General features: G+C 43.9%; 1 protein-coding gene across 2 annotated transcripts; it reads right to left on the minus strand.

The window, feature by feature from the left end:
• Window positions 1-5,802: 5,802 nt before the first annotated feature.
• On the minus strand, window positions 5,803-56,068 carry LOC147461149 (microbial collagenase). Of its 2 annotated transcripts, none has more exons than XM_086508774.1 (4): window positions 55,757-56,068; window positions 8,013-8,257; window positions 7,046-7,114; window positions 5,803-6,512 (listed from the first exon to the last, which is right to left on the minus strand). In XM_086508774.1, the coding sequence occupies exons 1-4, from the start codon at window positions 55,929-55,931 to the stop codon at window positions 6,216-6,218; spliced, it is 786 nt and encodes a 261-aa protein (XP_086364900.1). In that variant the 5' UTR covers window positions 55,932-56,068; the 3' UTR covers window positions 5,803-6,215. The 2 variants fall into 2 exon arrangements, with proteins under 2 accessions (XP_086364900.1, XP_086364899.1); XM_086508773.1 differs by having other exon boundaries at window positions 8,013-8,269; window positions 55,757-56,067.
• Between the last annotated feature and the right edge of the window lie 16,021 nt (window positions 56,069-72,089).

Genomic DNA, 72,089 nt, shown 5'->3' on the forward strand with positions numbered 1-72,089 from the left:
AAGCCTACTTAACAACATAGCTCATGCTTTACATGAGATCAGTAATAAGGTTCTCTTGCTGACGTGTCACTTACAACTCAGATTGTACATGAGAGAGCTACCGGGCATGAGATCAATACTAAGCTTCTTTTGCTGGCATGTCTCACTTATAGATCAGATTGTACATGAAAGGTACCAAGCAGGTGTGATGGAGTTGAAGTAGCCCATCAACAGGTTAAGTCTTTTGTTACCCTCAAGGACGACACTAAGGTGTGGGTACCAGATGTGTCTACAATTTCCTCTGATAGCTATCCTTGCTTGATAGTCTTAAGAGAATGAAGCCCCTAACTCCATGGTTTTGTTGTTTCTATGTTGCTACCAAACTAAAAACATGGACAGGGCTGAAGCGGTTGTGTGCTACTATGTGAGTTTCTAAATGGAGATATGTGCCTTTCTGAATGGAGATATCTACTTGACAAAGATGGCTTCCTCTAAAGTTCAATTGGCGATCATTGAGAACAGCTTGGGGCTCTGGTTGATGTAGATGCACCATATTGCCTCTGTCTAAGAGTTGTTGTTTAACAAGATTGTAAGGGGTGAAAGGTGGAGACGCGTAAAGGTAGAGACGCGTGTTCACTCTCCTCCACCACAAGATCTGCACGCGGGCCTACCATTGCCACCCTCCGCCAGTACACTCATTGACATACACTCAACTTTAATTATTATCTCAACCTTTAAGAGGTTCCACACTAGTAGTGTGGTATTGTTGTGTTTATCAAAGAAGCGTCAACATTTCAAAGGTTCGATTGAGCAAGGAAAACGCTAAAGAGAACTAAGAAAAAAACGCTATTTTAAAAAAAAAAAAGGAGCAGAGACACACCTATTTATATGGACACAAAATCTCTTTTGACTTTCCATTTTCATTTGTCTTTTGACTTACCACCTTCATTCCTCTTTTAATTTTCCACCTTCATCTATCTTTTCAGTTCCTAAACTCACCCTTCACTTATGCACTTAATATGTTTTGAAAGATTATTTTTTTCTGAGATTGGGGAGACCTAATTGGCTCTGGTCAAGTTTTATTTCGTGGAAATCTCCACTCGTTCCCTTGCTCTAAAGTTTCTCCAAAATGCATATTGAGTGTTCGAACACAGGTACGCAAATGATTGGCTCAATTGCACCTCACAAAACCACTCAAGCTGGCATCGTACGTTGCTAGAAGCTCCCTGCAAAAAAAAAACAAGTGAAAGTAATGTAAGGATAGTTTCTTAGCATGCCGATAACTTAGAAAACCCTTAAGCACGACAAGAAGTGGTACATTGTAACCGAGATCAAGTGGTGAGGTTCTTCAACCTTTTCCATTTCCCAAAAGCTTGTTGATGTAAACAGTGTTGATAGAGAATATAAGAAAGCACATCAGAAAAAGGTAGTGTACCGTTTTGCTTTTGAATAGCTGAATATCAATGGGCATAATTGCTTTTGTCTCTCTTGCTTCTTTGATCTCTTCCCTTCCCATGTTCTCTATCTTCAACCTTTGATTGAGCTCCTCCTTTACTAGAATACAATAAAGATGTGCTGTGCCAACTACTAGTAATGGATGTGGTAGAATATAAAATTAGGAGCACAAGATACTCAATAAATTTTATCGGTTTAATAATTTTTTCGCTTGCAATGCTCTAAAAAAGGCATTTCACCTAGTGTGAGAAAATAAAAGGGCTAGAACCCAACCCTTACTTCTTCTTTTTTTTCCGACACACCAGAGGGCCCACAGGGGGAGGTGCTTATCCCTTCCAAATATTAGCCATGTTACATGGTCGGGCAAGGGCCGCGTACCATCGGGCAAGAGCCACGCGTAGGCATCACCATGGCCACCTAATTGATGCACCACATGCTGGGAACGACGGAGAGAACTCGTAGCAACCAGCTAGGAACCTCCTCCTCGGGTGACCCACCCCAAGAGGAGGATGCACTCGAGTGTCCCAAGGGCTAGAACCCAACCCTTAGTTTTTACGCATCAAATGAAGGTTTCTCTTGGAAAGCTTTTGCATGCTTCCTTTCCCACCACCTTCACGGTGAAAGTCTAACTTTTCACAACAAGCCTTAGAAAACGAGGACCATGAGACGTGAGCATTGAATATTCATTATGGAATATTAGGCATGAGTCTTTAGCCTTGGGGTCCAAGACTTGAAGCCAAGCTTATAATGTCTTTGTAGGACTGATCGTGGCTTTAGGCCTTATGTTTCAAAGGTATTGAGCATACATTGGTGGAGGGAAAGGTCTTTTAGTGACCTTTCCTAGTAACAACTACAAGCGCCAGGTGATCAGCGGGGAGCTTGGAGGGAGCAATTTTTAATGGAGAAAAGTGTCAAAGTTGACGACGCGGAAGCGTAGAGACCAAGGAGAGAGAGAGAGAGAGAGAGAGAGAGAGAGAGAGAGACTCCTGAACCAATCAATCTTGGCAATGAATAATTGATGTGTAATACAATGGGGACTGAGGGTTGCTTATATAGCAATCTCAGTAAATTGCCCTACCCAAACTTAGACAAATAAGTAAAATAAATACCTAAAAGCAAAACTAAATAATGGGTAACTGATGTGTAATACAATGGGGACTGGGGGTTGCTTATACAGCAACCTCGGTAAATTACGCTACCCAGACTTAAGACAAATAAGTAAAATAAATACCTAAAAGCCAAACTAAATAATGGGTAACTGATGTGTAATACAATGGGGACTGAGGGTTGCTTATACAGCAACCTCAGTAAATTGCCATACCCAAACTTAGACAAATAAGTAAAATAAATACCTAAAAGCCAAACTAAATAATGGGATCACATTGAGCAGTTCACTTGAGACGCTAGAACTCTAACACCCTCTCTGCACCTCATAATGGACATAAATATTGAGACAAAGTCGATGAAGAGGCTACCATGGACACTCCAGCAACAGTGCACTCCACTGGATACACCTCGAATTTGCTTCCGTCATTTTATCCTTAGAAGAATGCCATCTTGAGATCGGTTGCCTTTTAGAAAATTGAATTGTAGACCAAACTACATCCAAGAATCCCCATTCGTGAACTATGACCACATCACGTTCGAAAATACTTTCCAGATAATGAACTTTGAAACACATCATGCCTATAATCCGACCAACAACAATGGATTGGTACACTCATCCATAGTGTTTTAGATACGTTGATTGATTCCCTGCCAGATGCATGTGCCTTGAACTCCAACACACGGGTTCAAACACCGATAACTTGAACTCCAACACAAGGGTCCAAATTAATTATATTATATAGAGCATTGTTTACCCCTCTCTCCCACTCACAAGTCTCTCTCTGGCTAATGCTAGTGGCAACAACTTCCATTTGACTACAAATCTAACGTCGAGGCCAAGGTGGCCACCACCACGTGTGCCATGCCGATCTCCTATGTAAAATCTTTATTACAGTAATCTCTGTCCAACTAGCCTTTGTCTTTGTCTATGTGTGAGTTCCTGCTTTTGCCTTTGGCTTCAAACTCCCGAGCCAAACAAAGCATTGTGTCACATTTATAATAGTGGTCGTCGGACCTCGTGGACATCGAGGTAGCTAGTTGAGTACTGGTACTGTCATCCTTGTTAAGCTTGCCTTTGCCATTGTTCTCTAGCGAACTTGTCCATTTGCTTTTGGCTTCACAATCTCGAGCCAAACAATTTGCCGGTTTCCTTGAGAACTGTTGTCGAGCATAATCCGCTAACTGGATGGTGGACGATCTGTTGTCCATAGCCAATAGTTGGGATTGTTCTTGGTTTGTACTCGAGGCCACTCGTTGCATTAAACAATCTTCTTGCCAAGCCAAAGACTTGCTTAGAGTCCGGCGTGACCGTCTCAAGTCACTCAGCATAAAACTGCCCAGAGCCATCTCCTAGGCGTTTCAAGATGCACACAAAAGCTGGCAATCAATTCCATATAGCGTTTCAAAACGCTGTGAAAAACTGTAGCTTAGAAGTTGGATTTTTCTAGCATATCAAAACGCTATCAGAAAAGTGTCATCAGAGCCTTCAATTGATCGGCATCTCAAAATGTTGTTTCGCAAGGCCGTTGGGGAAGCACTGGCCTAGGAGCCTCTACGATGGCGTTTCAAAATGATGCCTTGTGAGGTGCCACTGTGACAAGGGAGCCGATAACACTACGAGTCAAAACGCCACAAAAAAACGTTGCCTTTTGAGATGCACCCAAAAACACTTGCATTTTTAACTCAATTCCACGCCGACTAGGTTCTCCTCGGCGACTGCTCCTTCTCAACAAAACACCTTGCTCCACCAAGACTCTAATACCATGTTAAAGTCAACGATGCGGAAGCGTAGAGACCAAGGGGAGAAAGAACGAGAGAGAGAGAGAGAGTCTCCTAAACCAACCAACCTTGGCAATGAATAGCTGATGTGTAATACAATGGGAGCTGAGGGTTGCTAATAGCAACCTCAGTAAATTGCCCTATCCAAACTTTGACAAATAAGTAAAATAAACACTTTAAAGACAAACTAAATAAGGGGATCACATTGGGCAGTGCACTTGAGATGCCAAAACTCAAAAGGTCATTTAGGGAAAAATCACTAAATGACCTTTCTCGGCTGACAAGGTCCAAGGGAAGGGGCCAAAGATTGGTCTCTGAGTCTTCAACAGGGCACACCTCTTGTGCAACACAAGTACATTGCTTTTTAGCAATGGGTGCTGACTAGCAACTTAAGCAAGATATTATGAGATTTAATGGCAAGTAAATGGAAGGCTCAGATTCTCTACCCCCTGACCCTGGACTTAGCGGGTTGACCATAGATGATTGCAGGATTTGCAATTTAGTATTACAATCTATTTGCAACAAGTACTGTAGGGCTTGAGAGTTAACCATTGTTGCCTTCTAGCATAGTCTCTCATGTATGAATCAAGATAAAACAAGTCGAACCTAAAGAAATTCACCTGATGTGCCAAAACAGAGCGGTTGGATCCTCCTTCAACTTTTCTATTTTTACACACTGTGGCTGAAACTCTTGGGTTTTGCCTTGGATTTCCCATTTACAAAGCACTAAGCATCCTTCATGCTACAAGGTTACAATGTTACTTGTCGAGGGTATCAAGGCATATGTTTATCATCAAGCCCAAAGGCTAGAATGATACTTATAAGTATGAAGGCAAGAAAACATGGCTTTGTGGTTAAAGCTTCATGGCTTGCTTCTGAACATTATGACCCCAACTTGTACAAGAAGCTTTATATTGCAAGCAGCAAATTAGTTCTCTACAGTTTTATACCATGGAGAGGACCAAACAAATTAAAAGCAAAGAAAATACGGAAAGAAGTGTAGAAATAAGGATCCTTCAAAACAAAGGGCACTCCCAAGAGAACTACAATTAGGTTGACCACCAAGGAGAGTAGAGAGAAGCAAGATAAGGTCACAAAGATAGAAAGCATAAAAAAGGATGGCAAAGAAGACAAAAGACTCCAAGATCTTAAAACTCAACATGCCAGCTTTGAAGAAGAGGTAATTCTTTTTTGTCTTTTTTCTTTTTTGCAATCTGATGCTTCACACCAGCTAGTTTTAGGAGATCTCACCCACACCCACGTCGCAAGGTTGAACCGTAGCGAATGCGCACAAAACCCCTCACTTTTACAGCTAGGTTAACTCCCCTTTACAAGAAGAGGTGACTCTTATATAGAATCCAATGCTTGAGCAAGGCTAGAAGGGGAATACACATAACCATATTGATAAAGAAAGACACATAACCATGTTGATAATGATTCTTTCATTGGCATGCATAAGCACATGCACTCAAACAAGTCCGGTAGGATGCGACTATTTCATATTTCATATGCTTGCCTGTCACAAAGAACAAGGAGATAGCCATGTTTCTAGCAAAGTGATCTTAACATCCAGTGGTGTTAATTAAGATCGGATGTAATGCCAGATATAGTGGTACATTTCAAGCACCTTTCTATTGCTTGGGAAGTGGTAGACCCTTTAAAGATAACTTAACGAAGCTGGGCAACACAATAAAGGAAGCTGCAGGGCCATGATCTCACTATCAAGCTCCATGACTAGGCATCCCCTTGATAAGCTTCGACCCATCAACCATTACAACATCATTCAATCTCCCCATCAGGAAGAGAATTTTCACTTGTTTGGGTTTTAATCATAATTACATATGATACAACAGATGTGAACAGATAAAAACTGCACCATTTTGGAGCACGACGGCTTATGAGACGACTCGTTTACACCTGCACCAGAATGCCAATCCCCCACCACGCCCCCTTGCAACAATAATCTCTTCATCTGCATAATGCCACACGAAGAAAGGGTCCTCCTTGTTAGTGGGTGAGCGTCCCTTATCCTCCTTTTTCTCAATGTTGAACTTGAATGGACCAAGAGCGCCAAGCTTTATGCTAATTGTATCAAACAAGAATGCTAAGATCCTATTGTTCCAGCTCAATCTCCCACTGAATGTGAGGAACCCAAGAGGTCCGAGATACACTCCATTCTGAATTGTCATGTTCTGCCAGGTAAAATCGGGTGTGATTAGTAAATGGTGATGCATGTGTGTGTGTGTGTGTGTGTGTGTGTGTGTGAGAGAGAGAGAGAGAGAGAGAGAGATTTTTTGTAGTTGTAGGACAATCCCAAGAGACCTCAAAGATCTATCCAACGAGTTTTGAACTCAAGACCTGCTACTCCAACGGGAACTTGGATAACCAATCTACTACACTTGGTGATAAGAAGGTTATTCCAGTCTCCTCTTCTTATTCACTCACACACACACACACACACACACACACACACACACACACACATGAGAAGAGAGATTTTACCATTGTCGGACAATCCCAAGAGACCTTAAAGATCTATCCGACAAGTTTTGACCTCAAGACCTGATACTCCAAAGGAGACCAATCTACCAACTCTTGGGAGTGAGTGAGAGAGAGTGTGTATGGGTATGTGTTTTTTTTCTTTTTGATATGTGTGAGAGGGGGAAAGAAGAAGGGGGGGGGGGGGGGGGGGGGGGGGGGGGGGGTGTTTAAGTTTGCAGCTTACCGTTGCATCAAATGTTTGAACTGCAGTAATAGGAAAATAAGAACCCTTTCCTGATCCTCCTCCGAGAGACTGGGCAAGGCAAACACACACAAGCGTTTCACATATCAGAGATATATCTTTTACAGACACTTGAGCTGTTAACACTGAACAGATTAAAACACACCACACAAGGCACGCGCACAACACCAAACACGGAACACATGAAATTCTACACGGCAAGTATCTACATCAAGTCACGCGATATGCAAACACTCAATGCACGGTATGGCATTATAATTCTACAAAGCATTTCACCTTCAATGGAAATGTCTTCTATTAGTATATGTAGACATCAGATATGGGTGCCCCTGCCATTGACCACTAGGTGTAGAGTTCAGAGATGCTAATTCCTGAGGAAAGATACTGACCCTGCCGTGCTTTAAGCACGGGAGAGCTGTTAAACAAGCTTGTTTGTTTCCTATGCTCTTCATTGCTAATATCGCTTTTGTGGAATTCCTTTTAAGCTTCTATATTAGAGACAAGTGCAGCTTGCAACATGTCATAGCACATAAGCGCTCTTGTACTCTGAACTCTGGTTCTCCCACTCCCTCTCCATCTCATTAAAAAGCATGACGACGATAAATCGAGCAGCAGCCCAATTTCACCTAGAAGTTGCATGCAAGCTATAAACTCATGCCGGTCATCCCAAGACAATATAGACATTGGCTCCTTCATATGTAGCATTGACTAAACACGGTGACATCTTTATGACATCGTCATTGCTCAATACTTGGTTTAAAACTCAAGTCGTCCCCCAAAAAGAAGAAACACACATTCATACGCAGACCTTTGTATGGCATTTCATTCATGGATCTATAAATGCAGTCTAAACTCAGCCATAATTAACCCTAGAATCGACACAAAAAACAATGTACTAGTTTGAAAACGTTTGGAAACCTCTTTTCACTCTTCACACGATATTGCTCACCTGGTCTTTGTTAGCAGTGAAAACGAGCATCCAGGTACGAGGGCCTGGTGCTTCCGGGCCCCCTCCAATTGTGGCCAAGAAAGATGACGGGTCAAGCTTAGCTTTTTCTAGAGTGCAAAGAGACACGATCACCTCTTCACCAGGTACTTTTTTTGTTTTTGCTGCTCTTTTCAGCAGTGCAATGCTCTCATTAACATCTGAAGTCTTTCCAGATTGAAGGCCCGCCGGCCCTGACTCATCTGTTGCTGCAGGTGCAGCTAATGTGATAAGAGTGTGAGTTGATCAAGCCATTAAGCAAAACCCAGAACAGCATTCAAAGTATAATAACAAAACCCAATTCGTCCCATAGAATGTCAAAAACAAGGAAATATGAAACTAAACAACCAAAAAAGTGCATATTCTAAAGCTTTCAAAAGCACATTCCAAGAAATCAAGATACGGAACTCTAAAATGACAACAGGTTTACTAATTAGCATTAGTAGAAAAAATTTATATAATCATCATCATATGAAATGCATGCTGCATACACTTGGGAAAGCCCATATCAAAAACAAATTCTTAACATACTCCTCCAACAAAATCACCTGGAAAAATAATAGTAGTTCATCAAGACAAATAAGTATACCAATTTGGCAACAAGGCCAAAGAGAATCAGATATAAAATGTTGGCGCCCACAAGGAAAATCCCTTAAAACCCGGGATTTCCGTACCATCCCTATTAGGGCGCTTAAACACGTCCTTTTAAGTTGGTATGCCACACCAATCTCATTTTGTGACAGACCATCTCCCTCCCTCCCCCTAGCACCCCCATTCAGTCTTAAAGAGAGCATCTGTTGCGATCATTCGGCCCCTTATCTGTGGAAATTTCTACATCACATTGAGTGCAAGATGCACTGGGTTTCACCATCTCAGATCTCTGTTTTTGCAACCAGCAGTCAACCCTTCGAATTCTCTCACATCAGGTGTACTGATCAGTCTCAAACCTACCCCGTGGAGGCCATCCACAACCCATATCAAGCCGAATTCTTGGTGCATCAAACCAACCCGAGAGGTGCTTCATCTTGAAGAGTTACCCCAGCTACACCACCCTTACGGTCGACTACAATCTTGCATTGAGGTATTGCATATGTGTACGTTCCATTTAAGCAATGTAAAGCAAATACCACATCGGTATCGGTGTGGGGGGGCCTTGGAGGGTTGGTTGGGACCCATTGGCGCGTCATCTCTCTGTAAATCAATAGATTATCCAAGTACATTCTTCCTTCAGGAGGCGCAAGCACGGATCTAGGAGTAGTTCATATTATGCTATATATTGATGATATTGTCTTCGTATATGTTACGGACACTCCAAGTGAGAAATCAATAGCAACACAAGCACAAAAGCTGCAAATAACTGAACTTGAATAGAGAGAGAAATGAAAATGAAATGAAATGTTATATTAACGTCTTCAAAGGGCCAAAATGACCTATGAGACCAATCTGTTACAAAATGGTGAATCTAATACCATGTCTGGGTACAAAAGAGCTAGATACTACTACTAGAATCCATCCTCATCTGCACTCTGGATATCGAGAGAGTATGGCTCGAATCTTTTGTTGTAGTCTCCATCGATGCTGTGTAGCCCCTCTCCTCAGTCGTGGCCGTCTGGATCTCCGTAGCTCCAGTGCTCGGTCGATGAGAGTCCCCGTAGTGGTCGAATGAGTGTGGGCCGAGCTCTGCAATGATGACTGCTCCTCTGGCTGTCCCATATCTAGTGAAAATAAATCTGTAATCTGTCTCTGGGACTGTCTCTCTCTCTCTCTCCCCAGTACAGTGTCTCTATATCTGTGTAACTCAAGTAGATATAGCCCAAGACATCTCTCATCCTCATAACTCATGACCCTAGAGAAATGACCGAAACCCTCTTTGAAAAAGCAGTGGAAACGGCCCCGTATCTCATAGTACACTGTGCAATGACATATGTAATGTAGCTCTATCTCTGGCTCTAACTGGCATAAGCGGCATATCCTACTGTCTGCTGGTATCCCTCTAAATCTACCAGTCTCAATGTCCAGCTGATGCGAGGATGTGCGTATCTAACCAATGTACACCACAAAACATGAGACATATGTGTGTCCATGTAGCTGGGTCGAATCACAAACCCATCTCCTGTGAGGTGGAGAAGATGCTCTCTATAGAAAGCCGTCTTCATGGCCAACTCCTGTGGTGGCTCTATCCATGTCCTCCTGGTATCCAGCTGGATCAGGTCCTGAAAAATGAGTCTAGTAATCTCCACCCGTGTAAGAGACATCGAGGGTGCCTGAAGAGAGTACAAGAAAGGGGGCAGACTGTCCATGGTGAAACCATGCGTCTGAAACCATGATGTCATCTGTGCATACCAACATGAAGTGTCCCCCTGAAGAGCTAACTGTCTGGAAGACTCAAGGGTCAGTCTAGCATATATGTCTCTAGTAGTATCCCACAAGCTGTACACAAAGGAGACTCATGTCATAAGCACCTCAATCTCCATAGGAGGGGCAGCTAGCTCTGCTCAAATGATAGCGTCGGGTACAGAGGCCTTGGCTCTGATCAATCGAGAGATCATAGATACCAAGGGCCTCTCCATACGTCTCCAACCATCCCGGCCTACAGAAGGTCCCCATGTCTGCACCCCATACAACATAGCTGAGGCTACTAAGGTATCAAAGAGCCATAACTTTGTCCGAGGTTCCTAGAACTGAACCTGCGAACACATCCTCTCCAAGCCTCCCAAGGCCGCAAAAGCTCTAGTCCGTCTAGTCTTTGCTGCTCTCCCCAAAGAAAACTTCGGCCCAGTGAAGACAACCCCAAGGTAAGTGTATGCATCTGTATACTCTACAATCTCTTGACTATATGTGAAAGTCGTTGTTGATCTCTTGATCCACTGTGGTGTGGTGTTAAACACCATAACCTTGGTTTTACCAAGGTTTACAGACAATCCACTATCCTCTGCAAATTTGTGTAATGCATCCAAGTGTCGTTGCATACCCTCGGGCCTCTGGTGAGTCAAAGATGAACACAATATCATCAGCATATAGCAACAATGGGATACACGTCCCTGCCAGCTGGGCACCTCTATCACACTCTCTGTCAATGTGATCAGACACCTCATCAACATACATACCAAATAGAGTAGGAGACAATGGACAACCCTGTTTCACCCCAATGGTGCAGTGAACTAAATCAGATATCCCCTCCGGAATGCGTACATGTCCCATCATTGATCTGCATAGAGCCATAATCCCCCAAATCAACACTATGGGCACCCCCATCTCCTACAGTCTGCGCATCAATTGAGCTCTCAGTACCATGTCAAATGCTTTGTGGAAATCCACAACAAGGTGGAAAGGTACGGAGTGTACGGTACGTAATCAGTACGTAAGGTACGTACTTCTGTACGGATCGGCCTTTAAGGTACGTGACCAGTACGTAACATTTGTAACAACAAAAAGAATAGTAACTTTAGCCTTTTTCAGCCTATACATACTAGGAACTACATAGAGTCTAGACATAGATACTACTTCAAACATCCATTAGATACTGCTTCAATCTGGTTCCTAAAAACAATCTCAACGGCTACGTAACGCACAACAACGTTTTCTTCATCAAGTAGCCATCCCGAATGGAATATCCCGCTACTACCTCCCCATTCTATATTCGATTGAATACGTCTAAAATCTAGATACTAATGGGAAGATGTCCCTAAAAAAACAAAAAACAAAGAAAACAAAAAAACAAAAAAAAAATTGGGGGGGGGGGGGGGGGGGGGGGGAAACGTACACTACCTATCCGTACATACGGAACCATACTGTACGGCTGTACCGTACTGTACGGATCCGTACGTACGTACGGATGCAACCTTGATCCACAAAGCTACAATAAATCCGTCTCCCATGTGACCTTCCCTCCTAAATGATGCTCCGAGTGTCAGAATATGATCAAGAGTGGAGAAACCCCTCCTAAAACCGGCCTAGCCCTTTGCTAGTACACCCTCACCTTCTGCCCAATTACTCAACTGTTGGTCAAGAATGGATGCATACAATCGTGCCAATGTGTGCCCAAACATAATAGTGCGGTAATTCCAAGGCTCTGTAGGATCACCTGCTTTGAAGATAGGCACAATAGTAGACAACCTCCGAATCTCTGATAACCCCTCACACATGGCACGATTGAACAACACTGCAAGAACCTCTACCAGCATATCTCTAGCATGTGTAAAGTGCTCTGCTACTAGACCATCATGATCATATGCCCTATTGGTCCTCATCATGTCAATGGCTCTCTTTACCATCTTAGTGGTAAAGAAGGTGCTAGTAGGTGGGCATGGCTGTGTAGGATCTGGAAGGGAGTCCTGTCAACGAACCGTACATAACAATGAGGCATATTGGCCCCACACATCAGGCGAAGTAATCACTGGGGGAGGGGAGTGCTCATGAAAGAATCGCCATGCCTCTCCTGAGTGTCTACTCAAGAACAGCTGATACAAGTCTCACTCCATTTGGGCCAAGCAAGCTCGTTTCTTTTGTCGCACAAGGCGTCGGGACGCAATCCGAGATTGTCTATAAGTGATGACTCCTAAAAGAAGATCCCTCTGAAGCTAGACTCTCATCTCTCTGCACTCCTCAAAATACCAACTATTCTGGGGCATGCCCCCAGAATATCGCCTGCGACCCGGCTGAGTGTGTGGGTATGCCTCTGATGTTGCACCATGCAGTGTCTCAGTCAGTAAAGTGGTGCATTCCTCCACTGAGAGGCCAAGACCAACTGTGCATAGACATCTATAGATCTCCTCTGTATAAACTGAGTCAGTCTCTGGCATAAATTTATAACGGGTATGTGACCTGCCTCCTGATGTCTGGGCTGTACTATACTAAAATGAAACAGAAAATGTCAAAAGTGCATGATCCACTGCTACACCCACTGGTCTAGCTCCCACTATGAAATCCTGAATACAAGGAATAAAGCTCGGCTGTGCCATAACATAGTCAACTGTACTGGCCCCGTGTTTGTGTGGAAAGCATGTGAAACCGGTTGCTCCAAGAAATTGTTGTAAGCCATTAAGTATGGCTAACCCATGTGTAGTCGTCATCTCTATGAGGTATCTCCCATACTCCGTCTGCTCTCTGTCATGTGAGCATCTGTCAAGCCCCAACTCACCCACATCTTGCTCTCTAAGCATCTCATCTGAAGTGTCGTAGAACACTGTCTGAGAGTTGAACGATCAGGCATTGAAGTCTCCTAGGAGGATGATATCACCATCCCTAGAAAACTCCCATATATCATCATCTAGTATAGAGAGAGGCGATTGTCCTCTGGGTGCAGCATATACTGACGTACTTGGGGGGGGGGGGGGGGGGGGGGGGGGGGGGGAGGAGTAACATATGGCAATGTATAGAAATCGGCTTGTGTCAGCTCTCAGCCTCACCCACATGTATCTAGCATGATCATCTCTCCGTACAATATGTAGTAGTGGCTGTAATTCCTCCCTAAATAGCACTGCTACTCCTCCTGAACCTCTACTCCCATGCTCAGATCTTGCAATTGTCATGTGGGCTGTCTCCCATCTGTATCCCACCACATGTGGCATAAGCTGTCCGGGGGCCTGATGGGTCTCTAAGAAGAAAACAATGTCCATGTCCATGAAACTGTCCTCAAAAGCACCAATGTCCAACCTCATAGATCCATTACAATTCCAAGTAGCCATCTTCAGTGTGGTCCCATAGGTCTCACACCGTCATGTAGAGCGCCGCTCTACAATCACCACCCGACCATCTCTGTAAAAGGCCATCTTTCCCTTCTCCCTTGCCGCCGTAATCTCTAGCATTACCTCTCTCATATGCGCAAGCTGTGAGAGAATGAGATCATCACCGCGAAAAATACTTGTCTTCTTGAGAGTAGGCCTCTTTCTCAAGAATTCCTTCTTCTCTGCCAAGGAGGGGAAGCGTAGTATGAGAGCTCTCCCTTTTGAAGATTCTCCTGGGCCATCACTCTTCTTGCCCTGCCTTTGTGTGTGAAGGCTTGTCCACCCCCATCATGGATGTGAGGCTTGTGACCTCTTTTTCCACATTGTTTATTTCCTTGAGGCCGGTTACCCTCACGTGTAGAGCCCGCATCCTCCTCCTTTGTTCCTCTTCGAGGGTCATGTTAATAAGAGTGGGTGTACAAGGAGCTTCCTTACCTTTCTCTTTCTTGGCAACCTTAATCCATTTTCCGGCCTCCTCTACTTTCTTTTGTGTTGCGGAGATGACCGCGGCCCATGACTTCTTCTCCTAACCGTCCTTGATAACCCGTATTTCTTCTCTCATGGTATTCAATTCTTCTATCATGCATGGCTGAATTTCGCCTTCTTCGAGCTGCCCACTTTTTGTTTGTAGATTTCGGATAATGGAATCTTGGATGACCACTTCCTCCTCGAGCGAAGCGATCCTCCTACACATGTCATCTCTTTCTTCGGTCCATCTTTGAAGAATAGTGCTCCTCTCCTTCCTCCACTCTTCAACTTCGTTTCTCCATTCTCTCATTTCCTTCTCTATTGCCGACATCCTCTTCCCTGTCCGCATGAAAGAGGCTTTGTGGACGGTCGGCGAGGGATGCGTCTTCTCACACGTGGGGGAAGCCGTTGGTTGGCACTTCTTCAACGCTTCCCATGATTGAGAGAGAGAGAGAGAGAGAGAGAGAGAGTCTAAAACAGCAAAAAAATATAAGAAACCCTAAAAAATAGCAAGAAACGCTTGTGAAACCTTTAAAAAATAGGAAAACACATATTTGAAACCCTAAAAAAACAACAAAAAACAGTGGCAAAACCCTAAAAAACAGTAAAAAACAGTGACGAAACTGTAACAGACTTCGACACTCCAAGTCAAGAATCAATCATGATAGCACCAAATAACCACTTCAAAATAATTCACAGATCGCAATAGATTTGCACTGGCCCGGCGGAGTTCCGTGCCTAGAGATATTGGCCCCAAAGACTGGCGCCGCTTTCGGTATTTCTTTATGTATTAATCAATGTCAAAGTACAAGAGAGCGGTTAGGGTTTCACTCTCAGTCTCTGCGTCCAAATGCCCTGCAGAGTGAGCCCAAACCGCTAATTTAAAGTTTACAAGGGATGCCCAAAAGCAAAGCCCCAAAAGCTTCAGAATCTAAAAACAAAAATTCTCTTTCTCTCTCTCTCAAGAGAATAAAATAAAGCAAATCATCTTCTCTCTCTCTCCTTGGCAATTTGCGTGGAGAAAAGCAGCCAAAAATCCGTCACTCAAAAGCTAAAAATCAACACAATTTCCGGGTTGCTTTTTTTCCGTACGGAGCCACGTCAGCATGCCAGCGCATTCTCCGAAAATCATCTGCTGCTTTTAGGGTTAGGGTTAGGGTTAGGGTTTAGGACAGGTTTTAATTATAGGGTTAGGGTTAGGGTTTTGGCATATTTTAGGGTTTGCAGGTTTTAGGGTTAGGGTTTGCAAAATTAGGGTTTTCAGGTTTTAGGGTCAGGGTTTGCAGAATTAGGGTTTTCAGCAGCAGTCAGGGTTAGGGTTTCCCGCATGCTATTGGACAAACACGTCATCACTTTGTGACATAGCCCCCTCTTGAAAGCATTGTAATCGCTCGACTACGCCTGCAAAACAAACAGAAGCCATAAACCGTCTTAGCAGACACTGACTGTTAGTACCTACGTACTAGGAACACACGTCTAGCACATGTACCAATCGACAGTCACATCACCCGACATCACAGGACATCACATGACAAATTAACATTCATTCGGATCTTAGACCATGATTTATCGGCAATGTAGCTAGCAATCGCATCTAGATCCAATCGGGACCTCATCGATGTCCGATTGACTAACCCCTATTGCAACCATGTCTATTTGAGATCAATCAGACCAAAATGCTGCAGTCATTTCGTCTATCAGTTCCTGCACTTAAAAGAAGTCAAGAACAAATCAGTATCATAATCAGGAATTCCATTTCATAAAGTCATACAGCAGAATACTGTCGGCTTTCAATATCTCTGAAGCTCAAAGAGACATCGATGACTCTAGTATCTAAATCAAGGCATCTGTTGACAAAGGAGCGGAGTGACTCTCCTCTTGTGCATCCCATTGTACCAGATCTCCGGCCAAGCTGAATTCTAGGTTCCATTTGGAGTAGACCCTATGCTAAACCAAAAGCATTGAGGTAAAGTTTCACAATCTGAGGAGTATCTGCTAGGTCCTCCGCCTCCATCCACTTCGCATCCAATGCAGGATAGTTCTTGAACTTAAGCAAGAACCGCCTTCGGACTTTACCTTTATTCTTCGTATCATTATGTGCCAAAATCTGTTCAGGAACAAGGATCTCCTCGTTTTCTTCCAATTCGGGTTGCTCATCACGCTCCCCATCATCAGGCACATCACCTTTAAAAAGTTTCAAGAGACTCACATGGAATGCGTTGTGAATCCTCCAAGTATTTGGCAGTTTCAATCCAGGGAGACATCATTTATCTTTTCAGTGATCTGGAAAGGTTCGTAGTATCGCATACTAAGCTTTGGAAAAAGCCTCTCCTTTCCCTTTTTCTTTCTTAGGCGTGCCTTCTCAAAACGTAAGAGCACCCAATCATCCTCCTTCAATTTCAAGTCGCGACGATGGCAATCCGCTGCCTTTTTCTGTCGCTTCTGCAAAGTCTCACGAACCTTGGCAAAAGCCGTATCTAAGTCTCACGTATATTCATCCGCTTCAAAAATCTTATCTTTCGTGCTTCGGAAGGGTGGAACCTTCGCAGCACCTTCAACAATCTCAAATGGCGCCTTCCCCGTCGAAAAGTGTATCGTGTTATTGTAGGCAAATTCCACGAAAGGTAGGTACTTTTCCCATTGAGTCTTCTGATCTGAGATATAAGACTTCAATAAATCTAGAGCCATTGAATTTGCAATCTCAGATTGCCCATCAGTCTACGGGTGGAACGATGACGAGAACTGCAACCGCGTGCCAATGTTCTCCCAAATTGCCTTCCAAAACACACTCGTAAATCTGGGGTCTCTGTCGGAGACAATCGTCTCAGGCATGCCATGTAATTTGAAGATCTTGATGAGCGCGCGGCGGTGTGTGCAAGTGATAGAGCACACGAAGATGTGCACACTGCAGGCCTTGAGGCTTGAAGCGGAGGCACTATGCTGCAGAAGGGAAGCGCTAGCAGAACGAAGAGGGAGAGAGAGAGAGCTCAGGGAGAGAGAGAGAGCTCACGTTTTTGGGGAAAACTCAATAAGTGAGTTTTGGGTTTTCCCACTTTTATTATAAGTGACCTTTAAAAAATGTGTCCAGGCTCAATATGAACCTAGACAAAGTATAAAAATGTACAAAAAGGGGGTATTTAGGCCTTTAACCCAACAACCTCCCACTTAAAGGCATAAATGACGCCTTTAAGTTAACCAACTCCCACCAGCTGTATGCAATGCTCATGTTGAGCTTTAGCAAGACTCTTGGTGAGAACATCTGCAGGGTTATCCTGTGTATGGATCTTAGTCAAGCTGACTAGACCATCCTCCAATTACCTGTCGTATGAAGTGGTACCACACATCTATGTGTTTGGTACGCGCATGAAACATGGCATTTTTGGCTAAATAGACAGCACTCTGGCTATCACAACCCAACACGGGTGTATAAGCAGGCATGCCAAGTTTTTTTGCAAGTCTGCCCAACCAAATGGCCTCTTTTGAAGCCTCTGTGGCTGAAATATATTCAGCCTCACTAGTACTCAATGCCACAATTTTCTGTAACCTAGAACACCAAGAGACTGCACCACCAGCAATGGCAAATACATATCCACTGGTAGATTTCCTGGTATCCATGTCACTTGCCATGTCTCCATCACAATATCCTTGCAACTTTAAGTCACTTTTGCCATAACAGGTACACTTTGATTGTGTACCTTTCAAATATCTCAGAATGCATTTGATAGTTTCCCAATGCACTTTGCCACGATTCGACATGTATCGACTAACAACTCCCACTGCATAAGCAATGTCGGGACGAGTGGCAACCATGGCATACATAAGAGAACCACAAGCTGATGCATAAGGGATTCCCTTCATTGCTTTCAATGCCACCTCATCCTTTGGGCAATCTGCTTTGCTAAGCTTAGTGTATGGAGGTAAAGGTACTCCAAGAGGCTTAGCATCAGCCATATTAAACCTGTCGAGTACTTTTGCAATGTGCCTTTCTTGAGATAAAAACAGCAATTTCAGCTTTCTATCTCTTTTAATACGCATGCCCAAAATATGCTCTGCATCACCCAAATCCTTCATAGCAAATGTTGAATTTAGCTTACGTTTCAGAGCATCAAGACTAGTCTTATGTTTCCCGGCAAGCAGCATGTCATCAACATAGAGAACAAGTATGATGGGACTACCATCTTCATCCCTTTTCGTATACAAACAATGATCTGCATGGCTGCGTTTAAAGCCTTGAGACAGCATAAAAGTGTCAAACTTCTTATACCACTGCCGTGATGATTGTCTCAAACCACACAGAGCCCTTTTCAGTTTGCAAACAAGTTCCTCACGTGTAGGAACTACAAAACCTTCAGGTTGTTTCATGTATATGTCCTCTTCAATGTCACCGTGCAAAAACGTTGTCTTTACATCCATTTGATTCAATTCCAAATCAAGCACCGCAACGAGAGCAAAAAGAAAACGTAAAGTTGTAAGCTTTACAACGGGAGAAAAGATTTCTTGGAAATTAATTCCTTCTTTCTGTGCATATCCTTTTGCAACCAATCTTGCCTTGTACTTGGGTTTTTCATCCACAATCTTAATCTTGTATACCCATTTGTTAGGAAGAGCCTTTCTCCCTTTAGGCAATGGCACTAGATCCCAAGTATCATTTGCATACAAAGATTTCATTTCCTCTTGCATTGCAAGCTCCCACTTACTGCTTGACTCACATGTCTTTGCCTCTTTATACGTAAGAGGCTCTCCCTCATCTGTCAACATAATGTAATGCAAAGAGGGATCATATCTACTCACAGTCCGTCTTGGACGAGTAGACCGCCTCACCCAATGATCCACATTATCCGGTAATGGGTCTACATCAGGTGGTAAAATAAAATCATCAACAATGGACTGTTGTACATCATTTTCAGCACCATTTTCAGCATTGTTTCGTGGCCCTTCAGGAGCCTCAATTTGCTGTCCAATATCATATGGCTCAAACACCACTGGATCATCTACATTTTCAGCCATATGTGGTGCATCCTGAGGGTCAAAAATAGACCTAACAGGTGGCTGGTCATCTTGAAATTTGACCCTTTTATGGTCATGCTTTGAGGCACAATTGTTTTGAAGCAACCTTGCCTCATTAAAAACAACATCCCGGCTGCGTACAACCCTTTTGAGCTGAGGTAACCAAATCCTGTAACCCATTTCGCCTTCTTCACCATATCCCATGAAAAGGCCTTTATGGATTTGGCATCTAGTTTACCCCTCAACTCGGGTCTGACATGCACAAAAGCTTCGCAACCAAAAATGTGTAAGTGATCATATGAAGCAGGCTTGCCAGACCAAACCTCTTCAAGGATGTCACCTTTCAAAGACATGTGAGGGGATCGATTGCATATATGCACTGCAGTTTTCAAAGCTTCTCCCCCAAAATCCATGAGAGAGATTAGCTGTGGACACATGCATCTCACCCTCTCACAAAGTGTTCTATTGAATCTTTCAGCCACACCATTAGAAGAGGGGTGGCACAGTAAGCTCCCTCTTAATGCCCAAATTTTCACAAAATTTGTTAAATTCAACACTTGTGAACTCCCTCCCACTGTCTGTACGCAAGCATTTTAGCTTTCTATCTGTTTGGGTGGTCACAAATGCATGCAATCTCGTAAACCCAGCAAAGGCTTCATCCTTAGATTTAAGCAAATAAACCCAATTTTTTCTAGAATGATCATCAACAAAGGAGACAAAATAGCATGCACCTCCCATAGACTTAGTAGGCATGCTACATACATCAGAATGTACAAGATCAAGCACACAAGATTTACGAGAGACACCACAGTAATAAGAACGCTTCACTTGCTTGCCATATTGACATTCGTTACAAAAGTCAAGCTTTGTGCCTTTAGCATCAAGCTTGTTTAAAGTACAAAGTTTAGAAAGGCCCTTTTGGCTTATATGGCCAAGCCTCTTGTGCCACAACTCCATGTGAGAGTTAATTTCAGCCAATGCAATAAACTTGCCCAGCACGGCCTTTCCATGCATGCAGTAAAGCGTCCCTTTCTTTATGCCCTTTACAAATCATCCTTGAGCCTTTAGTCATTTTCCATGATCCTCTCTCAAACAAGATGTTGTAACCATGCATATCCATCTGACCAACAGAAAGCAGACTCTTCTTGATTCTCGGCACATATCTAACATCATGCAAGACAAGCTCATTTGTGCCATCTATGGAGAGATGCACAGTGCCAATACCCTCAATGGAACACGCACGATTGTTTCCAAGGTATACATGGCCACGCTTGCCTGCATCAAAAGTAGAGAAACACTCCTTGATAGGAGTCACATGAAATGAAGCACCGGAATCAACAATCCAAGTCTGGGATAATGCATCATTGACAGTCAACAAAGCATCAATAAGATCACTCTTGGTAATCTGCATGTCCTGTGAATGAACATTAAGAGAGGCATCAATGTCATAAGCATCATCATCTGACAAAGTGGCACATAAGATGTCCTCTACATCACACTAGAAGCCACATTGGCCTTCTCTTTGTCCTTTGAGCTATCCTGTGCATCTGCCTTGACTTCCTTCTTCTCTTTCTTTTTGTCTCCGCCATTCTTTTTCCGTTCTAACTCGGCTTTGTAGTACCTACAATCGGGTTTCTTGTGACCTTTCCTGCCACACTAATAGCAAGTCACATCACCCTTGCCTTTGCTGGCATTTCCCCTTTCCTTACTCTTACTCTTACTCCTTTGTGCATAGGCATTCTTCTTTTCTATCCTGCCTCTAACCATGTTGGCAGAGCTGCCTCCCTCTCCACTTGCTTTCCTCCTGATTTTCTCATTCAAGATAGAACCCCTAACACCATCAAAGGTCAAATTGGGGTTATTGGACAATGAAACCACCAATGTTTCCCATGACTCAGGTAAGGTCATAAGAAAGAAGATAGTTTTCAGCTTATCATCAAAAGGGGGCAAGCCTGAATCCTGTAACTGCGACAAAGTACCTGCGAACAACGACAAGTGCTCTGCAGCGCTCTTGGACTCATCTAGTTGCATGCCAACAAGTTTTCGCATCAAATGTACTTGGTTGACAGGCGTTGTATTCTCATACATTCCCTTTAACTTCTCCCACACATCAAAAGCACTTAGTGAGACCTTTCACATCAATGACTGTCTCATTGGTCACGGCCATTTTAATGTATGTAACAGCCTTCCTGTTCAAGCTAACCCATGCTTCATCCGTCATATTCTGTGGCTTAACCTGTTCAAGTGCCCCTTCACAATCCTTAAGAAATAGAATTCCCTGAATCCTGTCTTTCCAAAGGTCGAAGCCTGTTCCATCGAACCTCCTAATCTCGAGGAGATTCTTCACGTTCGAAGAAGATGAGGCCATAGTTGCACGAATAAGAGGGCTAATACGCTGAATTTTTGGGCAAAATGCACAAAAACCGGAGTATAGCCTCACAGAGATGTACATTGCAGCTCCAAATGGTCACAGGAGCAATTTGGGGCAAAATAGATCGATTTGGGCACAGAAATCAATTTCTGAAATTTATGCGAAAGAAATTTCAACGAGCAAATTTGTGCTCGAAAACAACAAATTTAGTTGTTTTTAGCCTCACAGATCATACATAAAGCTAATACACAACCTTTAGAAGCATGTAAGAGCAAAAGCCCCAATTTGTAGTATCAAAATTACATGAAATTAGCCACAAATGGTCATACATAACCAAAATTTGTCGATCGTGAGTAGATTGCATCAATTTGCACTTTCCCCAATGTAGTCACATCATAAAAACACTTGCAAAAACCTGCGTAAATCTGAAATTTGCTGAAAACACCTGTTTTAGGACCTGTTTTTCGGCAATTTCAGTGTTTTCGGGCAGCGGAAACTTAGCAAAAGTGTTCCCACACCTTAATACATCATTTGCAAAACCTGTATTTTGCTATCATAACCTGTAATTTGCTGATTTTGACCTAATTTCAGCCTGTTTTAGGTCAGTTTCACTTGTCGGGAGCTCTGTGTCTGGGGACGAGTCCTTTGGCGATGAAATTACAAAATCTCGCGTGAAAGTTGACCTTCTTGGCTGAAAATCAGCGTTTGCAGGTTTGGGAGCAAACCCTAATTGGGCTCTGATACCAGTTGATGAGCGCGCGGCGGTGTGTACAAATGATAGAGCACGCGAAGATGTGCAGGCCTTGAGGCTTGAAGCGAGGCACTGTGCTACAGAAGGGAAGCGCTAGCAGAACGAAGAGGGAGAGAGAGAGAGCTCACGTTTTTGGGGAAAACTTAATAAGTGAGTTTTGGGTTTTCCCACTTTTATTATAAGTGACCTTTAAAAAATATGTCCAAGCTCAATATAAACCTGGACAAAGTATAAAAATGTACAAAAAGGGGTTATTTAGGCCTTTAACCCGACAGATCTCGGCCACAAACAGTCTCGCTAAGTGATCCGGCTTGACTGTCTTCTTCATTGGAATGAAATGAGCCTGTTTGCTAAATCTGTCAATAACAATCCAGATACCATCGTGACCACTCTGTGTTCTCGGGAGATCAAAAATGAAATCCATTGCAATACTTTCCCAAGGGCAGGTCGGTATGGGTAAAGGCTATAGCAATCCCAGTGCCTTATGCCTATCAAACTTGACCTTCTGGCATACTAAGCAACTGCGCACAAACTCTTCCACATCCTTTTTGAGTCTCCGCCAATAGAAGTATCTCTCTATCCCTTTCATGGTGGTAGCAATGCCGCGGTGACCCGTAAAAGGTAGACAGTGGCATTCAGTCATAACCTTTTCCCTCAACGGTTGTGTAACGCACAACATGGTTTTTCTCATCCAGTAGCCTTCCCGAATGGAGTATCCTGCTATTGTCTCCCCATCCCATATCCCTGTGAAAACGTCTGCAAAATCTGTATCTATGGCATACTGGTCGACCATATCCTCGAAGCTCCTATGATGTATCGCGGAAATAGCCAGAATTAACGGTTTTCGAGACAAAGCATCTGCCACCACATTCTTCTCTCCATGCACATGGACAATCTGGAAGTGAAATTGTGACAAGATGTTCGCCCACCGCATCTGCTTTTCCGAAAGCTGCTTCTATGACAAGAAGTAGTGCAAACTCTGATGGTCTGTAAAGACAGTAAAATCCGCTCCGAGTAGGTAATGCCGCCACTAAGTAAGAGCATGGATAACCGCCAAAAGCTCTTTCTCATAAATCTGTGCTGTCATCTCCGGCCTTGAGAACAATCGGCTCTCGTAAGCAATGACATGGCCTTCTTGCATTAAGACCGCACCCTGACTACGACCACAAGCATCACAAATATACTTCAAATGACTTCTGCAAGTCCAACAAAGTCAAAACTGGTCCTGTAGTCAATTTCTCTTTCAATGTCTGAAAGGATGTCACCTCTGTGGATCCCCACGAGAAAGGGACTCCTTTCTGTGTCAAGATACGCAAAGGGGAAGCAACCTTTGCAAACTTTCGAATAACCGCCTGTAGTACGAACACAGTCCCAAGAAGCTTCTAACTTCATGGACATTCTTCAAATCGGGCAAATCACGTATAGTCTCTATCTTGGCCGGATCCATTTGCACTCCTGCCTGCTGAGACAATGTGTCCCAAAAAGTATATCTCTGGTAGGAAAAATTCACTTTTCTTTGCATTAATCATTAACTTGTGATCTTGTAATGCCTGAAAGACCTGAAGCAGATGATCTCTGTGTTCCGCCTCATTCTTGGAGAAAACATGTTACCATATACATGTGGTAGTGATGTGTGTGAACACACTAGGACCGCCGGGGCATTTTTTCCCTCTTTAGGAGGTTTTTTCCCCCGTGCATTGTATATACGCCCATCACTCTAGGGCTATCCATCTTTCCATTGCACACTAAGTAACACACTCTCTATTGTGTGCCTTGAGCTTCCTTCGTCTTCTCCAAGCTGTGTGTTTCTCTGCAACCCTAATTCCAACAATTGGTATCAGAGCAGGTCACATCCTCCCGGGCTTAGTCGCCAGCTGCTCCAGCACACGCCTGCTCACTTTCTCCGATTTCAGTGAGCTTTGGCGAGCGTTCGCAGGTCGACAAATATTTTGGGTGGGCTCGAAGAGCTATGTCTGCTCAGAATTTTGATTTGGGCTCATTTCGGCCTCCGTTTCCACTACGGGCAGTACTGCACAGGCTATTTCGTCATTTTGTGCAGATTTTCTGTCATTGCCGTTTTCTGCATAACAGGTGCCTTATAGTCTTCTACGGTTTGTGCTATATAGCACAAGTTGTTCCCGCTCCATTTCTCCTATTTTCGGGCAGTTTTCACATCAGGTGCAGCATTTACCATGGCTGACAACAACAACACAGATGTGTTCAAGATGTTTGCTGCTGAGGACAGGTTGGATGGGGACAACTACCCTATGTGGGCTTATATGATGCAACATGTTCTTGTGTCAAAAGGTGTCTGGAACATTGTGCAGGGCATTGATGTACGTCCTGGTTCTGAAGATGTAGGCGATGTTGAGGATGTTGCAGGTCTTGCTGCAAGGATTGCAACTGTTAGAGTTGTTTTGCCTACGGCAGAACAAGCTCGTTGGGATGTTAAGGATGCGCAGGCTCATGCATTGATTGCGTTGTCTGTGAAGCGCACCATTATTCCTCACATCCGTTCAGCAAAATCTGCAAAAAAGGCTTGGGATATTCTAGCAGGTCTTTATGCAAGCCGCAATGAGGCTAAAATTGCTTTGCTGCGTAAAGAGCTAGAGTCGAAGATTATGCATGAGGAAGATGATATGGACACTTTTCTTGCTAGTGTCAAGGATATCAATGAGCAACTCATTTCTGCAGGTGAAGTCATTTCGGACAGTTCCCTTGTGCAGACTGTTCTTGATGCCTTACCAGATTCCTACCAGACTTTTGCTAGTACTTGGAGACTCATGACCCAAGGAAATCCTGAAGTTGTCAAGTTTGATGCATTATGCACATTGCTGTTGCAAGAGTCACTTTCTAGAAAAAACAGGACTAGGCAGCGTGCAGTTGAACAGGATTTTATTGCTTCTCAAAGAAAGGGTGGTAACAGTAATGCAGCCACTTCTTATGGTTCTGCTGCGAGTGGCAAAAATTCTGTTCCTAATGCTTCTGGTGGCAGCACTTCGTCTGGCAATTCTGGTGATAAGGGCAAAAAGAAGATGCGTTGCCATTATTGTAAAGCCAATGATCACTTGATCAAGTCGTGTCCTAAGTTGAAGGCCAAAGAGGCTAAGAAGAAAGAGGGTGGTTCCACTGCAAATGCTGGTTCCACTACAAATGCAGCCATTGTTGAGTCTTCTGTGAAAGGAGATTGTGATGCTGATGTTGATGTAGAATGGGCTTTTAGCGCAGAGTGCACTTACAATCCTGCTGTCCATGATGCATGCTTGTCAGTTGCTGCAGATTCACATGTGTGGTATTTCGACAGTGGTGCTACAAAGCACATTACCTCACATCGTGAATTGTTTACCTCTCTCGGGTCTGTCCCTCATGGGAATTCAGTCACTTGTGCCAACAACGCCTCTTATCCAGTTCAGGGAGTTGGAAAGATTGTGCTCACTGCTGCTAATGGCAGTTCCTTCACACTTGTTGATGCACTTTATGTACCTGGGATCAAGAAGAATCTCTTGTCTGTATCCGCACTTGCTAGACTTGGACTTGTAGTCAAATTTGTGGATGACAGATGTATTGTTCATGATCTCAGTTTTGGTGATGAAATTGTTGCATCTGGGCTTTTGTGTCGTGGGCTGTATAAGCTCACTTTACATGACAAGTGTGGACAAAATTTTGCAAATGCTGTTGCAGATTCAAGCGCTATTTCAGATGCAAAACTTTGGCATGCACGTTTTGGTCATCTGAATTTTGTCAGTTTGCTGCGTTTGCAAAAATCTGATATGGTTGCTTCTTTGCCGCCTCTTGAAGCACCTGTCAAACATGTTTGTGAAGGCTGTATTCTGGGTAAAATGCAGCGTTCTAAGTTTCCAAAGGATGGTTCAGTTAGGGCCACATGCAGGTTGCAGCTTGTGCATAGTGATGTTTGTGGGCCCATGCAAACTCCGTCCTTGGGCAATTACCTGTACTTCGTGACTTTCATTGATGATTACTCCAAGCATGCATGGGTATTTCCGCTTAAAGCGAAGTCCGAAGTTTTTATGTGCTTCAAACAATTTTTGGCTATGGCTGAAAATGTCTCGAAATGTACTATGGGCACCCTCCGTTCCGATCGAGGGGGGGAGTATATGTCTCATGAATTTAATGCATTTCTGGCTAGTCGTGGGATAAAACACCAATGTACAGTGCCTTATACACCTCAGCAAAATGGTGTTGCTGAGAGGAAAAACAGGTCACTAATGGAAATGGCACGATGTATGGTCAAAAGTCAAGCTTTGCCGCATTCTTTTTGGCTTGAGGCCATCATGTGTGCCACTTATGTACTTAACAGGTGTCCTACGAAAGCTTTGCAGTCTATTACTCCATATGAAGCATGGCATGATAGAAAGCCTTCTATTGAGCACATGCGTGTTTTTGGCTGTTTGGCATATGCTTTGGTGCCACAAGTGCAGCGCAGAAAATTGGATGATAAGGCTGTCAAATGTATTTTTGTTGGTTATAGTGCTGAAAGCAAAGGTTACAGGTTGTATCATCCGCAAACAAAATGTATTCTGGTTTCACGGGATGTAGTGTTTGTGGAAGATTCTGTTCAGCCCTTGCTGTCATGTACCAGAGACAGTAATGTAAGCTCACAGGACATTTATGACACTTTGTTGCCTCTTTTCAGTGGTGGAAATACGAATGTAAGTTCCAATGAGGCAAATGTACAGCCTATGGGGGTTTCTGAAAATGTTTTAGATCAGCCCATTACTGATGCAGATGTACATGATGTACTTGATGAGGAAAGGGCTGAAAATGAGCAGGCTAGAGGTATGCCAAAATGGCTGGTGCACACTTTGCGTGACAGTAAATTGGATGCACCTTTGTCTAGTCGTACTCGTTCAGGCTCTCGCCATGCATCTTATGCATCAGATTGTTATGCTTTGGCTGTGTCTAGCTTACATGATGTTGAGGAGCCTCTGACTTTTAATGAAGCACAGAATTCAGAAAATTGGATTGCTGCCATGCAATCAGAATATAATGCACTTATAGAAAATGACACATGGACTTTATGTAATTTGCCTCCTGGGAAAAAGGCCATTGGTACGAAGTGGGTTTACAAGTTGAAACGCAAGCGGAATGGTGAGATCTCCATAAGGCTCGACTTGTTGCAAAGGGTTATGCACAGCAAAAAGGCATAGATTATGAAGAAACTTTTGCTCCCACTTGTCGTATGACTACTGTGCCTTTTCTATGTGCATTGGCAGCTCATTTTGGTTGGGATGTACATCAATCAGACATTGTTACTGCTTTCTTGAATGGTGACATATTTGAGGAAGTTTATGTAACGCAGCCTCGCGGTTTTGTCATAAAAGGACAAGAGGACAAAGTGTGCAAATGTAAGAAGGCTTTGTATGGGTTGAAGCAATCTCCTCGTGCTTGGTATGAGAAAGCTGACACTCATTTGGTTAAACGAGGCTTTCGTAACAGTCCAACAGAAAGCACATTGTATGTAAAGCGTGAGGATGATGTATTTCTCATTGTGGTTCTTTATGTTGATGATTTGATGATCACTGGACCAAATGAGAGACATATTGCTGAATTTAAGGCTGATTTGAATGCTACTTTCAAGATGAAAGATTTGGGGCTGTTGCATCATTACTTGGGTATACAGTTTAAGCAGTGTGATGGTGGTATTGCCTTGTGTCAGAAAAGTTACATAGAGACATTGCTATGTAAGTTTGGACTTGAGGATTGCAAACCTATTGCCACTCCCATGGAAACAGGTTTGAAGTTTAGTCTACATGATGCTGGCGATCCTGCTGATGTCACTCTTTACCAAACTGCTGTTGGCTGCCTCATTTATGTATGCAACACGAGGCCAGATATTCAGTTTGCAGTCTCGCAGGTCAGTAGATTTATGCATAGCCCAGGGTCTAAGCATTGGCAGGCTGTCAAGAGGATTTTCCGCTACCTTAGTGGCACTTTACATCTTGGCTTGTTTTATCCCAAGGGGGGATCATTGCCGCCAGACTTACATGCTTTTTCGGACTCAGATTGGGCTGGTTGTTTTGACACGCGAGTGTCCACAAGTGGTTTTTGTTTCATGCTTGGCAGTTCATGTATATCATGGTTGAGCAAGAAGCAACCTACTGTGGCCACTTCGAGTTGTGAGGCTGAGTACAGGGCAGTCTTCACAGCTACGGTTGAGTGTGTATGGCTCAGACGCCTTATGGCTGACTTGGGTGTTGGACAGGACACTACCAACACTATCTACACTGACAGTCAGAGCGCATTGGCAGTTGCGAGGAACCCAGTTTTTCATGCTCGCACAAAGCACATTGAGGTGCATTACCACTATGTCAGGGAGAGGCTCTCAGCAGGAGAGATCAGCTTGGCTTATGTGCCAACACAGGACAACCTTGCAAATCTTTTCACAAAGGCATTGTCTCATGAGAAGCTTGAAGCTTTCCGCAAAGCTTTGGGCTTACTCCCCTTTGTGGACTGATCCTGTCCTCAGGGCATGGCACTTCCCTTTACTCATGTGCCAGCTCTCGTTCACCGCATCACTCCAGGGGGGATTTGTTACCATATACATGTGGTAGTGATGTGTGTGAACACACTAGGACCGCCGGGGCATTTTTTCCCTCTTTAGGAGGTTTTTTCCCCCATGCATTGTATATACGCCCATCACTCTAGGGCTATCCATCTTTCCACTGCACACTAAGTAACACACTCTCTATTGTGTGCCTTGAGCTTCCTTCGTCTTCTCCAAGCTGTGTGTTTCTCTGCAACCCTAATTCCAACAAAACAAAGATATCATCAAAGAAAGTGCCAACAAATAGCCTGTACTCTCGAAAAATCCTGTCCATCATCCGGTTAAATGTCGCAGGAGCATTGGTTAAGCCAAAAGGCATCACCAAAAACTCAAATAACCCAAAAGTCGTCCGAAAAGCTGTCTTGTAGACGTCTCCCGGCGCGATCCTGATCTGATGATATCCATTCTTCATATCAATCCTGCTAAAGCACGAGGATCCCTGTAACCTGTCGAGTATATCATCGATCCTAGGAATCGGAAGTCTGTTCTTGATGGTGATTTTGTTGAGAGCTCTATAATCGATGCACATTCTCCAAGATCTGTCTTTCTTCAAAACCAACAACACTGGAGAGCAATACGGTGAAGAACTAGGTTGGACAAGACCCTTTTCCAAGAGGTCATTCACTTGGTTCATAATCTCTTCATTTTGTGCTCAACTCACACGGTAAGGTGGCTGGCTCGGTGGTGTGCTTCCAGGTATCACATCAATGATATGATCTTCAAGACAAGCAGGTGGTAACTCACCTGGTAGGCCTTCTGAGAAGCAATCTGCGTGAGAGTGGAGAAAATCTTGGCGTTCTTTATCAAGTTTAGACATATTTGTTCTATTCTTATCGCTCAATTCTTTCATAAAGATCGAGTAAACAAACAGACTGGATTTCATTAATTTAGAAATGGCCAAAGCCGATACAATAGGGATAGACTCGCCCTTCAATTTAATATCAAGTACAATGGTTCTGCCCTTCTCTGTAGTCAATGTCGCTTTCCTCGCCCGATAATCGACCACGGCGTTGTTCTTGTGGTACCAGGGAATCCCTAAGAGAACATCACAACCCTCCAAAGGCATTATGAAAAAGTCCTTATGCCCCAAATACCCCTGACAATGCAATCGAAGTTTGCCAATGACAGGTGTAATGGCTACGTCCCTGCCAGGTGCCGCTAGAACTGCCTCCGCAAGTGGTCCCATCCGATCGGGAGTGATCTCGAGCCGCGCTGCCAATTCCGGTGAAATGAAGTTGGCCTTGGCTCCTCCATCAAAGAAGATCGGGGCCTCTTGATCTTTCACTTTGCCCCAAGCTCGGCAAAGTCATGTACTCTCGTCCATGGTGTTGGGATCGGTGTCCACACAATCTGGAACCAGTCCTGTTTTCATCTTGCCTTTTCGTCCACGTTCCTCAGCTGGTCTCGAATTCTCAAGCCTATCGTCGTCCTTATCATTCTGTTCTTTCGGTGCCTTTTTAGGGCACTTCACGGAGATATGTCCATGTTCCCCGCATCCAAAGCACTTCCCCTCCTTGATGAAGCGAGCTTGCTCCTGAGGAGTAAGCTTGGGTTGTGCATCCTTCTTCTCTGGGTTACTCTTTCTCTTTCTACTTTCATTCCCAGAAGTCTGTTCAGCTCGTTGTGTCGTGGCCTCATCGGTGGGGTAGGTCAGATTGCCAGAGTGAATGTCAAAGCCCCGCTTCGCATGACTCATCAACTCCTGAATAGAAGCTGACTTCTGTTCCAAGCAGTGATCTTGGAACTCTGTAGGTAGACCCAAGGTGAACCGCTCAATCTGTTCTCTGAACGAGATCTTCTTGAATGAAGAGGCGGGTAGAAAAGAGCTCCAGAATCTCACAGTAAGCATTTACTGTATCTATCTTGGTCATCCGAAGATGGTTCCAAGCAGCTCGTATATCGCTTTCATATTCTTGCGTCAACCAAGAAGAAATAAAAAGCTGCTTAAATTTCAGCCATTTAACTGGCGCAGTCTTGTTTACAAGAAGCATGGACCACCGAGTTCGAGCATTCCCCTTAAAGTAAGAGGCAGCTCTCCGAATCTTGGAGTGCTCTGAGTAGCGTCCTCCCGTGAAAGCGATGTCAAACTACTGTATAAAAGACAAAGCCTTCGAAGCATCTGAGTATCCTAAAAAAGTGTCAAATTTGATTGACTATCCACCTTCCTTAAACACTCGGACTTTCTTGCTTTTATCTTCCAGAAAGTCATATTGGTTGGCTTTATAAAAATTCTTCTTATTCGCATAAAATTTTCCGTCATCGGAGTCTAAACTGTCTGTAGACGAGTCAACTGTAGAACTGTCAGTCACTGGGCGAGATTTAGACTTCTTTGCCTTTTCTTGCCCTTTTTGAAGCGTTGTTTCTTGCTTTGCTTTTTGCCTTTTTTGTCTTCTTCGCTCGAATCTAAAGAGCTAGAAGAACTGTCAGAAGAAGAAGAAGAAGAAGAAGAACTGAGTACTCCTTCAAAGTGAACACACTTCTTCTGTTTCTTTGCTTTGTCAAATGTCGACTCACAACCCAAATAACCTGGGAAGTCAATGCCTTTCTTCTGCTTTTTGGCGTGCTTTTTGGCTTGCGCGTCAAAAAGTTGAGCAATCCGTGCATCAACCACCTCTACTAATTCCTTCTCTGAATATTGTTTGTGATCAGAAGGTTTCTTGAGAGCGGGTTTTGGGGGTGGTGTAGTGGTTTTCTGCCACTGCGCATGCACTTCCTAAAAAGAAGTCTCGATCCTATATTTTGCCAACTTCGGGTCCTTCGCAAAACTGAGCATCATCTTTGTTGCATCGCCGATCAATTGACGACGCTTCATCTCTCGTTGCTCCGCTTGAGTAGGCTGAGGCGAGTCATACTCTCTGTAGGAATCTTCGTTGTCATCCCTGCCCACATCTCCAGATGCAGAGGGAGTCGACTCATCCTTGCGTGAAGCCATAGGTGCCGCGGAAAAAAAAAATTGGGGATCGGATTTCCCATAGAAGAGAAATCAGCCGTGCTTTGATACCACTGTAACAGACTTGGACACTCCAAGTCAAGAATCAATCACGACAACACCAAATAACCACTTCAAAACAATTCACAGATCACAATAGATTTGCACTTGCCCAACAGAGTTCCGTGCCTAGAGATAATGGCCGCAAAGACTCCTTTCGGTATTTCTTTATGTATTAATCACTGTCCAAGTACAAGAGAGCGGTTAGGGTTTCACTCTCAGACTCTGCGTCCAGATGCCCTGCAGAGTGAGCCCAAACCGCTAATTTAAAGTTTACAAGGGATGCCCAAAAGCAACGCCCCAAAACCTTCAGAATCTAAAAACAAAAATTCTCTCTCTCTCTCTCTCTCTCTCTCTCTCTCTCTCTCAAGAGAGTAAAATAAAGCAAATCATCTTCTCTCTCTCTCCTTAGCAATTTGCGTGGAGAAAAGCAACCAAAAATCCTTCGCTCAAAAGCTGAAAATCAACGCAATTTCCGGGTTGCTTTTTTTCGTACGGTGCCACGTCAGCATTCCAGCGCATTATCCGGAAATCATTTGCTGCTTTTAGGGTTAGGGTTAGGGTTTAGAACAGGTTTTAGAGTTAGGATTAGGGTTAGGATTTTTGGCATATTTTAGGGTTTGCAAGTTTTAGGATTAGGGTTTGCAAAATTAGGGTTTTCAGCACCAATCAGGGCTAGGGTTTCCCGCATGCTCTCATGCAGACGCGTCATCACTTTGTGACAGAAACCCTAAAAAACAGCAAAAAAACAATTTCGAAACCCTAAAAACGGTTTAAAAAAACAATGATAAAACCCTAAAAACAGCAAAAAGAAGTAGCGAAACCCTAAAAACAGCAAAAAGAAGAAGTAGCGAAACCCTAAAAACAGTGAGAGACCCATGAGAGAGAGAGAGAGAGTCGACACGAAACAGCAGAGTTCCATCCCTAGATGCACTTGCCTCAAAGACTGGCACCCCTTCCTATATGTCTTTATTATTGCTTCACAAAGGTACAACTCTCCGAGAGTTCAGTTCTCTCCGAGACTTTGTGTTACCAGGTTGGACGATAAGAGGACAAACACTTGAATACTTCAAAGACAGAGCTGAAATGAAACAAGGCACACAATGAGCTAGAATGGCCGACCCCTCCCGCAAAACGTTTCATTATTTATGGGAGACTTACATACTTTCATGCACACTTACAGAGAATGGCCGTTTTCAAGGCTCCGTTCCTCGTTCCCATCCCAATTTCCCGTTCCGTGTTTCACACGGATGGATCCGAAACAGGGAATGGCATTTCATGCATGTTGCCGTTCCACGTTCCCCGTTGCAATTTCCCGTTCCGGGTAACTATGCTTTCATGGGCAACACAATTCCAAATGTAGGGAGAAAATCAGAATTGCAAACAAGTGAATGTCCATGTCGATTCTCCAAGCAGCTTGTTCCTTCTATCTACTCCACAAGTGCCCACATTCTCCTCCATTTGCTTGCAATTGTCTTCCAAACAAGAAGCCACAGTCTTTGCAAGCATGTAGGACAAGTAAAACAAACTGAAAAAGCATTCTCGACGAAAAGACGATTGGCTTTCCATCCTAGGACTTGCTCCAAAAAATAGGGTTAGATTCCTTCCATAAGGTTGTAGCCAATTGCAACATGGTCCATGACCTCTTGGACAAACAGTGTTTCTGTAGCGGTGATGGTAACATAGCAATCACACTGGACCTCCGAGGTTATCAACTAGACCATCACTCAATGATGGGACAAAATTGGGCAATTAAAGGGTGAGAATGTTATTCAATATGTAGAGAAGTTTTGGGAAGCTTTTCTACAAGCCTCACGGTTTTTGTTGATTACTGAAGCAGAGAAGAAGAGAAAGTTCATTAGAGGTTTACTTCTTGCATACCAAAGGACACATAGTTGCATCCTAAGGATACTTTACCTGAGCTTATTGCTTCGGCACTTGCCACATAGACATTGGAATCAAAATTCTGCAATCCGGCAAGGATGTGACTCCTATGAAGGACAAAGAGAGGGCCAATCATAACTTGCAAAATTCTAGACAGCCATCTAAAAGGGAGCAAACCTCCAACAAATCAAGCCCTAAAGTTGAGAAGAAGCCTTTCAAGAAGCGTCCATTCAAATCCCCAACTTATGGGCTTACTTTGGAGCAGAAAAAAGGAAGAGATTTGCATAGTCTTTTCTGGCCCTTGCAAGATTCTGTTTTCATAAGCTACTACCCGACCATCTTGCATTAACACTGCCCCAATACAATTGCCACACGCATCACACTGGACCACAAATGACTTCCTGAGAACTGGTAAAACAATTACCGGATCCAAAGTCATCTTTTTCTTTAAGAGATTAAACGCTAAAATCTCTTTTTGTGTCCACTTGAAAGTGACCTCTTTCTTTTGTAGAGCACGTAGGGGTGAAGCAATCTCGACAAAGTTCCGATAAATCTTCTGTAGTAAGAGCATAAGCCCAAGAAGCTACACACATCATCCATAGTCTTCAAATCTGGCCATGTCTTGATTGCTTCAACCTTGGCAGGATGCATCCGGACACCATCCTTTGACACTATGTGGTCAAGAAAGTGGATCTCTTCCAAGGAGAATTCACTTTTCTTAGGATTGACAAGCAACTTGTGACTGCATAGCTCTTCGAACACAATGGACAAATGATGCCTACGCTCCTCTTCATTCTTCGAATAGACTATCATGTCATCAAAGAATGTGCCAACCAACTTTTGATGTGGGCAAAAAATCCGGTCCATCATCCTAATGAACATAGCAGGAGCATTTGTAAGGCTGATGGCATCACTAGAAACTCATAAAGAACAAATGTCATCCTAAACACAGTCTTGTGCACATCCTTTGGTCTGATACAATTTGATGGTATCCACTCTTAAGGTCTATCCTACTGAAAATTGCAGCACCCTCTAGTCGGTCAAAAATATCATCAATCCTTGAAATAGGAAACCTGTTCTTAGTGGTATTCTTATTCAACGCACAGTAATCAATATACGTGTGCCAAGAGCCATCCTTCTTCTGCACTAGAAGCATTGGGGAGCAAAAGGGTGAAGAACTAGGTTGAATCAACCCTTTTTCTAACAGTTCCTCTACTTCGCCCATAATCTCTTTCTGTTGGGTCGCACTAACCTTGTAGGGAGGCCTATTTGGTGGGCTAGAACCTGGCACCAAATCTATTGCATGATCCTCAGGCCTCTCCGGCGCCAACCGAGACGGTAATGAAGCAGAAAAATAGTCACTAAATCTCGCAAAAAAGTTGACCTTTCTTTATCCAACAAAGATAAATTTGACTTACAATTATCTGAAACATCACGTGCAAAAATCAATTATTGTTAGGTGCAGTGGAAGTGTTTAAGGATTTGCTCGAGGATCTAGTACTCGTCATAAACACAAGGTTACTAACTTCACTTAAAAAGAGAAACTGAACTGAACACAATGAACGAGAGAGACACGAGAGAGAGAGAGAGAGAGAGAGAGAGAGAGAGAGTAGACATGGCATGTTGGGTCCCAACCACCCTCAATGGCCCCCTTGCTCTATTGCCAGAGCAAGTACTTGCTTTATTTCTTGCACAATGCTGATACAATGGCTAAATGCTGAGATGCTAATGCTGAGGTGCTTAGATGTTGATGGGGTGCTAGATGCTGTGGTACTTGAGTGCTAAGGTCTTGATGATCCCTACATCGAGCTAGGCAAGAGCCAAGCCAAAAGGCAAGGGGTGCTAGATGCTGGGGTAGTGCGTTGACGACGATGACGAGGGGTACTTGTACTGCGGTGGTGCTTAGGTACTGATGGGTACTGCTGGAAATGCTTGGTACTGCGACGACGAGGATGTGGGCTGATTTGCTATCGCCGGGGACGGCGATAGGTTAAAAACTGAAATCACTGAAGAGGCAAACGCTGAGGGTACTGCGACGAGGATTGCAATTGCGATGAGGTTATGGGCTGGATGCTGAAAACGCTGATGGCTGATGGGAAAAACTTGGCCTTGCTGGTGCCACAAACGCTGGTCTTGCTGGTGCTTCTGGAGAGGCTCTGTCACTGCTCCTTTGCCCTCTTATGGCCCCCAAGGGCATGCTCTTACAGGTGCAAAAAGCTGGGTCGGGCAGCCCTTTGGCTGAACCCCACGATTTGGAAGATGAAGAGTCACTTATAATTAAATGCAAGGCTAAGAGGCGGTTCACACGCAGTAAAATTCCTATATGCTGAAATGCGGTACTATGCAAGAGAGGTCATGCAACTATGACTGGCAATAAAATTCCTATATGCCGAAATGCGGTACTATGCAAGTGATTGCTGAAACAAATACAATAGGGACAGACTCCCCTTTAAGCTTTACATTAAGAATGTGAGTTTTGCCCTTATGCTGAAGGGTGATCTTTTTGTTGAAGACATTCAGCACTCCATGTATACAAAACATCCACAGGATTCCCAACAACGCATCGCACCCTTCCAGGGACATGATATAAAATTCCTTTGTGTCCACATGTGACTGAATATGCAAACGCAGCTTTCCAATGATATGAGTAGCACACTCTGAGAGGCCAGTACATGCCAACCCTGCCTCTGCTGTGTACTCCATCTCTTCAGGTTCGATGCCCAACTTGATGGCCAACTCTGGTGAGATAAAGTTAGCTTTAGCACCTAGATCAAAGAAGATAAGTGTTGTTTGATCTCTGACTTTACCCCACGCTCTGCACAACTCACTGGCATCTGAGTTTGGCCTATCGCCCACCATGTATGGCACTAAACCTGCCGTGGGTTTGGGCTTCTTTCCTTTCTTTAATCTTTGTCCGCTGAGTCTATTGGTCTCTTCCTCTAGGGACAATCTGCAGCAAAATGACCAGGTTGCTCACACATAAAGCATTTGTTCTGAGCCATTAAAGCCTTCTTTTCCTCAAACGACTTGCACACAAAACGTTTCCTTTTCTTTTTCTTAGCCTGTCCTTTAGATCTCTCCACTGAGTCCTTGCATTTATCTGCCTTCTCTGACCCCTGTGACGCTTCAGGAGTTGCTTTTGCAAAGGGCTTCTTTGCTGAATTTTTCGTTCCCTGCCGCCCTTTCACGTTGCCCTGGAACCCAATGTCTTCTCCCTTCAACAAGGCATGTCCAGTGTTGGCACCTTCCATAAGCTAAGTAAGGGTATCCACTCTGTTCTTTGTAAAGTAGTTTCTAAGCCCTTTAGGCAGCCCACAACAATACTTCTCAATCTACTCTATTAGTGGGACAAACTCGGAGGAGGTTATTGAGAGCAACGCTTTACAAAACCTTCGATTGTACTCCTCTAGGCTCTTGCAAGTAGCCGCAGTAAGTTGGTGCCAATTTGTCATGACATCGGCTTCAAATTCATTTGACAACCACGTAGATGCAAACATTTTCTTGAAGTAAACCCATGTGGCGGGTGCCTATCCTTGCATCAACAATGTCGTTCACCATGTACGCGCATTACCTTTCAAGAAAGTGGCAGCTTTTCTAACCTTGGAGGCCTTTGTAAAATTTCCCCCTACATAGCCACTATCAAACTGATGCAGGAAAGTAAGAGCCTTCAGTCATCTCGTTCAAATAGACATCTTGATGCAGTGATGCACTAGTGTCACGTGACACATCCAACCCTATGTGTCCGTGGACAAGCTATAGCACGACAAGGGTTCAGTCAATCCAATCAGTCTAGATTTAGAAGTGATCTGGCACCTTTGTGAGTCTGTTCGCAGACCCTGCATGACCAGTCACTTAGTGTAGATGCATATCCTCCGGTTGCACATAGCATGATCATAAGCATTCCCATCAAAATCCTTCACGGGAATTTTCCAGTGCATTTAGCCTATTTTTCCCATTTTTTGACATTTTCACTTATTATGTTTAAGTGACTTTTGTTGGAAGATAGGTAGAGCAATTCTGCTAAGTTTGTATATAAGCAACCAAAGCTAGCACTTTCCGGCAGAAGAGGCAACAGAAGCACCATTGCTCAACAGGCAACTTCTCAGCAAGAACCCTTGGTGGCGTTTTTCCCTCCAAGCAAGCATCACCAAGATCCCCCATCTCTAGCGTTTTCCTCAGCAAGAGTCTCATCGCCAAGACCTCCAGTATCTAGCGTTTTTCATCAAGAAGCGTCCCTCGCCATAGCCTCTCAGCCCTAGCGTTTCCAGAACCCCAAGTCGCCCCAATTTGCATGGCGTTTTTCAGCAAATAAAGAACCAGCAGATTTCAGCCTTGACAAGCCTCAGAACCGGCAGATTTCAGCCCGCAAAGAACAGCCCACATCAGCGTTTTTGGTTCCAGAGATTTTCAGCCATTAGCGTTTTTGGGACAGCAGGAGATCAGCCTCAGATTTCATCCAATAGCGTTTTTGGACAGCCGTACAAAAGCATTAGTTTTCAGCCCTTGAATCGGTCTCGTCAACCCCGTCGTCGACATCGGTCAAGCCTAGATTTGCATCAGTCACATGCATCCACTTTGTACCAGTTTGTGCAATCAATAGTAGACCACTCTCGCCGACAAGAGTGGGGCCTTCTGAGGAGGGTTTTACAACGTCTCTGGTGTGGTATTCTCCTCTCTATCTCTCAGTCTCATGCACGTCCATTCATAGTGTCCACTCACTTTGTTTGTGATCATTGCACTCTCTCATTAAGAACGGAAGGCTCTCCCTTCCATAAGAACAAAAGGAACCTTGAGCACATTACGGAGCACTCATCTTGAGCAAAGTTCAAACATTCATTCTGCTACACCTTACATTGGTATCAGAGCTTTGGCAGTGTTCTGTGTCACTAAAGGAAAGAACCACAAGAACCACTTTTTTTTTTTTGCTTGTTGAGGTGGCACGTAACCCAAGTTCACTTGGGCGTGTCGATTCCTAATCGTGTTTTTGAATAGTGACAGGAATCCCAAGAAAGAAGGGCTTGTCCAGCCTCCCCTTGTGCCTCTTTTCACTCATTGTGTCACGTAACACATCCAACCCTATGTGTCCGTGGACAAGCTACACCACAGCAGGGTTTAGTCAGTCCAGCCAGTCTAGATTAGCAGTGATCTGGCACTTTTGTGAGTCTATTCGTAGACCGTGCATGCCCAGTCACTAAGTGTAGATGCATATCCTCTCGTTGCACAAGCATGATCATCAGTATTCCCTTCAGAATCCATCAGATTCCATCAAGGGAATTTCCCAGTGCATTTAGTCTATTTTCCCTATTTTTGGTATTTTTTTCACTTATATTTTTAAGTGACTTCCCAACAAAAGTAGGTAGGGCAATTTTGCTAAGTTAATATATAAGCAAACCCAAGTTAGCACTAAATGGCAGAAGAGGCAACAAGAGCTCCCGCTCAACAGGCACCTTCTCAGCAAGAACCCCATCAAATCCCTGGCGTTTTGTGTTTTCTTCACCGCCAAGACCTCACATAGCCTAGCGTTTTGGATCGCCATCATCATCAGTTCCCTAGCGGTTGCAGATCCACCCCATCGCCAGCAAGAGCATCAGTTTTACTAGCGTTTTACAATCTCAACCTACCAGCGTTTTTGTTCATCAAGGCCAGCGTTTTACTAACGCTCAACAATGCATCAGCGATTTTGAAGTTCAGCCCCAAACTGCAGCAGATACACAGCGTTTTCAGCAAGCCTTAACAACAGACAGTTCATCCCAAGTTGGTTGCAGAAGAACCCCCATTTTCAGCCATAAAAACGCAGCCAAAACAATCATTTTCAGCCACAGAAACAGTCCCGAATTTCAGCGATTAGAAGATCCCAGATTTCAGCCCTAAAGTCGTCGTCCTCATCACCGTCGTCGTCATCGGCATAGTCCAAGTTGCATCAGTCCATTGCATACGCATTGTACCACTTGTGCAATCAATAAGTAGACCACTCTCGCCGACGAGAGTGGGGCCTTCGTAGGAGGATTTTACGTCTTCTCTGGTGTCGTATCTCTCTTCTCTCTCTATCTCTCAGCCCCATACACTTGCACGCACATTGTCCATTCACTTTGTTCATGATCATAGCATTTTCCAATAAGAATGGAAGGCTCTCCCTTCCATAAGAACTAAAAGGAACCTTTAGCATAGTTCGAAGCAATCATCTTGAGCAAAGCGCAAACATTCATTCCGCTGCACCTAACATTGGTATCAGAGCTTTGGAAGTGTTTTGCATTACAGAACCACAAGAATTTTTTTTGCTTGTTGAGGTCACACGAACCCAAGTTCGCTTGGGCATGTCAATTCCTAGTCGTGTTTTGTTGAAGAGTGACAGGAATCCCAAGAAAGAAGGGCTTGTCCAGCCTCCCCTTGTGTCTCTTTTCACTCATTCAGAGCGGACCGTGCACTTAGCGGCCGGCCAATCGACGTGAGGTGGGAAAAAGCAACCTTGGTGTGAGCGCAAGGCCGCCAAGGGGTGCGCCCGCGGAAAGGAGTAGAACTCGGGTGAAGAGAAGATCCTTCTTCAACGCGATTTGCAAGCGAAAGAAAACCTCAAGAACCTCAAGATACTCAAGAATCCAAGACCCCCAAGAACCCAAGTTCCTCGTGAACTTAAGAACCCACGATTGCAGAATGGTCATCACTCGAAGCGGAATGGATACTTCGCTTGGAGGTGATGAGCATGAGAGAGGCGAAGAAGAATTTCCCCACCAGGATGTTTTTTCGACCCTCCCCCTTTCCCATCTACGACAAGGATTGCGCTAACTCCTAGGGAGGAGTTGGACCAAGAAAGCGAAGCAGAAAGAAAAGCCTACGAAGAAGACATGGCAGCCATAGAGCGCCAGTACCAAGAAAGAATGGCAGCCTTTAGCGAAGACAAGATTTTTTTCCTTCACTTTATATGAAATACGTATGTTATGGTTTTGTGTTGGAAGTGGTTTCAGGAATTTTCAACCATGGAGATTCTTGAAGAAGAAGGAAGCAGGACTCTAGACGAAGTTGAAGCATCGAGGAGCCACAGAAGACTTTGTGTCGCTTTCGGCGCGGCCAAAAGAAGCAAGAGTTGCAGACCTTTATGAAGTTCAAGTACCGCACGACCCACACATCAGAGTGGGCCGGCGAAGAGTCCCTTCCAGGATTCCGGATGCTATTGGCGATCTCCCTCGACGCCATACAGTTCGGTACCAGTACCTCACTTTGAAAAGGAGGGGATGTCACGTAACACATCCAACCCTATGTGTCCGTGGACAAGCTACACCATAGCAGGGTTCAGTCAGTCCAGTGAGTCTCGATTAGCAGTGATCTGGCACTTTTGTGAGTCTATTCGTAGACCGTGCATGCCCAGTCACTGAGTGTAGATGCATATCCTCTCGTTGCACAAGCATGATCATCAGTATTCCCTTCAGAATCCATCAGATTCCATCAAGGGAATTTTCCAGTGCATTTAGTCTATTTTTCCTATTTTTGGTATTTTTCACTTATATTTTTAAGTGACTTCCCAACAAAAGTAGGTAGGGCAATTTTGCTAAGTTAATACATAAGCAAACCCAAGTTAGCACTAAATGGCAGAAGAGGCAACAAGAGCTCCCGCTCAACAGGCACCTTCTCAACAAGAACCCCATCAGATCCCTGGTGTTTTGTGTTTTCTTCACCGCCAAGACCTCACATAGCCCAGCGTTTTGGATCGCCATCATCATCAGTCCCCTAGCGGTTGTAGATCCACCCCATCGCCAGCAAGAGCATCACTTTTGCTAGCGTTTTACAATCTCAGCCTACCAGCGTTTTTGTCCATCAAGGCCAGCGTTTTACTAACGCTCAGCAATGCATCAACGTTTTTAAAGTTCAGCCCCAAACTGCAGCAGATACACAGCGTTTTCAGCAAGCCTTAACAACAGACAGTTCATCCCAAGTTGGTTGCAGAAGAACCCCCATTTTCAGCCATAAAAACGCAGCCAAAACGGTCATTTTCAGCCACCGAAACAGTCCCGAATTTCAGCGATTAGAAGATCCCAGATTTCAGCCCTAAAGTCGTCGTCCTCATCACTGTCGTCGTCATCGGCATAGTCCAAGTTGCATCAGTCCATTGCATACGCATTGTACCACTTGTACAATCAATAAGTAGACCACTCTTGCCGACGAGAGTGGGGCCTTTGGAGGAGGGTTTTACAACGTCTCTGGTGTCGTATCTCTCTTCTCTCTCTATCTCTCACTCTCATACACTTGCACGCACATTGTCCATTCACTTTGTTCGCGATCATAGCATTTTCCACTAAGAACGGAAGGCTCTCCCTTCCATAAGAACTAAAAGGAACCTTGAGCACAGTTCGGAGCACTCATCTTGAGCAAAGCACAAACATTCATTCTGCTGCACCTAACACATTGAGAGCGGACCGTGCACTTAGCGGCCGGCCAATCGACGTGAGGTGGGAAAAAGCAACCTTGGTGTGAGCGCAAGGCCGCCAAGGGGTGCGCCCGCGGAAAAGAGTAGAACTCGAGTGAAGAGAAGATCCTTCTCAAACACAGATTGCAAGCGAAAGAAAACCCTCAAGAATCCAAGAACCCAAGACCCTCAAAGAACCCAAGTTCCTCGTGAACTTAAGAACGAAAGATCATAGTGCATGGTCATCACCCAAAGCGGAATGGATACTTCGCATACATGTAATGAGCATGAGAGAGGCGAAGAAGAATTTTCCCCACCAGGAGGTTTTTCTAACCCTCCCCCTTCTCCATCTACGCCACGAAATGTACCAAATCCTATGGAGGCGATGGTCAAGTCCATGTTGGACATGATGGCACAACAACAAGAAGCGAATCGAGAGCGACTCGCGTTGCACTGGCACAACAAGAAGTGACTCGCGTTCGCTAGCACAACAAGAAGCGACTCGCATCGTCTTGGAACGCGAGCGTGAAGAACGAAAAGAAAGAAAAGCACAAAGAAAGAACGAAGCCGAAGCAAGACGAGCGGCCTTGGAGGCCGATCGTGAGGTTCAAAGAGACCTCCGTACTCAAGAATTGGTTCGACAAGTTCTTGCCTCGAAGTCTGAACCAACCAAAGATGTTGGTAGTTCCTCAAGTGGCACAAGCCGAGATGCGGACTCCAACAACCCAGTCACAGAGAAGTTCACTTTCAGTAAGTATGATGGTAAGATGGATGCTACGGTTATTCATTCTTGGTTGCATCAATTTAATGCTTATTTTGCCACAACTACGAAGACAGGAAATAGCAAGGTTTTGACAGCAACTATGTACCTTGCCAGTGATGCCATCAATTGGTACGACGCATGGCAAGAGGCACAGTTAGCCGTGCACCTAGAGGAAGCCGACGAATTCACGCCCCTTTCCCTCAATTGGGCTGATTTCCAAGACCAACTCAAGGCACGGTTTATGCCACCTCAGTACCTCACACGATTGAAGGACGATTGGTGCGCTCTCAAGCAAAATGGTATACCAATTATGTCTTTTTCTAATCATGTTTTGCAGCTAGGTACCCAATTATGCAAGTCGGATCATGAGCGCAAAGAGGCATTCCTTTTTGGGTTAGACGAATATATCAAGTTTGATCGAGAAGTCTTCGATCCAATCGATCTCAACAAGGCGGTAGCGATTGCTCTCGCACAAGAGATGAAGCACAACAAGGGAAAGCCTAAGGAGAACAAGACTTCCACAAGTACCTTGCAGACTTCTCAGAACCCTCAGAATGGTAAGAACTGTAAGAATGGTAAGAACGGTAACTCTTCTAACCAAACTTCCAACAGTCTCTCAGAAAAGAATTCTTCCAATGAACCTAAGGGTAAGGCTAACACAATTGCTAAACTTAAGCTCACTCCAGATGAAAAGGTAGCACAAGGAATTTTCGGAGGATACATCACGTCGGAAGAGCAAAGCACTTATTCTAAGGAAGGTCGTTGTTTTCATTGTCCCATTAAGGGTCACATAAAAAGAACATGTCCTAAGTTCGACTCTAACGAATCTAAAGAATCCACAAAACCCACTTCCTCTATCAATGCAATCAATGACAACACGAGTGTGCCCCAAGTTTCTCATGACCCTCCCATTGATGAGTCTCGCATTACATGTTATGGTCATATGACGGGGCAGCGTTTTGCCATATTGTTTGACCTAGGTAGTATGCATGATGTGATCAGTCCCTCTCTTGTTGAGAGAGCCCGCCTAGTGGTTAGTCAAAAATCTTCTCTCGAGGTCTCTGGTTTTGCTCCCGGTATGGACTCTCTCATCACGAAAGAGTGCCTTAATGTGTTGTTTACAGTTCAACAAGCTGCTTTCCGTATAAAATTTTTGTCTCTCCTCTCTCAGGATGTGATGATTTTGGACATTCAATGGTTCCGTGAGCATAACCCTCTCATTGATTGGGCGGAAAATACGTTCACTTTCAATGCCTCTCCCATTGTCATTCGTGGAGAGAAAGTTGTTCATTCTCCCTCTCTCATTGCAAATGTGCTGGCGAAGATTGAACGGATTCAAGAGAAGGAGACTCTCTCAGTCTCTTCTTCTCCAAAGCATGACACACAAGATTTGCATGATGATGAGCATGATGATTTGGATGCCAATGACAAGCATGATGATTTGCATGATCAAGATGTGATTTCTCACAAGCATGATGATTTGCATGAAGATGATGTGATTGTTCACAAGGATGATGTGTTAGTTGATACTTTCTCTAGTGAAGGTAACCTCATTGCAGATGCGATCAGTCACGAAGAACCGATCTTGGCTCTCGAGCCTAGGTCCAAAGAACCCTCACAGGAAGTATTATGTGTTCGCATGATTAGTACGCACGCATTGTACGAGTGTTTCATTCGTGATCGTTTCCTGTATTTTAGTCAGCGTCTTTATGTGATCACTTTTCCTAGGCATGACATATTGTACGTTGAGCACGTTTCACTCATGAATGAGTACGAATGTATGCGGATTGTTCATGAAAAGCTGAAAAGTATGCATTCAAGGAAGTCACATTCCAGGTCTATTCCTTGGCATGACACAATTGTAGACAGAGCACATGAAAGTACGAGCACCAAGCATGGGGATTTCCATTGTGAATTGCCACAGTTGATTGCTTTAGATCAGAAGAGAAAGATTCGATCTCATTGTTTGCGTGTGTGTGGTGAACGGTTTAGCACTCCGTCTATTTGTTCATCTACATTGCATGCACAGTCTTTTAGGAAGACAAGATTTTTTCCATTCACTTTACATGGAATAGGTATGTTCATGTTTTTGTGTTGGAAGTGGTTTTAGGAATTTTCAGCCATGGAGATTCTTGAAGAAGGACGAAGCATGACTCTGGACGAAGTTGAAGCATTGAAGGAGCCACAAAAGACTGTCGCTTTCAGCGCGGCCCAAAGAAGCAAGCGTTGCAGACCTTTTATAAAGTTCAAGTACCGCACGACCCACACATCAGAGTGGGCCGGCGAAGAGTCCCTTCCCAGATTCCGGATGATATTGGCGATCTTCCTCGACGCCATACAGTTCAGTACCAGTACCTCAGTTTGAAAAGGAGGGGATGTCAGGTAACACATCCAACCCTATGTGTCCGTGGACAAGCTACAGCACGACAAGGGTTCGGTCAATCCAGTCAGTCTAGATTTAGAAGTGATCTAGCACTTTGTGAGTCTGTTCACAGACCGTGCATGACCAGTCACTTAGTGTAGATTCATATTCTCCGATAGCACACAACATGATCATAAGCATTCCCATCAGAATCCATCAAAATCCATCAGGGGAATTTTCCGGTGCATTTAGCCTATTTTTCCTATTTTTAAAATTTTTCACTTATTATTTTTAAATGACTTTTGTTAGAAAGTAGGTAGGGCAATTTTGCTAAGTTTGTATATAAGTAAACCAAAGCTAGCACTTTCTGGCAGAAGAGGCAGCAGGAGCACCATTGCTCAACAAGCAACTTCTCAGCAAGAACCCTTGGTGGCGTTTTTCCCTCCAAGCAAGCATCACCAAGATCCCCCATCTCTAGCGTTTTCCTTAGCAAGAGTCTCATCGCCAAGACCTCCAGTAACTATCGTTTTTCATCAAGAAGCATCCCTTGCCATAGCCTCTCAGCCTTGGCGTTTCCGGAACCCCAAGTCGCCCCCATTTGCATGGCGTTTTTCAGCAAATAAAGAACCAGCAGATTTCAGCCTTGACAAGCCTTAGAACCGGTAGATTTCAGCCCGCAAAGAACAGCCCACATCAGCGTTTTTGGTTCCACAAATTTTCAGCCATTAGCGTTTTTGGGACAACAGCAGATCAGCCTCAGATTTCAGCCAATCAAAGTTACCCGGAACCCCCCCCCCCCCCCCCCCCCCCCCCCCCCCCCCCCCCCCAAAAAAAGGCGAAACAGGAACGGGGCCCGGAACGGTAAGTTTAAAATATGCTTAAATTAGGTTGGATTTGACCTATATGTTAGTAGAGAGCCATACACACCCATTAGTCCAAGTAGAATCCTATTCAGGCATGCTCTGCAATGATTCTTCAGTCTTAAGGGCCAAGGCTTACACACGATTGCGCAATACACAATACATGAATTGGGATCATCCTTCACAAAAGCATCTTGAATCTTGATCCTTCATAGAAAGAACATTAACTCAAAGTTGAAGAATAGAATCTAGAGTCCATGCTCTACACAAAAGCTTGGAGGAAAAAGATGATAGATCATAGATTATAAAGATGGCTTACAGGCCAGCCAAGGCGCTACAAAAAGACATGTAGAGGCTAAGAGTGCTAAATAACAACTGCAAGAGTCAATAGGTGACATATCAAGACTCAAATCACTCATATGGTAGTGCAATACAAAAAGGGGGCAAAGCCGGCGGCCACAAAGGAAACAAATATCAAAAACCAATGAGCAATGAGTCATGACTCATGCCTGAAGTTCACCTCTAGGTAGGGGCAGAAGAGCATCCCCCCTCCCAATTTGTAGTGGAGTCCTGGACGTCGTGAATATCATCCCAATCCTCCTGCATAGGCTCATCCTCATGTGTAGATCCTCCTGCCTCTCCAAGCACCTCTGCCTCTGCCTCTACCTCTATCTCCCACTATAGAAAGGGATCTGTCACTTTGGATGCTGACTTGCAAAGCATTCTTAAGTTTGCACTGACAAAAACAAGGTCATTTGCTTTCTCCACTCCAAGTCGGTTCCTCTTTCTAGATGCAATGTGGCTATATACACTCCACAATTGCTCCAAGCAAGAGGAGCTAACCGCTTGGCTGAGAATGCGGACGGCAAGTCGCTGAAGATCGGGACCATCTGAACCATTTTCTTGCCACCACAAGACGGAGGAAATCTTGGTGCGATCAATTTGGGCATCGGCTGTCCCAAATGATCCTCGCATATCCCTGTAAAATGCAAGCTGATCCTTTATCTTGTGTTGCATGCCACGTTCAGGGTGAAGCTTCTTCAAGATGGTGTTCCAATGTGTATTTACCTCCGAATCATGCTCTTGCCCTGCACCCTCGAACTCTGGGTCCAACACAAAAGCTGCACCATGAAGAGGTGAACTATAGGCATTCCACCTGCTACTGCAAAGCTCTTTGATTTCTTCGAGCCTATCTGGGTCCTGCCCATACTCTTCAAGGGCCTCGACCATGCGATCCATTGCTTCATAGACCTTGCCAATGCAAGGTTGCATACCATCCATCACTCTAAGCAAGTGGATCACTGGTTTCACCATTTTGTCAATACTCTTTAGGGACTCCCAGAACTCGGGATCCTCCACCTTCCCTGTACAAATGATCCCTGCGACTGTACTTGCATGGGTAGTCTGAGCAAACTCTGTACTGATGAAGAGCTGCCGCACTGCACTTTGACACTCTACAAAGCGGCTCACCATTAGATAGTTGTAGGCAAAGCGGGTCTCACAATACTTTAAAAGCACTTTGCCCCCCGACCGCCTCAAGAACTCGGCTCGAAGTATGTTGTGGTTGTTGATGAAAGCAACCACCTTGGACATGGATGCAATGAGAGGCTCTATCCAAGGTAGTTTGCCAAAATCCTTCAAGAGGTTTTTAAGGCAATGTGCCATGCAAAAAGACACCGTGATGTGAGGATAAGTGCCTTCCAAAATAGCTCCGGCTGCCCTGTTTGATGCCTCCCCATCGGTGACCAAACCTATCACATGGTCCGACCCAATGGTCTCTACGGCGGAGGCCCACTCACCTGCAAGGACATCTGCTGATTTTCCCGTCTCCGTGGCGTCATGGGAGTGGGCAAAATACATCTCCCCTTTCGAATAGGCAACAATGCCATGGATGGACCTCCTCCTAGTGTCGCTCCATCCATCCGCAATGAGGGTCACTCCATACTTCGTCCATTGCATCTTCATGTTGAGGGTTGCCATCTCCACTATGGCTTTCTCTCTATCGAGTAGAGTAGTGCGGAGAGCCTCGGAAGAGAGTGGCACGTAACGTGCCCCATACTCTCCAATCCTCGTGCACATGGTCTTGAAGTACTCCGACCTAAACATTGCACACAAGAGGTATTAGTATTTACTATTTAATTGAGAATTTACTATTTGATTGTATTGAAAATGATAGTAAGTCTTACCGAGCCTTTATGAAGGGGATGTGATCGTGATAGAAAAAGCGGGCAACACTTGCATCCACATCCTCCTTCCTTTTTGGATCCCAAGTGGTATGTAGGGTGCATTGTTGAGAGTTGGGGGTGGAGACCGGAGTAGTAGTAGGCATTGAAAATGCCGAACGAAAAGATGTCGCCGCCGTCTCCGTCGTTGTCGCATTGCTATCACCACCAACCGATGAAGAAGGTGCAGAAGAGGGAAAAACCAAGTTATTGGGGTCGATTGCGGAACGCTTAGGCCTTGCCGATTCTTTCTCTCCTTTGTTGGCTTTCATGGCGGCATCCTTGGCTTCAAATTCCTTCAACCGTTGCTCGTTGACGGCCTTGCATATTGCTACTTGTTGTCCCTCAAGCTTAAGGAGATGAGCACGGACTTTGGTTGTATCGGATTGCCGTTCGAAGCCGCATAGTTTACACATCCATGCGCGTGCACCACCGGACTTTCCCAACACTCGGGAATGCACTTCATCCCACCATGATGCTTCGTCCTTCTTCTTCTTGGCACCCAAGGGATCACGTTCACTTGATGCGGAAGCTTGCGCCATAAGTGATGAGACTTGATAGAGGAAGGAATCTTGAGAGAGAGAGAGAGAGAGAGAGAGAGAGAGAGAGAGAGAGAGAGAGGGGATGATGGAGCGGTAGAGAGTGATGGAGAGGTGGAGTCTTGATTCTTGAATCTCAAGCTTGAGCCTTGAGGCCCAAGGGAGAGGAGAGAGGTGATGAATGAGAGAGATGGAGAGGTGGAGCTTGAGGGAGAGATGGAGAGATGGAGAGGTTGCATCAAGCTTGAGCCTTGGCCCTTGAGGCTTAAAGCCTTGAGGCCCAAGGGAGGGAGAGACTCGAGAGAGTGCCTTGGGAGAGAGAGAGACTAGAGTGCCTTCAACCTTGCCCAATGCCTTGAGCCTTGGCTTGCTTCATTGCCTTGAGCCTTGGCTTATTATATAGGGAAGATCTCCCCCCAAAACCCATGGCGTTCAAATTTCAAAATACCCAAACGTCTGTTTTTTTACCAACGGACAGTTTTTTTAAAACTGCCGTTCCGCCAGGCCGTCCGTTCCGCCCGCGTTCCGCCCTCCGTTCCGGCTGCCGTTCCGGTGAGCGTTCCGGCCAACGTTCTGAAAACTGCCCGTTTCCGTTCCGAGTGTCCGACCCCCTTGGGAACGCGTTCCAGGAACGGGAGGGGCCCGTTCCGCCCGTTCCCTGTTACTCTGCAGCCAATAGCGTTTTTGGACAGCAGTACAAAAGCATCAGTTTTCAGCCCTTAGATCGGTCTCGTCAACCCCGTCATTGACATCAGTCGAGCCTAGATTTGCATTAGTCACATGCATCCACTTTGTACCAGTTTGTGCAATCAATAGTAGACCACTCTTGGCGACGAGAGTGGGGCCTTCGACGGAGGGTTTTATATCTCTGGTGTTGTATTCTCTTCTCTATCTCTCAGTCTCATGCACGTCCATTCACAGTGTCCATTCACTTTGTTGTGATCATTGCACTCTCTCATTAAGAACGAAAGGCTTTCCCTTCCATAAGAACAAAAGGAACCTTGAGCACATTACGGAGCACTCATCTTGAGCAAAGTTCAAATATTCATTCCGCTGCACCTTACAACTAGATCTCATTCACTTCACATTCACTTAGGCATCACATCTAGATCTCACCGATCTCTAACAGATGTCTATATGCACTAAGTTCAAATCACATTTATTCTTCATTCACTTAGCCATCACATCCAAATCTCACCAATATCTAATAGATGTCTAGATGCACTAAGTTCAAATTAGTCACCACAGAAAATGCTGCAAACATTTCATCTTTCTCGACATGTCTCTAACAATACACACATGAAAGAGCACATGTTTTCAGTTCAATCAAGGAAATTTCCAATTCAGTGCACACACTTCATAAAGTCATTCCGCAAAATACTGTCAACCCGTCAGTACCCTAAAATCTCAAAGAGAAATATTCACAGCATTATGCAAGAAGGTAGCATGCAAAAATTAAGCACATAAGCACATAAATATGCTATGCAATGCAATATCAGTATGGATGGTCATGTTCATGAGCCTATGACTAAAGGACGTTACGAGCATGGGCATGTGAACACAAGTCCTAGCGGAAAGCCAAGTACATCATTCCGCGCATGAACTCAAAGTTCAAGACCCAACGAAACATAAGATCTAAGAACACCTAGAAAGAGGTGTCAATCCATGAGGTAATATCATTTATTTTCCTCAATGCAAGCAGCCAAAGGGTGACAATGCGTCCACATAGTCTCTAGAGACTTTCCTATGGCACTTATAGACAGTAGAAACAGATTTCCGTAATTCGCATTGACATGTTGACGTGGCAGGCTGTATGGGTTTCCCAAATTGTGCTAGTTGCTTTTGGTGCATGCTTTTGGGAGCAGATGCCTTTTAGGGCCCTGCTTTTGGGTATCCCTTGCACTGTTTATAAGTGCCCTAGGGCCAATCTCCAGAGAGTATTTGGACGTAAAGTCTTGGAGAGAACTGGACCCTTGGGGAGTTGTACCTTTGTGAAGCAATGATAAAGAAATACCAAAAGGGTTAGGGTTTTTTAAACCTAACCAAACCAACTTATGGAGCACCGATGGAGAGGCCTAAAACCCTAAAAAGATAGAGTGCAAGGGCTGAAGCAAATTTATGTAATTTGCATTGACATGTTGAGGTGGTAGGTTGTACGGATTTTCGCAAATTGTGCTAGCTGCTTTTGGGTACAACTGGTGCATGCTTTTGGGGCTCTGCTTTTGGGCATCCCTTAAGCCCTTGTGCTTTGTCTTTTAGGGTTTTAGACCCCTCAGCTAGTGCTTCATAAGTTCGTTGGGTTAAGGTTTTACAACCCTGACCCCTCTAGGCCCCACGGCCACATGTTCAAGTTCTTCTAGGTTAGAGTTTTTAACTCTAACCATCCAGCCCTTCAAGTTGGTCGTGCCACATCACAAACAGTCTCTAAGTCACAAGTAGAACTATTAGGCCTTGGATTGAGTTTTGCAGGTAGAGAGGACTCACGGTGAACCTTCAAAAGACCAAGGTTCTTATTTTTTTGGTTTTGATCTTGCATGCTTGCACAGGGGTGCCGCTGGAACTGCCTCGGTCAATGGCCCCATCCTGTCGGGCGTAATCTCGAGCCACGCCGCCAATTCTAGGGAAATGAAGTTGGCCTTGACTCCTCCATCAAAAAAGATAAGGGCTTCCTGATCTTACACTTTGCCCCATGCGCAGCAAAGTTCTGTACTTTCATCCATCTGGCTTGGATAGGTTCCCATGCAATCTAGTATCAGTCCTGCTTTCATCTTGCCTTTTCTGCCACGTTCCTACGCTGCTCTAGAACTCTCTGGCCTGTCTTCAATCTGTCCTCGTTGTGTCTTTTTGGGGCACCTTGCAGAGATGTGCCCTTGTTCCCTGCAACCAAAACACTTCCCCTCTTTGAGATAGTTATCTCTTTCTTCAGTAGTCAATCGGGATCGTGCATCTTTCTTTTTCTGGGTATTCTTTTTCTTTCTATTTTCATTGATCGAGGTCTATCTGGTCTTCTCAGTCAAAACTTCATCAATGGGGTAGGTCAAATTCCCGAAATGTATCAAGAATCCCCGTTTCGCATGTCCCATTAGTTATTGTATAGAGTCAGACTTTTGTTCAAGGAAGTAATCTCGAATCTCTGTAGGGACTCCGTACCAAAACTGCTCAATCTGTTCTTAAACGAAGAGGTCGATAGAAAAGAATCCCAAAACCTCTCGCAATATGCGTCCAAAGTATCACCCTTGGTCATCCGAAGATGGTTCCAAGCGGTTCTCACATCTCGTCCGTACTCCTGGGTCAACCAAGAAGAAATAAAGAGCCCTTTGAACTTCAACCACTTGATCGGGGCTTCTTTCCTCAGAAGAAGAGTGGACCACCATGTTCGAGCATTTCCCTTTGAAAACGATGATGCCCTCCTGATCCTCGAGTGCTCTAAGTAATGCCCTCCGAAGCAGGCTATGTCAAACTGCTGAATGAAAGCCAAAGCCCTCGGAGCATCTCGGAATCCGAAAAAGGATTCAAATTTTATTGATTGTCCACCCTCTTTAAATTCCTTTGTCTTCTTGCTCTTATCTTTGAGAGAATCATACTCATTGACTCTGCAAAAGTGTTTCTTCTTTGCATAAAACATGCGATCATCTTAGTCCGAACTGTCAGAGAATGACTCCTCTGTAGAACTATCAGAAACTAGTTGGAATCTGATCTTCTTTGCCTTTTTCTTGTTCTTTCCAAAGCTTTGCTTCTTGCTTCGCTTCTTGCCCTTTCTGTCCTCCTCGCTCGAGTCGGAAGAGGAAGAGCTAGAAGAGCTATAGGAAGAAGAGGAAGAAGAACTATGTAGTCCTTCAAAACGCACACGCTTCTTCTGTTTTCCTGCACATGCAAAAGAAGATTGACGGCCCAAGTAACCGAGGTAGTCGATCCCCTTCTTGCACATCTTCAATTGCTTCTTCGATGGCTTCTTCGTATCTAGAAGCTGACTAATTTGGGTCTGAACCACATCTTGAAGTTATTCTTCTGTAAACATCCTCGGAGTAGGAGGTTTCTTGATTGCCGGTTTGATTGGTGGCTCAATAGCTTTCTGCCCCACTGGGTCTGCACATCAGCCATCTGCTGTTGGTCAAAAATTTTGCACATTGGGGATCCTTAGCAAACTAAAGCATCTGCTTGGCGCACTCGTCAACCTGCTATCGACATTGCATCTCCATGAGTTCATACTGTGTGGGCCGGGGTGGCCCATACTCATTCTCCGCTAAGTCACTTGAATTTTCTGTATTTCCTCCTCCCGCCTCAGCAGTGGCAAAAGAGGTCGATTGATTCTTTTTGGAATCCAACAGTGTCGCGAGAAAAGGGATCAAATTTCCCGGTAGTAGAGAAATCGGCCATGCTCTGATACCACTATAACAAACTTGGATGCTCCAAGTCTAGATTCTGTCGTGACACAAAAGAGATTTCACTTCAAAAACACTTCACAATTCAAGAGTCGACACAGCCCGGCGTAGTTCCGTGCCAAGAGAGATTGGCCCCAAAGACTGGCGCCCCTTTCGGTATTTCTTTTATATTAATCTTTGAGCAAAGTACAACTGCCGCGGGTACTCGCTCTCAGACTCTGCGTCCAGATGCTCTGAGAAGTGAGACCCTTGGGTCACTTATAAACATTACAAGGGATGCTAAAAGCAAAGCCCCAAAAGCATTGAACTCAAAAGCAATTTAGTCCCAACAGCTTTTGACTCAAAATCTGCCAGCAAAAAGCAGCAAGGCAGATTGTGGAAATTCGTACAGTGGCCACGTCAGCATGTCAATGCCAAAAGCAGGCGTCCGTATAGTGCCACGTCAGCAGGTACGTACGTTGCCACATCAGCAATCCGCAAGGTCATGCCACGTCATCAGTTTGTGACATAGAGATACCATAGAGGCCACTGCTAGCTACCAAAATGATACAAGGTGTCCGCTCTAAAACATTCCTGTGCTAGCTTATTGTAAGGTGCAGCGGAAGTGAATGTTGAACTTTGCTCAAGATGAGTGCTCCGAACTGTGCTCAAGGGTTCCTTTTACTTACGAAAGGGAGAGCCTTCCGTTCCTTTAGTGAGAGAGTGCAATGGACACAAACAAAGTGGATAAACACTGTGAATGAAGGTACTGAGACTGAGAGATAGAGAGAGAAGAATACGACACCAAACAAGTTGTCAAACCCTCCTCCGAAGGCCCTTCTCTCGGTGGCGAGAGAAGTCTATGCTATTGATTGCACAATTCTGGTACAAGTGCTGATTCAAATCTAAGTGATGCTACGTCAAGGTTGACGATGCTAAGGCTGAAATCTGAATGCTATGAGTCGGATCCTGTCGCACCAAATTGGGGCTGTCCCATGTACTTGATGCCTTGCTGAAAACGCTACCTTAGGGCTAAGAAAAACGATGATGTAGATGGCTAATCTGGTGCAAGTCTTGGCTGAAAAAATGCTGGTTTAATGCTGTCCAAAACGTTGTCTTGCTGTCCTTGAAAACGCTGATGTGCTGGCTACAAAAAAACTACCATGCAGGGGCTGGAAACGCTGTGGTTCAATGCTGAAACCGCTGTCGTTGATGGCTGAAAAATGCTGGGTTCCCATGCTGAAAACGCTAAGGTTTCTGGGCTGAAAACGCAAGGGGTTCTTGGGGGTAATCTTGCTTGAGAAGGTGCTCCAGAGGGCTTGCTTCACTCGTTGCCTGTTGCTCTCCTTCCTCCTCCTCCCAGAAATGCTAGCGCTAGAATTTCCTTATATATTAACTCATTGAATTTGCCCTACCCAGTTTCCCAACAAAATTCACTTAAAAATAATAAGTGAAAAATGTCAAAAATAGGGAAAATAGGTCTATGCACTATAAAAATGCTCCTGAGGGTTCTAACGGAAATCTAATGATCATGATGTGTGCAACCAAAGGATATGCATCTAATCTAAGTGTCTGGACATGCACGGTCTGCGAACAGACTCACAAAAGTGCCAGATCACTTCCTATTCTAGGCTGACCGAACTGAATTGAACCCTTGTCATGAAGTAGCTTGTCCACGAGCACATAGGGTTAGATGTGTCACGTGACACTTATAGAGCCAAGGAACTGAAAAACCCCCGTGTTGTGCCTCCAAAATCATCCCAACCCATTCCATCATCTTTAGATGTGATACTCCCAAATAAGATACAGATCTCCAGCACAACCAAACTGTGAGAGAGGAAGGAGGAAACCCAACACCTATGCCGTCAGACACACTTCCAGGATCCCCACACAAAGGGGTCATTGTTTGACAACCTAGATATTGCAATGATGTATGCAACATTTTGGGCACCTAGACTTACAGCTTCATGGTAGGTAGATTGAGAGGCCACAGGTAATGATGACAACCTGCATCATCCGCAATAAACTCTCCATTCCACATGACATAATCAAAGTGGAGCTAGCCACACCACCCATGTTAGTGAAGGCTCTCTTTTAGATAGTATGCTTCATCCAAAGATTGAGGGAGCCACCTCGGACACACTCTCATCCATTGCTCTTCAGGCATCTAGGGAGTTGGCACGGGCAAGTGACAGTAGATCATCTCTCTCTCTCTCTCTCTCTCTCTCTCTCTCTCTCTCTCTCTCTCTCTCTCTCTCTCATACACATTGTGTGCGCACACAGACAAACACATCTCATGCTGCTGGAATCTGTGATCACCGACTTCAGATACACTTACAAATCCTCATTAGAAACCTCTGATATGTTGCAGCTTTCGTGACAACTCTGGTACTCTATTCACACAAGAACGCAGAGAACATGTGGACTCTCAAAATCAAGTACCTGATTCAGCAGAAAAACTCCTACACATGAGCTGGGGGCGGTAGGGAAGAGCCCACAAAGGAGCGGCTGAGGACCTTTCGCAAATGATTCTGTAATGCCCATTTGTTGATAAGAGAGTGCTGCTTTTGATCGATGGGGTAATGAGACTGAATTGCTGCAGACGCAGAGCATCCATCCCGGCTCTAGCTAGGCATTCACGTCGAGGAACGTGGGTTACGTTCTCCAATGTGCACTCCCTACTCTCTGCTTGTGCCAGCTTCCACAGTCAGCTCCTGATATACGGCGTAGCCTACCTCTAAAGGGGCCACTAAAAAGACACGTCCCACTTGAGAGGCAACTCCGGGGTGGTTAGCGGGGCTACGATGGACTCTTGTCCGTCCGGCGTCAGATTAGCAATTCGAACATTGTTAGCCAATTAGCCTCTAAATGCCCCCCTAAAATTGACCAACTGGTACTTAATTTTTACAAAAAGATTTGTATTGTAGCTCGTCCTTCCTCTGCAGACCCACGTGACTAAAGGGCACGGGGTCTTCAATGAAGGCCATATCATGGGATCGACGGTGGGCATGGCACGCGAGAATCTCGAGGAACATCGACGTCCAACTTTTAGTCACGGGGTCTTCAATGAAGGCCATGTCATGGGATCGACGGCGGGCATGGCACGCGAGAATCTCGAGGAACATTGACGTCCAGCAAAAAGCGCGGGTCAACGCACTCCCTACGGTTCGAACCCACAACCTCAGCCATGGCAGCTTGGTGAGCTAACCACGCATGCACGTGCATTTCGTTGTCACCAAGGTGAGAAATAAACTCCTACGGAGAAAAGTAAACTAAGACAGAAAAAGTAAACTCAGACATGTCCGTTTAAAATCGTACGGTCGAGCTTACCTCGTGTTTTGCACGCGTAGCTGGTCGCTTTTGCGCGCATAGCTGGTCGCCATGGATCCCATGACGGGGTCTTCATTGAAGACCCCGTGTTCTTTAGTCGTGAGGTCTGCAGATTGCCATTCCCTCTGCCATCTTATGTTGTAGATAGATGTTGCGCAGAGCTTTCTTTTGCATCCTTTTGAGCTCACCACGGACGAGCATATTTTATGGGATAGGTCACCCAAGTTGGGCGCCTTCAAATTGACCCCTTTAACCTACAAAAACAATATAAAACGAAATTCGCAAAGGTTCAAGTTCTTAGCACTAAGAGGATGGTCCAACTCCCTCTTGTCACTATTTTCTGCAGTAAATTCACACGCTCAGTCTAGATGACCCACGGCAAAGAAAGTGGCAAGTGCGTGAAGCCAAGGTGGTACATAGGGGATTGGACAAAGAAAAGGGGAAAGGCTTCCATACCCACCTCCTATTGGGTGACACCCCCCTTGGAAACAAACCGCTCTGCTGAGAATTGGCAATACCAAAGGGAGGATGAGTCAGTGCCCTTTCATCAATGGCTTTTCAACGCCAGTGCTTAAGAAGTGTGAGCATCTTCTTCCGCCCTTTGTGAAGAGGCAGCACCAATGCAAATAGGTGAAGGTGGGCTCACCTAAACCCAACCTCGATTTGGCAAGCTTAGAATCGCCACAAGGAGAAAGTTGCCATCAACTCTTCCTTAAACCCTCCCCCAAGTGGACTCAAAATATGGTTGCCTACAATGGATATGGGAAGTCTCAATCAAACAATCCATTAGACTCCATAATCGAGGAAAATGAAATGTGGGGTGACATTTAAAACATGACCTCTACTACTTGCTTTTCATACTTATACCTATCTATTCACTTCAACCTAAGACCTTGGGAAATACAGCTAATCAGGATCAGGTGGACTCTCTTCCCTTTTGAGTTAAATTGGATGCTTGATTATTGGAGTAGGGAGGTGAAAGAAGACATACAAAGAGTTATGCAAAGAATCCAAGAAGGTCAAACCTACTTCGATGATTTGCATAATAAAATAGATGCTCTTTGTCGCTAAATTGCATAAAAGTGCCCATGATGAGTCCCTATAAAGTAAATAGGCCCCTTCTATGGGGTTTTTTGTAATTTTTTTGAATTTGTATAACACTCAGCAAAGCCTATAGACTACTCTTTATATAATTCTCTTGTGCTTTTATGGCCAAAAACAAAAAGAAACAGAATTAAAACATGCAATGTAATGTATACACAGTTTATGCTCTAATTTTGCTCTCTCTCACTCACTCTCTCTCTCTCTCTCTCTCTCTCTCTCTCTCTCTCTCTCTCTCTCTCTCTCTCTCTCTCTCTCTCTCTCTCTCTCTCTCCACCAAAATACACACACACACACACACACACACACAAAAAAGAACTCGTGACAAAGGGAAAGACAAAAATGGTTGAATCTGTAATTGGAAAAAAGAAGTACATTTTACAAAGCATGGCCTTGAGGTAATTTAGAGCCATTTGGTGCATGCAAGTGGCATCTTTGCAAATATTATTAATAATAATGAATCACTTGGGGGCTAGTAGCTTAAGGTTTTTCAATTTTTCTTCAATTACAAGACAAGACTTGATTACGAGAACAAGATTCGATAACAAGACAAGAACTAGAAGATGACTTGTCACAGTTGGTGTTGGCAAGACTGGGCGGCTTGTAGACCAAAACCCCTATTTATAATAAAGCTTATGGAGGTTAAGAATCTTATAGGTCCTTCCTTAAGCTTAAGGAGGTTAAGAATCTTCTAAGTTCTTCCTCAAGCTTAAGGAGGCTAAGAACCTTTCAAGCTTCTAGAACTTTCTAGATTCTTCTACTTCTAGAATCTTCTCGATACTTCTAGAACCTTCTAGAATTTACTTGTTGATATTTTTTGAACCTTTAGAGTCTTCTAGAACCTTCTAAAATTATCTAGATCTTTTCGAGTGATGATACAGGTGATGACAGAAGCGATGATGCAAGTCATCTTCTAGAACCTTCCGAAACTTTACTCAATCTTCTAAAAGCTTCCACACCATCTAGATCCTTCTAAATTCTTCTAGATGTTTCTAGAACCTTCTAGTGATGATGCAAGTGATGACATAAGCGATGATGCAAGTCATCTTTTAGAACCTTCTAGAACTTTCCTCGATCTTCTAGAAGCTTCCACACCTTTCTTTAAGAATCTTCTAAAAGCTTCTAGAATCTTCTAGTGTTTTTTTGTAGGAAATCAAGAAGATCGATTCTCAATTATCCATGCCATTACTCCCTCCTCTAGTGACGAGTTCCACAAGGAGCAGTTTTTCTTCTTAGTATGGGAGCAAGGTTTGATGGATGTTGTTGATGGTATTCACGAACTTAAAACCAATGACAAGGCTCCAACAATAAAACATGGAAGACTGGATGAATTTTCATAGGCTGCGGGAACTGGAGATGATATGTGACTGGATTCACTAGGTCAATTATCTTGGATGGTCCAAGTCTTTGATAATCTAGCTTTTGAAAAGGGAAAAATAAACCAAATTTGTGGCAAAGAAGCCACCACTCGATCCCAATTCTTGCATGGTGGATGTTGCATTCGGTGTTTGTCGGCAATACTCTTATACCTTTGTTGAGCCTTTCTGATGTTCTTTGTCAATTCTTTACGTATGCTTTGTCCATCTGTGGAATAATATATGGCGGTAGGATTCTTCATTTGGTGATTTATGTGGATATTCATCTTTGGGCCCTGGCCATGATTGGCAAAGAATGGGGTATGTCGAGTAGAACCATGAATAGTGTTGTTGTAGGCAAACTCAACCACGGCCATCAATTTTACCCATTTATCTTGATGGTAGAGATACAGCTCTAAGACTTGATTAACCCCCTCTATTTGTCCATCACTCTATGGATGATTGGATGAAGAGAGATTAATCCTTACTACTTGAAGTTTGAACAAGGCTTTCCAAAATCTTTATATGAACTGTGGTCCTTGATTTGACACAATGTCATCGGGAAGCCCATGGTAGTGGTAAATACCCTAAAAGAAAAGCTTTCTCGTTCCTTCACCAATGAATGAAGAACGGTGATAGCCTTGCCACAGCTTACGAAGCTTGGTTTTGACAACTACTTCTCCAAAGCGTGTTGAGAGAAGTGTGCCAATGAGAATAAATTGAGAAGCACCATCCGAGTAAAGCTTTGGTTGCATGCATATGGACATCTCCAATTGTTGAAAGAAGCCTCTGAACTTTGATCTTGTCCCATCATACTTTTTCAGGTGGGTTGTCCTTAGGCTCCTTCCTTTGTTGTGGTGGACTAGTTGAAACCACGGGTGGATTTTTGCACGTATTAGCTTCGGAACGTTCTTGGACTAGGGTTTGAATCTCTTGCACCGCTAGACTTGGCAAGTGTGGTTGCTCTACTTGCTCCACTAAACTAGCTGAAATAATGGGTGGATTTTGGCACATATTGGCTTTGTGTAGTTCTTGGACTCGGCATTGAAGGTCTTGCACCACTGGACTTCGCAAGTGTGGTTGCTCTATTGTCCATCGTGCATGTAGCTCCTAAATTTGTTGGTGCAACTTCTACAAGCTGGACACAATGCCTTCCAAAATAGAATATTGCATGGCTAGGCAAGATCGAGAAGTGGAGTCTTGCCAAAGTGTTGTGAGCGGGTCTCGAGCTAGAGGAGAGCAAGAGGAGGCACTCACAATATACAAGAACTTGAAACTTGAACACGACTTAAATTTCGATTACAAGACTTGATTAGAAAGCTTCACTTACAAGGCAAGACTTGATTGCGAGAACGATGGCATTGTGATGGGTGGCCCTTTCATGTGAGAGTGAGGATATTACAGGCTATTCTAATACCATATTTACTGTACTTTCTACCTCTGTTGGACTGGTATGACATTGCTTTGAATAGGATCAGATCTCGAAATTTTTGTGGGGGTCATCTCATAAGGCATGGTTGGCATGGGATTTTGTTGCAATGCCTATTGACCTAGGAGGACTGGGAATATTGAATTTGAAGCTTCACATGTTAGCCAAAGGAGCCCCTCGTCTCAAGCATATATTAAATCCATATAAATGCTAGCCTTGATTGCTTTGGTTTTTGATTGATAAGGCAATGGTATACTTTCATGGTATTTGGGACACGGGGCCTTGGGATAAGTTGTTTTCTGCTGTTCCTCTCACAGCTTTGTAGGAAAATTGGTAATGTGTTAGTGAAGTCATGGAAAAATGTATGTGCTAAACTTGTTTGGGTTGGTAGAGCCAAAGACACAAGAAATTCTCTAGGAGTGGAATCTTGTTTTTGGAGCTTTGTTTTAAAAACCTCCTACCGTGTTATTGGGGAAGAAAGCCCTTACCCTCTTCAAAAGAAGGATCATTTCAATTGAACAAGTTGTGGACTCTAACAGCCAGTTGGTTGTTTTTTTGGTTGCTAGGAGGATCTTCAGATTGTGTAATGGTCTTAGAGTACCACGGGGTTTTCTATTAATATGTGTGTTCAACATTCTGATTCCATGCAATCAAAATACCGCTCAGAGATTCAGAGATTGGGAGCTACCCAACTCTTCAGCTAATTGGTGGACGCCTCCTACTCAGATCTTCTACTAGATGCTTCTTCTTGACAACTCAATATATAGTAGATGTAAGAGGATTTGAGGCTTAACAAATAGTAGCCAATGGTGGATGCAGAGGATCAGGCCCATTTGGAATGTATTCTATGCATTTAAGCACAAAGTCTTTCTGTGGAGAATTATGACTGGAGCACTACCCATTGGGGAATTGTTACCCAGGAAAAATGTAATGCATGGAAATTGTACGAGATGTAAAAAGATGGAAACAATGAAACACTGGTTCCTTGATTATAATCAAGTCAAATCATTGTGGAAAGCTATCCAGGATTACTGCATGTTATGTTGACATATCAAATAACTAAGGTCAAAAATGCTTTTTGGTCATGTGCACATAGGTGATATTGGTGTTGATATATGCTTGTTGTATATCAAAATATGGTTGCTCTCATTTATTTGACAAGCTAGGACTGTTGCAGTCTTTGATAATCAAGCTAAGGTCTTTCCCTTGCATTGGGGTATTTTGAAACAGAAACTTCTGGAGGATGTCATATCGCCAAAGCCTTTGCTAAGGCACATGCAACAGTACATTGATGCATTGTAAGACAAACAAAAGTGCAACAATGTATAAACTTACAAGAATGTAAAATGGACAATGATTCCAGAGAGAGAGAGAGAGAGAGAGAGAGAGAGAGAGAGAGAGAGAGTACATAAGAAATAATGGAAGGACATGGAGATGGATAAATGGAAACGGCGCTCGATCCATACAAAGATTGAGGGAGGTAGATCTAGAGAGAGAGAGAGAGTACGCTTTGTCGTACGTGTCGAAGGCTGGGAACTTGCTTGTGCACTGTGTAAGAGCCTCAAGAGGTTGCAAACACACAGCTCGAGAGTCCTAGCAAGTATAAAGAACAATGGTGTGTCACTCACCTCTCAATTCTTCCGTCGCGTAAAGGATCCTGTGCTGCGAAGAAGAAGGAGCTGCCATCGATGCCACGCTCTACCGCCTCGACGTCGCAATGCTCTCTCTCTCTCTCTCTCTCTCTCTCTCTCTCTCTCTCTCTCTCTCTCTCTCTCTCTCTCTCTCTCTCTCTCTAGCATGCACACACACATAGAAGGAGAAGGAGACAGAGATGGAGCAAGAGCACTTCTTAGCTTACACCTTAGAGAATGAGGATTTTTAGGTCAAATGGACCTTTTATAAGAGTTTGTCCCATTCACACATGGGCGCCGAAAGTGGCCGATCGTTGCACAACTGCTGTAAAAATAAGATAAGTGGTGAGTCTCTCATCCACAATCACCTACACACCTATTGGATCGACAAGCCTAGTCCATGACTCTACCAAATAAATAATACGGCGTCCGTCGTAGGTGATAGGGTGTCCGTGAGGGTTAACATGCCCCCCTTCTTGATGTAGATTCCGTCCTCGGAAGCTATTCAGACAAAGCTCATTCGTCGAGGTGGAAGAGCATTTGAGATGAATGTCCTTAGCCTTCTTTAGTCACTACAAAATCAAACAAAATTGGCACAGTAATTGCATTCTTATATACAATTAAAAAGCATATGTAGTTGTAGGCAAAGAAACTGATTGGTAACAGAATATTAAACATTTTGTCAACAATAAACATTAAACTGCAATATAATCAAACACATAAAATTTTGTAAAGGTCAAAAACTAAACAAGTCTTGGGTCGCTAATTTATCGATCAAAAGGTAGTAGAGGTCACCTATTAATACCATGGGAAAGTTTCTCAATTTTCTCTGCTCAATTAAGTTGTTTAATCGTGAGAGCCAAGTATTTCATGTCCGAGGGCTGACTAGAGGCTATACCTAGAAGACCTTGTAGTTAAGCCACGATAAAAGGAATTGCTCATAAAAACATCGCGTGACTTATTTCCTTCTCTTTGACCCCCCAAAGTCTTTTCACAATGATACAATTTTGATGTGTGTTTATTTTGTATGCATTGGGTTTTTTGCTTTTCAAGGAAAAGCACTCACGCTGGGAACCTCTAGGGCTCTAGTATCATAAGCGATACATGTGAGTGAAGTACCAAATCAAGCTGGGATTTTTCGATCAGCTTAAGATTTTACATTGTGGCACTTTTGATTTTTTTTGTTTGTTCGTTTTCAGCATTTTAATTTTGTAACTTTGGGGGGGTCATATATCATTGTTACCCTTCCCACGCTCATCACACTAGTAAACTCCCTTTATAATAGTTAAGCTAAAGGTCCATAGAGACTAAGCCCACTAAAAAGCCCTAGTACATTGCACACAATGCTGTCTAAATCGGATTAAGAACCTAAAGTAACCATTGATTATTAGGAACGCATTTCCCATGGTATTAAGAGAAGATCTCTAACTCCTAACTTGGTCAAACTAGCTTAGTCAGATTGCTTGATTCTAAAACCTAGACAAGGGATTATGACAGAAAATTATATAAAATCTAATGTTTAATCTAAGCAAATGTGTGGAATATTATGCTACCAATCACAATTAAAGCAGACAAACATGGATGCAAAAAAGACAAGGGGCAATGCTAATGGACAAGAAACACCTATTCGTGTTGATGATCGCGCTTGATTCGAAGAGTGAAGGAGAGAAAGACTCCATGAAGTTTAAGGTCCTAACATCCTATACATAGTAGAAAACACAAAGAACACCTCTAGTGGGAAGAGGTACCAATCCTTATTGAACACAATCAAACAACATAAGGAACCCTAACCTAATTATTTGCACTCCCCAAGAGAGTCGAGGGAATAGGATGTTGTAGCGATTGGGAGGGAACCCTAAGGCTAAAACCTTATCCTCGTCATCATAAAGATAAACGAAGTCATCATCATGAGACCATATGTAACATTTAATGGTCTAGTAACATGTGTGTAGCAGAAAATAGCATGAACATAGTGAGCATTTCATTAGAATAGCTTCCTAATGAGAGAAAAGCAATTGACAACAGTTGAGGACCGGATTTGCATGGAGCCGGTCCCCCCTCCAAAAGGCTTTGTATTATGGTTTCTCCCATCAAGAGAGACATTTTACAATACAATTTCTTGTGTTCCTTCAACACTAGATAGTGCAATGACGATGGAAACTTTATGCACTACGCAAAACACTTATCAAACACAACATCAATTCCCTCACGGTCTCAGACCCAAGACCTCACACACCTTCGAAGATGGTGAGAGCTAGCGGAGTATGAGAGTAGATTGAGAGGAAGAAGGAGTATTCTTACAAGAAAGATGTACATCTCCTCACATAATCACTCATATTAGCATAGCTTAGCTTAGTAATTAGCATGGTAGAGGAGATGAGCATGCATTGAAGCTTGGCTCTTGGTTGGATTTGCATCACAAAGCCAAGAGTTGTTGGTGTAGGCCTTTCTTCTCACAAGCTTGGAGTAGGTGATAAGCTTTCCATTAAAGCTTGAGAAGGAAAGAGAGTCTTCTTTAGTTCACACATGAGATTGTGTGAGTGTGTGTGTGATAATGCCTTGCAAAAATCAGCCCCCTCTCTCTCTTGGTCGACCCCTCTTGCTATTTGCTCTTGCTACAGTCCCATTGGACCTCCCCAGGCTTAGCCAATGGGAATTAAGCAGTATAAGTGATAGCCTTCTGACAAGTGTCCCCCTTTCCCCTTTTGTGAGAGCTTTAGGTAATTATTTAATTCAACTAAACTCTCATTGGACCCCTTTGCCTCCTGGCCAATACGAATCAGGCAAGCCATTGGGCTGCTGAATGCTCATTGGTCCCCTTGGGAGACTGTCCAATAGTCTTCTAGAGAGCTTAATTCTTATTGGTTCTTTTATAAGTGATTTTAAATTAATTAAACTAGATTTACTCTAGCCTAATTCTCATTGGTCCACCTCCAAGGCCATCCAATAGGAATTGGGTACACCTTGTGGGCATCTGGGCTAGGGAGCTGACATGTGTCCCTCATTCCCTTTGTGTAAAGGGAGCTTGTGTGTGTGTGTGTGTGTGTGTGTGTGTGTGTGTGTGTGTGTGTGAGAGAGAGAGAGAGAGAGAGAGAGAGTTTCTCTCTCATCCCCTACTTGCAAGGCTCTAGACTTAGGCAATCCAAATATAAAATCCATGGATATGCTCTCCCATGGTGAATTAGGGATTGGCAAAGGTTGAAGCAATCCAAGTTGATTCCCTCTATCAAACTTCGTCTTTTGGCATACCACACATTTAGAAACATACTCTTGTATGTTTGCTTTCATGGTAGGCCAATAGAAATATGTTTTAATGCCCTTTAGGGTAGACTGAATCCCTCTATGTCCTGCATAAGGAGGAGCATGAGATTCATGCATTACTTTCTCACGTAGTGAGCTAGTAACGCATAGTCTATTTCCATAGAGAAGATAACCATCTTGTAAATTAAATGGTTCCTCTTTATTCCCTAGTGCAAGGGCTGAAATCACATCTCTAAAATCGGGATCAATAGCATACTCATCTATCATAGAAGATAGATCATTGTGAGTTGCTATGGAAACCGCATTCACTCTCAACCGTCTTGAGAGTGCATCGGCTACTTGATTATGCTTGCCAGCAACGTGAGCAATATAAAAATGAAATTGCAAAAGAAAATTTTCCCACCTCATTCGTTTGTCGGAGAGCTTGGTCTGTGTCATGAAGTACTTAAGACTTTGGTGATCCGCTCGTAGAATGAAAGGAGTCCCCAATAAATAGTGCTTCCATGAGTCTAAGGCATGTAGAACTGCGAGAAGTTCCTTTTCATATATGCCTAAAGCTTGCTCAACAGCGTTGAGCCTTCGACTTTCATAGCCTATGGCGTGCCCTTCTTGAAGCCAAACAACTCCAAGGCAATCACCACAAGCATCACATTTGACCTCAAATAGTTTTGAGAGATCCGGTAATGTAAGCACAGGTTGAGAGATAAGCTTTTCGAAAGCATTGTTTTCCTTGGCAGACCATGTGTACCTAGCGTTTTTCTTTGTTAGGTCATGTAATGGTCCTGCTATTAGTGAGAACTTTTCTATGAAGCGTCTATAGTATGCGCACATACCTATAAAGCTTCTTAACTCATGAAGATTCCTTGGTTTAGGCCATCCTTTTATTACCTCTAACTTTGATGGATCCATTTGGGTGCCATCTTGAGAGATAATGTGACCTAAATAATGAATCTCTTGTAAGAAAAATTCACTTTTCTTTCAATTAATATAAAGTTTATTCTCTCTTAGAACTTGAAATATTACCTGGAGGTGTCGCTTGTGTTCGTCTAATGAATTAGAGTAGATGATGATATCATCAAAGAACACTCCAATAAAGGTTTGGTGAGGCCTGAATAGCTTCTTCATCAAGCGGTTGAATGTGGCTGGTGCATTGGTCAAGCCAAAAGGCATGACAATGTATTCATAAAGACCAAACGTAATGCGAAATGTGGTCTTTACAATGTCTTCATCAACTATCCTTATTTGATGATAGCCACTTTTTAGGTCAATCCTACTGAAGTAGGTGGACCCTTGTAGCTTATCAAATAGGTCTTCTACGCGTGGAACGGGAAACCTATTCTTGATAGTGATCCTATTTAGTGCTCTATAGTCGACACACATACGATATGTGTCGTCTTTCTTTTGCACTAGTAGCACAGGAGAACAATATGGAGATGAGCTAGGCCTAACCATGCCCTTGTCAACTAACTCATGCGCTTGCCGCATAATCTCCTCTTGTTGAGCTTGAGAAACTCTATAAGGAGGTTTGTTAGGCGGTGAACTTCCTGGAAGAAGTTCAATTGCATGGTCATCATTGCCTCCTTTAGGAGGTAGCTCTCAAGGGATGTCGTCAATGAAGACATCTTGAAACCCCTCGAGAAAATTGGATAACTTTAATTCCTTTTGATTGTGTATATTTCTTTTGCTAAAACATTAGGTTCATTTTGAGAATCTTTAACAAAAATCATGTACACGGAAATAGAGCTCTTTATTGACTTGTTGAAAGATTCTATTTCCATATAGGAACTACATGAAGAGCAAGAAGGTTCATTTGACTTCCCTGTTCCTGAGCTAGGTGGAACAAATCGTTCTTTCCTCGATACCCAAACTAGCTCTGGAACGAGTGTGTAGCATTCCATGATTTTTTCCTTTCCACGATCTTCAATTCGTTTTGGAGCTACGGGATTGGGCTCACATGGGTGAGGTGATAGGTAAGAGCACAATTTACGTTTTGGCACCCATATTTGATCATTTCCTTCATAGTAGCTTTAGGCTTCCAGTAGTTTTTAGGAATCCAATGCAACATTTCTTTGGGCGAGTGGGACGTCTCTTACCAGGCTCTTGTCTTTTTGCACTAGCAATGGTCGCTAAAGAAGCTTTAGGGACCCACTTGTATGTTTTCTTTGTTTTATTAGGATGGGTCTTGTGTGTCTCAAGCTTTATTTCAACTACAGAAGTTGAAGCTCTAGAGAGTTGGGCTATGGGGATATATGGTTCAACCTTTTTGACATGCAATGTTTTGGGTTTTATTTCCTTAAGAGGCAATATCTCAGGGACTATGTGTTACCACCAAGCGACCACCTTTTATGTAGCCATGGGCCGAGCTTGTCGGACCCGCTAGTAGTGTATTATGTTATTGGCCGGGCTGGTCGGTCAGGTAGGAATGGTTAAGAGTGATCGCCAATGAGAGGTGCACTCTAAAACTAGAAGCTATAATGTTTGGATAAGATTGGCTAAGTGTGGGCGCCCAAATGTGAACGGGCAAGCCCATATAAAAGTCAATCTAAACCTAAAATGGGACATTCTCTCATTGTGCAATGCAAGAAGAGTGCTCTTGCTCCATCTCCTTCTCCGTTTCCTTTGTGTACTAGTGTGTGTGTGTGTGCTTGAGAGAGAGAGAGAGAGTGTGATCGAGCATTGTGGCGGCACGACGGCGGCGAGGTAGTTGAGCACGGCACAGCGGTGGCTCCCTCTTCTTCGCGGCGAGGAATCCTCCACGACAGCAAGCGTAGAGCGGTGAGTGAAACACCATTGTCATCTTTGAGCTTACTAGTTTAGGCTAGTTGCGTGCTTGGAGCCATCTGTGGCTTGCACACTGTGTTAGGCAAGTCCCGTGCTTCGATATGTGCAGCAGAAGCCCACATTTTTGGCACCGTTGTCGGGAAAACGCCCTGCACTAAGCTCAAGAGGCACTTTGTGCTTCTTCTGTGAGTGTTCGTGTTAGCAAGGAAGAGGAAGAAGAAGAAGTTATTATATGCAAGTTTTTATTTCCTGCATAATCTCTATTTTCTACCAATGTCTGCTTGCACATAAACTTTTGCATAGTTAGTAGTTAGTGTGTTAGTAGTAAATGAGTAAGTAGATAAGACAATGAGCTTGTTTTTTGCCAATGTCTGCTTGCACACAGTCTTTACATAGTTAGTGAATAGCTTGTTTTTTGTCAATGTGTGTTTTTACTGAGTTTTTCTTTATTTGCACAATTAGTAGTTAGTGTGTTAGCTAGTGAATAAGTAAGCAGTTACCAGAGTAGGTAGCTTCACTGTCAGTTAGTAGTCAGCAAAGCAGTTAGCTGTAGAGGAGATAAGGTTAGGTTATTTAGGAGAGCAGGTAAAGGTTTAGTGTGTGTGTGTGGCCCAAAAAGGCCATTTAAACTGCGCGACGATCGTCCGCGGTATTAGCTAGTGAATAAGTAAGCAGTTACCAGAGTAGGTAGCTTCACTGTCAGTTAGTAGTCAGCAAAGCAGTTAGCTGTAGAGGAGATAAGGTTAGGTTATTTAGGAGAGTAGGTAAAGGTTTAGTGTGTGTGTGGCCCAAAAAGGCCATTTAAACTGCGCGACGATCGTCCGCGGTATTGTTCTTTTTAATAAAAAAACGCTCGGGATATTTGGGACCAAAAAGAAATTTGGGAATTAAAATAAGAAAAAATATTATCCTAAAGGAAGGGATTGGGATCATTCCCCAAGCCCAAGCCCAGGCTCAGGCCCAGGCCTCAGTTCTCAGTCTTATGATATACTACTTACACTACCTTATAGATAAAGACTAGGATCTCAAGTGAAGGGAGGGCATGTGGGACAAGTTCATCAAGTCCTCCACCATCCCCTTCACACTCACCCTTTGGACTTACTAATTCTAGTCCTCTCCCCACCTAGGAAAAGACCAATTTTAGGATTCCGAGGGTTGTACGTAACCGAATCAGGGGTTGTAAAGCACGGCACGTCCCTCTAGCAAAGATGCTCATTTTGAGCTATCGCACGCCATATTCTATGGCTCGATTAAAGAAAGGGACCAACACCTAAAAAACTAGGTGAGCAGCCTTCACGGGCACTCACCAACACCTCTAGAGTGTCGAGGTCACATGCACCTACGCTCTGGTCGTGTGCTAGAGGACGAGCACATTGAGAGTGTCTCCGTTTACGCGGGCACTTATTATTTATCTACCTTAGGCTCTAGGCCCTCAGCGGGAACCCAAGGTAGTACCACTCAAGACCCACATATTGCGTCTAGTGATTCTTCCTTTGACTACGAAGTCATGGAGGGTTACCTGATGCCTAATCCTGATAGCTCAAGCCAAGACATGCATGCCCAATGTTCGAATAATCCAAATGCACCAAAGATCACACCATTAAACTTGATTGAGGTTATCGAGCAGCCATCACAAAGTACACTTATGGTACCAATAAACGTGTGGAAAAAACAGAATTATATTCTTGAGGAAAGAGACACGGCATCAATTTCCCAATCTAAGAAGAAGAAGAAAACACGAAGGAAGAGATCGCAAAAAGAAGTGAAGTCAGACCCCAATTCAAAGACCAACATAGGGACTGGTGACGACCTCGTATATATGAACAACGTTGAAGAGGATTCTAATACACGTGAAATCGTGGAGACCAAAACAACCACTAAGAAAGAAACCAGTAAGCAAGATCGTCATGAGCCACAATGGCCAGGATCCAAGAAGAAGAGAGGAACTTATCCAAACTCTACAGAGGAGATCGAGCGGGTCAAGCAATTAAGGAGGTTGGTAGAAGATACCCAAAGGGATCTAGAGGCAGCACCTAGGCAGATCCAGATTATAGACACAGTGTTCCCTACGCAACAACAACCTCAGAAAGTCTATCGACCCCTAGCCATACCTAGTGTCATCCAAGAAGATAGTGACTTAAAGTCATGGGAAAGTGGACGTACTCACTTCTTGTTGGAAAGAATGTTTACAGAGGGACTACCTGACCCTATCGAAGAAATGGAGATCCCATCTTCCCCACGTCAAGGGATTGAAGCCCAAAAGGTGCCGTTAAATATTGCCAAATTGATGGATTTCATGGCTTCAGAGGTTAGAACCACCATCATGTCCAAACTATATGGAGACCCTGAGCTATTCTTAGCTCTTTGAGCTTTCCTCAATGGAGAACTGAAGGTCGGCCACCACAACTTGCACAGATGGATGGAGTTAGGGAGATGCCAATAGAGGAGGAACACTTAGATCCACAACCCAACCTAGATGAGAACCCTATTGTAGAAATACTTGTTAACAAGTTGGGATAATACTTTGAGGAAGATGAATCCAATGCAACCATACCAATCACTACCAAGGAATTTATTGTGAAGGGAATCCTTGATGGTGGCACTGGGGTTAGCATTGTGACTAAAAATTGATGGGAAACTATGGGAAGACCTCACCTTGGAACCACAACCATAGTAGTAAAGATGGCCAATGGGTCTATTGTTAAACATATTGGGATGCTAGAAGATCTCAAGATCAAGGTCTTTGGACATAAAATAAGAATTACCTTCATTGTTATGGATTTGTCCAAGCACACTATGGCATCTGAGATGATCTTAGGACCTCCTTTCATGAGGGAAGAAAAAATGGTGCATGACTGGTCTAAAAACCACGTCTACTTGTAGTTCCAAGATTCTTTCATTCGAGTGGATCTTGTAACTGGTCGAGCACATCCTCTAGGAAACAGGTTTATAATTAATCATAGATCTGACACCACAGTTCACTCGGACCTGTTGCAGTATTGTTACATGTGTAAAGCCGACACTGACGTTGGGGAAGATTCTCCTTATATGGATGTACTACCTGGGATGACTGAGTCAGACAATGTGGATTTGGTCCACCTAGCAGCAACCATAGATACTTGGGGAAACAGGGGGATGACCTGCGTAACAAGTAAGGGGGATGAAATGCCACCACTGGTACCCTTAAATATGCTAGAAGCAATGAATATAGCTTCTATGGACCTACAAGATGAAGGGTATGACTGGCATTGGAACCAGTAGTGTCTCACAAGACTATAGCCCACACGATCTGGGGTCAGAATCATCAATTTAAATTGACTATGAGGATGAAGAATCTGAGTTAAATCTTAGTACAAATGTGGGGAAAAACCATTCAGGGCCCAGTGGTACCCTAGATAACAATCTATCCAAGGGAGCAAAAGACACAAGTAACGATTCATCTAGTGACTCTTCACTAGAGATTGGCCGTAATCAAAAATTAGACAAGAAGAGTAAGAGATATAAGAGGCGACGATATCAAGCAAATGTCCGTGCTAGAATAAAGGAAGAGAAATCTACCGCAGAATGGCTTAATTATATAGGGGCATGTGATGCTCATCGAAAGTTGGTAGATAATTGGCGTGAATAACTTCAAAGCGTTATATGGTGTAGTCCACAACCCATTGACATCGCACGAGTAGAGGCTACATAGAAGCCAAAGTTGAGCAGTATTGTAAGGAGACAACAAAATCTAGAGTTAGCTCAACAACAAAAGGGATCGGAAGTGAAATCATAGTCCACAGAACAACAGAACCCCACAGACTTACACCCTACACCTGAACATTTCAAATCCTACACCACAGAGGAACGTAAAGTTGTGTATACAAAGGCTCAAAGAAAACCTATCG

The sequence above is a fragment of the Adiantum capillus-veneris genome, chromosome 3 (assembly GCF_014529385.1).
Source record: "Adiantum capillus-veneris isolate H3 chromosome 3, ASM1452938v2, whole genome shotgun sequence".
Lineage (NCBI taxonomy): Eukaryota > Viridiplantae > Streptophyta > Polypodiopsida > Polypodiales > Pteridaceae > Adiantum > Adiantum capillus-veneris.

What these genes read in the sequence shown, in the direction of transcription:
- LOC147461149 (XM_086508773.1), bottom strand. Translation starts at nt 55,931, where the DNA reads ATGGATGCTCTGCGTCTGCAGCAATTCAGTCTCATTACCCCATCGATC. An exon ending in TCACTGCTAACAAAGACCAG is followed by an intron (nt 7,115 to 8,012) that starts GTGAGCAATATC and finishes TGCCTTGCCCAG; the next exon opens with TCTCTCGGAGGAGGATCAGG. An exon ending in TTCAAACATTTGATGCAACG is followed by an intron (nt 6,513 to 7,045) that starts GTAAGCTGCAAA and finishes TTTACCTGGCAG; the next exon opens with AACATGACAATTCAGAATGG.